General features: G+C 37.9%; 1 protein-coding gene across 1 annotated transcript; it reads left to right on the top strand.

Annotated features, from left to right (window-relative positions):
- Positions 1–9490: 9490 nt before the first annotated feature.
- SEC63 (SEC63 homolog, protein translocation regulator) lies at positions 9491–64587 on the top strand. Its single transcript, XM_079298712.1, has 21 exons — positions 9491–9762; positions 26527–26626; positions 27415–27529; positions 30988–31100; positions 32425–32486; positions 35620–35678; positions 36396–36446; positions 38948–39056; positions 41516–41610; positions 44191–44323; positions 45468–45560; positions 49755–49909; positions 51715–51862; positions 53642–53724; positions 55356–55415; positions 55639–55797; positions 56675–56833; positions 57618–57719; positions 62535–62633; positions 63488–63592; positions 64164–64587. The coding sequence occupies exons 1-21, from the start codon at positions 9639–9641 to the stop codon at positions 64305–64307; spliced, it is 2268 nt and encodes a 755-aa protein (XP_079154838.1). The 5' UTR covers positions 9491–9638; the 3' UTR covers positions 64308–64587.
- Positions 64588–69699: the final 5112 nt, after the last annotated feature.

Genomic DNA, 69699 nt, shown 5'->3' with positions numbered 1-69699 from the left:
ACCACTGTTGGGAAGCAAATTGGACATTTGGGTATGCAAGAATGGGGCAATGCCAAAAGGGAGCTATGCTCCTGTGGGCAGTTCAAGAAGAGGTTAAAACACAGAGCCTTTCTTGTATGGTCATGTTAGAATTCCTCTATGGCCCTGGGCAACATTAGTTTTATTCCCATCCAAAACAACAGGCAAATCTAAAGAAGGCAGGTCCACTCGGGTCCCAAGGTGGATCACTAGGGCATCAGTTTTAATCTGGCTTCTCTGTCAGGAATAAATAAAATAGCAGTAATAAAAAGTGCCAGTGAGAAGGGCAGTGGTGTTTGCAAGGAAGTGGGTGCATGCACTCACCTTCATGGAACTAGCTGAGGGCAGCTTCCCTCCTGTAGTGTGTTTCCCTTAATGAAAATCTATTTTAGGTTCATCACTCTTCAGGGTGGTCACAATAAAGTTTTGACTGGAAGTGATTGGAAGAATGGACCATCCTGTGTCACAGGACAGACACAGAGAAAGAATATTTCTAAAGTAGCTGAGCCAAACACAAAGACTGCTGTGTGACCCTGCTTGCAGTGTGGATCAGGAGCAGAACCAAAACAGGGACTGCAAGTCCACCCAATGTGGCTGGGTGGCCTGAAGTGGATCCCAGCCACACACAGTGCAGATCCTGGTGCCTTTCTGGTGTCTGTAGCTTTTCCATGGTGACAGGTTCTTCTGAAGCCCTCACAAAGAGCTTTTTTGTTAGCAATGACCTTTACAATGAAATATGCCATGTAAACCTGTTATCTTCTCTCTTTCTCATCTAAAAGCCTTCTTCTTTTGTTGCTTTGATAGCCCAGATATGCTAGTCTTATGCAATGTCACATTGCACTTTATTGGGAACTAGTATACCTACAAAACTGGCACATCATTGGAAATTCATCACCTTCTCATCAGACTTGTTTGGCAGCAGCATGAGCTGGATGTGCCAGCATTGTGTTGGATTGCCATTGCTGTAGAAGAAGTTGGTAGAAATTTAGTACTAGCAGCTTAAATATTAACAGCTAGAGTGCACAAAGTCTATAGACTGTGACACATGGATGATAACATGCCAAATAGCTAACTACAGAATTGGCCAAAACTACAGAATTGGCCAAAACATCAATAAGAGGCTGTGAAATAGGATACAGAAACACTGTTTACCAGATAAGATGACCATTTAGTACTGAAACAGTAAGAAAATTAAACCAATGCAAAGCCAGCAGATCCCAGACCCCAATATTAAGGAACTGTTGCACGAGGGGTAGGGAGTTTAGATTGCAAGGAAATAATTGTCCAAGGATGTCTCTGTTTGATGTCCCTCTTTGGAGGCACCCAGCTCAAGTTGTAGTGTTATTAAAAAGGACTGTAGAAAATTCTCTTTTCAGTTTATTGATTTGATGAAAGCCTGGAGTTGAACTCTGCTGTGGTGGCTGCTGTGTGTAACTTCCACAGCAGTTTGGGGACCCAATTGGATTCTAGGCATCCACCACTAGATGTTGGATGCTCTAGTCTCCAAATGTCCAGCTGCTGGCTGGACAAAGTTCTCATCACCTGAGAACTTTGGGGATAGGAGGCACTGACTGATAAATGCTAAAATTCTACCACTAAATGCTGGTTATTCTGTCTTCAAGTGGGTTCAAGTTCCAGCTCAGAAGCACGGTAGAAGAGGTGGTGCATGGCTTGATAAGAGTAAGCCACACAGATTTTGCATACAGGTATGGGGAATGTACCCAGAAGAGCAAAGGGGATTCCCTGAACTGAGGAATAATTTAGTGGAAGCTATTAGACCTTGTGGATAATCTGGAGTGAACTGGACCAAAGTACAGGAATGTAGGCAGAGGCTAGAGGAACACTTTAGTGATACTGATAAAGACAATGCTGGGATTTATGAAAATGTACAGGAATGATCACACAGAGTTTTAACAATGAGCTAGTGGCAAGAGTGATTGTTCCCCAAGTCATCTCAGATACACAGAAATATTTTAAAGAACATAGGTCTGGTTGACAAGGGGAGACATTATAAAAGACCCCAAGTTTTATGGTTATGTTAAGTGTTACCTATTTATGCTTGATGGATGGGGAGAAACATGCCTAGAGCTGAACTTGAAAATGAAAAGAAACAGGAAAAGCAATAAGAGGCTGGTCTTTTAGTGGCAGTACTGGCAGAGTTTACAACTAAGAGGGTGAAAGAAGGAGGAAGGGATTTACCCCTTGAAGAGAGGGTAGAGGTAGATCTGATAGCAGATTTGGAAGGAAAAAAAGAAAAAAAAAAAGAGAAGATTTGCATTTAAATGGGAGGAAAAGTGTCGTTCCTGTGGGGAACTTGGTCACTGGCAACGAAAATGCCCACTGCATACAGGGGGGCATCATGGGGAACTGGTCATGGGAGATGTAAGACAGGAATCATGAAGTAATCTGCAATGACTGAAGGCAAGGACTCAGAATACTGCGGAAATCAGAGTTTATGGGATGTGGAAATTACTGTAAGAAATAGGAAATAGAAGGATGTGGAGAAGATTTGTATTAGCAGAAATGTCCCTGTCTTTTTTATTAGGAAGAGATCTCCAAACCCTGGAGGTACAATTGAATCTATCATTCGGAGTCGTGATTTGACAGTCACGGGGGTATGTATAACTTCTGAAGCTCAGGAGCCCGACCTGGAGATACCTAAACCGATGGAAGCGGTTCCCAGGGAAATGCAGGGTCAGTCGGGAGCTGCTGTGAGACTGCCGAAACACGCCTGAAAAGAAAGGGAGGCGCGCCCTCTGCTGTGAGCAGCATCCCATCCCCGGGAAGCGGGGAAAAATAAACAAAAACAAGTAGATCAGCACTTTGTCCGAGGAATCTTGGAAGTGTCTGAATTCCCATATAAAACCCTAACGTTATCAGCTGGATAAAAACAGATTGGATAAAGATGGGGATCTTGAGTTTCAGTTTATTCCACATTTGAGAGCAACTATCCAGTATGTTTCATACCCCTCAGTGCCAGATTCCTCTCCTGCACCTTGCAAATCATACACTGGGCTAAATTTACTGTGACTGATCTGGCTGCAGTGTTCTTCAGTATTCCTACAGATGAAGAAAGCCATCCCTTGTTTGCATTCACTTGGGAGAGACTTCAGCTGATGTGAGCTTGTCTTTTAGAGGGGTTTAATGGGTCTTTCACTGTATTTTCTCACATATTAAAATAAGATTTAAAAGATGTTGAGTTACCTGGTGGGTCAGTGTTAGTGCAATATGCAGATAATTTATTTATAATAGCTAGTAGAAATTGCAATGATTAAAAGATATTAAACATTTATGTACTGCCTTAGTAACCAAGGGCACATTTACATCCAAGCTCCAGCTGTGTTAAATGGGAGTAAAATATCTGGGATTTGTTTTAAAAGAAGGACAGCAGACAACAGATATAGAAAGAGTAAAGGTTATAATTGAAATTCTTTGGCCAGTTAAAAAATACAAAACACAACCAACTCTGAGGATTCTTAGGTGCAGTCAGATTTTGCCAACTGTGGATACCAGGATTAGGGGAACTAATACAATCTCTGACAGAAACAACAAAAAAGAGGAAGAAATAGAACACATTACGTGGAGACCAGAATAGAAAAAAAACCTTCAGAGCTATAAAAGGGTCCTTGGTTTTGGCTCCAGCTTTTCAGCTTCAAGACTACACAAAGACTTTTGATCTGTTTATACATACAAAAAAGAGAGTGGCCAGTGGAGTATTAATGCAGAAATTAGGGCCTCATCAAAGACCTGTGGCATTTTATTCTGTCCAACTGGATCTGGTGGCATTTGGAGCTCCAACATACATTAGATCATGTTAGTGGTAGCTACAATAGGGAAAAAACCCCTGAATCTTTAGTATTAGAGCACCCAATTACAATCTATGTGCCATATGAAGTTGAATTACTTCACAAGCACGAAAGACACAAGCCGAGTTCTCCCCAGTGTGCACATAAATACAAACTAACTCTTTTAAATGTAGATGTGTGTCTCTAGCTGGCAACACTATTACCGGTACCAGGAGAAGGGGAAGAGCTCCACTTGTGGGACAGGGGACTATTAGTGGGACACCAGCAGATCACAGACAGACAGAGCACCAGTCTTGTTTTATTCACAGGTGGATCATCCTACTGTTCACACAGGCAGCAAAAGCCTGACTACACAATTGTGGAACAGTGGCAGGCTGCAGATGCCAGAGCCCTTCCAGCAACAGTTAAGGGGCAGAGTTGATTGCCTTAGCCTGAGCAGCAATGCCTGGGAAGCAGAAAGTGAGTATTTGTACAGATTCAAAGTGTGCTTTTGGTGTATGCTGCTAGTATATGCCATGCAACAGACATATTGTGGAAAGAATGGGGGTGTCCCACCTCCTCAGGAAAAGGTGTGGCTAGTGGAACAGAAATCTGGGACTCATTGGATGCAATTTGACTTACCAAAGAAATTGCTGTGGTTTGCTGTCCATTCTGTAGAGGGGACACTACTGTAATCAGCCAAGGGAGTTACTTGAGATAAGAGCTCATGGCTTGATCATCCAGAAGGATTATGACCAATCAGGTGTGACAAGTGAAGAAAAGGAACTGTGGAAAAAGTTGGAAGCAGTGCAAGACTGAAGATGGAATATGAACAGTACGGGGAAAACCTGTCTTACTGATGAAATAACTGATAACTGAGTGGTTCCATGATGAAGCTCAGGGAAGAATGGAAGCAGTGGCTAATCAAGTACAGCAAGTGTGGGCAGATCTGGGTGTCTATGCAGCTGCAAGAATTACTAATACCTGTTCTACCTGTCATAAATGATTACATGTAAAATTGATTTGTGAAATTGACCATAAGCATTTTTCCCATTCCAAAGATTGCAAATAGGTTATATGGATATGCCTGCAGCATGTGGATATAAACACTCCCTTGTGATAGCAGCTGAATTTCCTTAGCCTCACGAGGGGAGGCATGCACAATCAGTAATACCAGTGGCTGCATGTACGCTGACCAGAGAGGAAGGACTTCCACCAATGTCCAAAGTTGTGGGAACAAGTAAAATGAATGCATAAAATATAATAGGACAATATTTCAGCAAGATTCCAAGAAGTATGGTCATTTCTTCACCGATAGTTCAGCAAGAAATATTGGCTCACCTCCTGGGTACCAGATTAGGAGCTTGGGCAAAATGTATTCTTTATAGGTTACTCATTTTTATGATCTTTGAAATAATGTTTGTATTAAATGTGATAACGCTGTACTCAATACCTTAGGGTATTCTGCTCCGTATAAGAACAATGTTAATAAAAACAAAGGGAGAACTGTTGTAGTAAATGTTAATCTCAACATAGCACTAGCATCTTAAACATTAATAGCTAGAGTATGCAAAGCCTGTAGATTGTGGTATATGTGCTATGACACCTGTATTACATCATGCTGAGTAGCTAACTACAGAACCAGAGGGAAACAGCCTAAGAGGATGTGAAACAGGATACAGAACCATGTATAATGTCTAAGGAGGTGCCCACTTCGAACTGCCTATTAACAAAACAGCAAGAAAATAATAAAAACTAAGAAGATCCCAGACTCCAACATTACCATTGGCCCTAGCTGTCACATGAGGGGTTAATTTTCATTGTACAGGAATAATTACCAAGGGATTTATTTGTTTGGGTCCATCTTCGGAGGTGCCTAGTTTGGTCTGGAGCACTGTTAATGAAAAGGACTTCATAGAAGAGTCTGCTTTTGACTTACTGCTTCTGCCTAAGCCTGGAGCCGAGCCTGCTAAACATAATTTCCACAGCACCATCTGCCGGCCGGTCATTCCCTCCTGAGATCCCTGCTCTCCAGACTGTCAGCTGAGGGAAGGCAATCCAACACCTCACAGGGGGTTAGGAAGGTCATGACACGTGGGACACAAATTCCCACAGTGTACAGCATATCTGCTAGGTTTTAATTTTAATTTTCCAGTCATAAAATCTTCTGTTCTGTTTGGAAAGTATGTATCTGTTACAGCTGAATTGTTCCAAGTTTCACCATTCCTACTCACTAAGCCAGTCTGATTGTCATCTTTGGCACCATACCAAGTTTGTCACTGCTTTTCTTCCACAGAGATTTTGGGACCTTGTCAAAGTGCACTTTCTTCTGCTAGTAATTTGGATTCCTGGCTTGTGTGATTAGGGATCAAGGTAGGATTGAACTCAGCCAGCTGCACTTTGGTAACTAAGCCTGATAAAAGCCTGAAGGTGGGGTAGAGGCAGTCAGCAGCTGCCAATCTCCCATGAAATCACAAACACCAGTGGATATGCAGGAGAGGTGCTGGTGACTGTGAAACCACTGTTCATATGACCACATGTGTGACACTGAGTAATTTGAACCTAGTGTAGGGTGCTGAAGGAAAGCCAGGTGGATGGCAGAAGTGTGCCAGGAGATGTTGGGGGCAGCCCCCATGGCTGCTGAGTCCACCTGTGCAGACCCTGCTCATGTGGAAGGCTCACAATGACTGCTAGTAGCATGACAGGGCTGTGTTGCAAAAAAATAATGCTTTTGTGACTTGACATAACAGGTCATTAGTGTATTTTGAGAGCATTTTTTGAAGATCAGATTCCTCTAGGTTACAAACAGTTATCTAATCAAGATATTCCATAATGTTATCTTCACCTGCAGTGTACCACATTGCTTTTCAAAGCCAAGGAGCTGGGGTTGTTTTTACCTGGGTGACCTTCCAGACAGGCCATGAGTGGAAAAAGAAATATTGCTTCTTCCTTTTTCCTGGGAAGCAAGGGATCATGCCACTTCTTATAGGGAAATTGAGTATGTAAGGAATGGCACTCAAGTAAACCATAGGGGTTTGGGTTAGAATGGTCTCTGTTCACTACTGTTCAGTTATGGAGCATCCACTCTTCTGGCTGGGGAAACCTGCATACTAGTGCTGAAAGTAGGAATTATTTTTCTCTGGCCCTTTTTTCCATTGGCTCCTGGCTAATAGCTGGAACAGGCTGGCAGGGAGAAAGCAGAGACAGGATAAGGCTGAAAGCAGCCCCATATGATTTTCTCACTAGGTCAGTTAATGCCACAGGCAATCAATTCCCTCACACATCAACAGGGCAAAGGAATGACATTGCCAACAACAGATGGAAAATCTTTAACTGGGTTCTGAAACAATGGCATTAAGAAACTATCTGATGCTCTGCAACCGGAGCTGTGCATGCTTTCCTCCTGATCTGGCTCCTGTGATCTGCTGAATGCATTGACCAGAGATTTTCTGCAGGGCACTCATTCATGCTCTTTCCTGTGTGGATTTTACAGTGCCTTGTAAGATCTTGCCTCACCCACTGCTCATCCTCCAAGCTGGTGCCCTCATAAGCCTTCCTCATCTAACAGGCTCCTTTGACAAAACCTGCAGGAACATAATTGTCTGTGAAAGCTCTGTCCCTTTATCTGCCTGAAGTAGCAAACTCAGCAAATGAACACAGCTGGAGGAACAGCATTTCCTCTGCTTACAAAACTGGTCTGATTACATGTGTGGGTTTTACCTATCATGTTTTCTTTACTGTGCACAGCAGCTTTTCACTTTCTCACTGTAAAACATTAAGGACTAGAAACCTAGAGGGAGATGAGTTTTAATGCATTCAAGGATCTTCCAAAACATCTACAGCAAGAGTTGCCATCGCTGCAGGGAGTGTACAATACTCAGGGTATATAGCAAAAGACATAGAAGGAAATATCTTAAACTTTGCCTATGAACCCTAAAAGGATCTAACCAGAAGCAATTACAGAGCATATCCATGAAAAAATAGAATCTTTTATTAGAACAAATTAATTAACACAAAATATTTTCCAAGAAAAACTAAAGATTTAATCCATTCACAGGTTACCATATCATGGCACCAGGACATTTGGTGCTACTCATTGGTTGTGGCATTGTGTTACCTTTCTCTCCACTTCCCACATCAGTCTTTGCTAATGTTGGGACAGAACTCCTTTCTAAGGTATGCCTAATGCATGGGATGATATCACCATTTCTGTGTCACAGTTTCCCATAGCCTGAACCTATAAGAACTGAAGATGTGAGGTTTTTACAGAATCACAGTTATGAGTGCTGTACACTCATAACTCACTGTGAATCTGTAAAGATGGGCATATTCCCACAAATGGGCATGATCAGCAATCTTTTCTACCTCAAAGAGATAACTTGCCATTTATGGTGTGATCATCACAGTACCCGCCTTTTGATTTCACACCTTTAGGGCCACAAACCCTTTGTAGAACAGGATCACCCATGAAATTAATTCAGAATTAGACACATTTTAAATGCTTACTCTCACATATTTGCTGAGAGTCCACCTTCCAAATTCTGAGAACTCTATTATGTCTGAAATAGTTTCCTGTTCCCAGCTCTTGATGAGAGCAGAACAAGAGGCAACAGGCAGAAATTGATGCACAGGAAGTGCCACACAAACATGAGTCAGAACGTCTTCAGCACAGGTGACTGAGCACTGGATCAGGTTGCCCAGAGAGGTCGTGGTCTACCTCATTGGAGATACTCAGCAACCACATGGATGCAATCCTGTCCTGCTAAATGGATTCAGAAGGACCTTGATAGGTTGGAGATTTAGGTGGAGAGAAACTTAATGAGGTTCAACAAAGTCAAGTGTAGGATACTGCATCTGGGGAGGAATAATCTCAAATGCCAGTACAGGCTGGGACTGATGTGCCAGAGAACAGCTCTGTGGAGAAGGACCTGGGATCCTGGTGGATGACAAGCTGATCATGAGCTGGCAGCAGCCTTGAGGCCAAGAGGGCCAGCGGTACCCTGGTGCATGGGGAAGAGTGGCCAGCAGGCCAGGGGAGGTGACCCTGCCTCTACTCATCCCTCGGGAGGCCACACCTGCACTGCTGTGTCCAGTTTTGGGTTTCTCAGTACCTGAGAGACAAAGAGCTACTGAAGAGGGTCCAGCAGGGATGATAAGGGGTCTATCTCTTTTACGAGGAGAGACTGAAGGAGCTGGGCCTGATTAGTCTGGAGAAGACAGAGTGGATCTTATCCATGCAGACACATTTGCCAAGAGGATGGTGCGAGACTCTTCCGTGGTGCCCTGTGACAGAGTCAGGGCAGCTGCAAACTAAAACACAACGAGTTCCACCTCAACATGAGGAAGAACTTTACGTGAAGCACTGGAACAGGTTCTGGGCGTGGGTTCTCCCTTTCTGGAGACATTCCAAACCCGCTTGGACGGGCTCCTGTGCCACCTGCTCTAGGTGCTGTCACCTGCTCCTTGGCAGGGGCTTTGGACGAGATCCAGAAATCTCCTCCAGCCTTAAGGAACCTGTGATTCTGCTGCTTTAGCGGGGAAATCAGACTGGCAGCCAGAGCGCCCCGCACCAGCCCGGCGCACGGCGCGATCCGGCGGATCCGCGATCCCGGGATTTAGCGATTCCTGAGGGGCGGGGTTTGGGCCGAGCCAATGGGCGGCCGGGCGGGCCCGTGACGCCGCGCGGGCTATGGTGGCTGAGTAGCGACACGTCTCCTTGCGCGGCCTGCGAAGGGGCGGGCGGGCGAGCGAGCCTGCGATCTCGCGGGATCCCGGGCGGCGACACCGGGGGGCCGCCGGCGGCAGCGGCGGCGGGGACGGGCGGCCGGCTCGGCCATGGCGGGGCAGCAGTTCCAGTACGACGACAGCGGCAACACGTTCTTCTACTTCCTCACCAGCTTCGTGGGGCTCATCGTCATCCCCGCCACCTACTACCTGTGGCCGCGGGACCAGCACGCCGGTGAGCGGCCCAGCCCCGGGCACGGCCGGCACAGCGGGGCCGGGCCGGGCCCGCCGCGGAGCCGCCGCGCTCGGGGCGCCCGTCCGGCCCTGCCCGCGCCCCGCGGCGCCCGGAGGGGCGGCGGCCCCGCGCCGCGCTGCGCTGCGCTGCCGGCGGCCATTTAGCGTCCCGGGGCCGGGGGAGGGTCCCGGGGCCGCCGCCCCCCGAGCGCGCCCGGCTCCGCGCCCGGCTCCTGCAGAGTCATCGCCGCGCCCGGCCGCGCCGCTTTGTTTGGGGCTCGGCTTTCCCCTTGTCTTCCCGGAGTGTGTCGGGGTGGATGACCTAAATTTTTATCGTGGGCAAAGAACGAGCTATTGAGTTGGGGGCAAAGAGGAAAAGTTAGCGGGCTCAGCTTTTATGTGCCGTAAGGTCACGGCGAGTGCGAAAATAGGGAATTATTTTTTTTCCCATTGCGAGTCACAGTTAAATGTTCGAAGGGCTACATTTCTGTTTCAGCCTTTCGGGGTGATGCTTAGTATCCCTGAGCAGTGTTATAAAGTTTCTTTGACTAGTTCAGAATCTCATTTCCAAAGTAATTTTCCACTTTGTCTTTCCTGCATCCCTCTATTTTTGGAAGGAGAAGGCGTTTTGGTATACAGGCTGCACAGGAAAACGTTTTTAACAGCAGTTCTGACATTAAAAAGGCTGTAAAACTTGTATTTAATGGCTGGGTGGTAAGAACAGGGATGCTTGATGCTGGTTCCCATTGCAGAAACCTACTGATCTTTTAAGAACGCTTGTGCTTTGCAATCTGAGAAGAATCCCTTTTGTTCCTTGCATCTTTTGACACTCAGTGTCTGGTGGTTACTTTGTGGCTTGTTACTTTGTGGCTTTGATACCATTTTGAAGGCTTTGCCAGGTTCTGCTTAACTTAGTTTTATAAGTAAAAGAAATACCTAGCAATGAAATCTTAATTCTGTACCTTCTAGTAAGGAGTAGGATAGAACAAATGTTGTTTTAGTGCTAAATCGCAGCCGTTCATGGTCTTGGCTGCTGCCAGACGTGCCTGAGGCTCATGGCAGAGCCCTGGCTGGAGAGCCTCTTTGGAGGATTGGTTTCTGCCCTCCAGGTGCTTAGTACCTGTAAGCTGAGGAGTTAGATCTCTCTGCTGAGAGGAAAGGTTTCTCTGCCTCCTCTTTCTGCCTCCTGACTGTTGCAAGAGGGAGGCGTTACTGTTGTTGAAGATGATTTGTAATCTTTGGGTTGTTCTTGAGGAGCGGGGGATCAGAGAGAGAATATTACTTCTGTAACCTTTTTCCAAACCTCAGGATCTTTGTTTTATTTTTGTTCTGGTGAAGGGTGGGAGGCAGTGGGGGAGAAAATCGCTTTTTCTCTTGAATAATGCTTTGCTTCCTTTGTAGTTCTTAGAAGCTGCTTCTTGGGAAAATGATTGTGACTTGCCTGAGATGCTGTGCAGAATGGTATGGCCAGCAGGGACACGCTGTGATGTTAGCACCAGTTTCTGGGGGCTGACAGAAGCAGGAAAAGCAGTAGAAATGCTGTCAAGCTAGAAAGCACTTTACTAGCCTTACATAGTTGATCCTCAGCTATCCTTATGAGTGGCAGAAAATGAAAACCTGACTTTGGAGTATGGCAGTATGGATTTCACTCAGGTTCCAAAGAGGCTTACCATTAAATATATTGCTAATTTCTTTCAGTCTAACCAGTGCTGTCCAGGATATGGAGGGCCTGCTGCATATTATTCTGCATTCAGTGCTAGATTCTTACAAAGCTGTGTCAAACCATACTTTCCAAAGCAAAAGGTAGATTTTGCTATGCTGGTGGTGCAAAGAAATGAGTCAACTAAGTGAAAATCACCAGTGGAAATGAAAGGAGATAGAAGATTGATTTCTGCCTCTGAATTGTCTTAATGGATTTTAAAATGTGAATGTAGTCCAGTTTCTAGCATATACATTAATGGCATGCCTGCAGTCTGTTGATTGAGTTCTGTTCTGCAGGCTCTGTGTAAACAAAGAGTTGAGGTGTCATGCAGATCATCATTTGGGACTAATGTTGATTACTGAGTTCATATATGAAATGAATCTGCTAAGTCGTAGAACACTGTGATGTTCAAGTTGTTTAAGTGTATGGCTCTTAGGCAAGCAATTTCCAGCAAAATCATCTCAGTATTTTTCTCACAGCTTTTTGTATGTATTCAACTCTACCTGTTCCAGCATTTGAACAAGATTTCTGGAATAAACTAAAACCTTGTGATGATGAAAAATGGTAATTGTTTAGCCACCACTTTCTTGTTTTCACTAGTTTAAAAAAACAGCCAAACCACATCTTTCAGAAACTAAGAGAAGGCCTAAATCTCCCAATACTAATAACTCCTGCTTCCTCTGATGAACAGAAATATCTGGATGTTGTTATGAGATGTTGTTTTGATGCTAGTTTAGAGTGGAATTTCCAGTACTGAGGCACAGTAGTGAGCCAAAGAGAATAAGCTCTATCAAGATCTCTGCCCTCTGTGTGTAGGACCAAGTAACATTTTTATTCTGGAATGATGTTTTGCCCTACCTGTGGCTTTGTCACCCATAGTGAACTTGGTGAGGTGAGGTTGTACTGGTGAGTTCTTTCAGCTGCAGGAGTGAAGAAGACAAAATCCAGGGGAGCTTTTGAAGCAAGTCAGACCTTTTCCTTCTCACTTCAAGACCCCTTTGCAATGCAAACCAGAGCATCCAAAAGACACAGAGCAGACTCCTTTTTTGGTAAAAACTGGGTTGGAAGTGAAGCTTCAGCCACATTGTGTTGCAAGAGCAGACTAGAGCTAGTGTGATGCAAGGGTGAAATGCTCATTGCAGGAAGGTCATGCCGTTGGTGCCTGCTGCTTCCATCTACAAATGTGCTGCCATGGATTGCTGAATATGTGATACAGTACAGAGTGCCAGCAGAGGGAGAAGTACAGCAAAAATCTGGGAATTGCTGATGGCCTGTAATATTTTGGGATTTGTTCTGTGCTGTGGTTTTGTATTAAGATAGAATAGAATAAATTAAACTCCCCAAAACTCAGTGTTTGTTTTTGCCATAGTGATGATTGGAAAGTAAGACTGGATCTATATTACTTTACTACTTCGAGGAAACTCAAAATGTGTTACCTAATGTCAGATTTGTAGTAGAATATTTTTTTGGCAAGCCTTTAACATTTTGCTTTTAGTTTTTCTTATAATAGACTTTTGGAAAGCCTTTTCAATACTACTGTCTAGAAGAGCAGCATGATGTAACTTATGTCTCTAAAGTCCTGAGAAAAATTTGAGCTGCTTTTTTTTCCCAGGCATTCTGAAATGTTGCTGCAGCCTGCAGTAGGGGTTGATGCTAATATTTGGGAGGGTTTTGCTGTGATGTGCTGGACACCCTGTGAATGATCCCATAATTTCATTACCTCAGCTTTGATAAACCAAACAAGCAGGTAATTGACTCTGTAAACCGGATTTGTCCAAATGACTTCACCTCCTTGCTGTTCACTCCAGAGCTAATAAGGCTTTTATAAGAGATTAATTGTTCAGCTTTGTGTCTTGGACTGAAGTTTCATAATTGCATCAAGGTAACAGTGCTCTAGCAGAGTTAAGTCTTGTATTTCTCCCCATCCTTTGTGCCAAATAGAGCACCAGTGTATGGGAGTGGAAGAAAGTTATTTTAGCTAAAATTAATTTTTGCCCCCATCCTTTTTTTTTCCTTCTGTCTTACTTATGTGTATTTGTTTCTGTGTAAGACCTTGGGTGCTTGGGGTGGTACACGATGTGACTGATGGAAAGAAGACTGATTCTTTCAGTATTGGTGATGGCTTCAGGTGATGGTAAAGATGGCTTCAGGCTATATTGTTTATCCTTGACTTGTCTCCTTAAAACATATATGTGTGTATATATGTTTTATTACTAAAAAAAAAAGTCATACTTTTTCTGGGTTACCTTTGTTTTGGGAAAATACTGGTATAAATTTAGCCTAATAACTGAGTAAAACCATTGCAAGGACTCCTCTTGGAACAAAAAATGTGGTTGTTGAAAGGTTATTCTGGTGCAAATTCCTTCTTAACTCAAAGGTATTTGCTGCAATGGGAATTTTAAAGTTGTTTTTCAAAAAGTAAGTTGTGAGAGTTGAAGAAAAAGATTTTTTTTTTTTTCCTCAGCAGTTAGGTGTGGAGGAGTGTCCATCAAAGTATCTTCCTGATGTTGGACTTGCTTTGAAGTTTCAGTGTAAGCTTGTGTAGATTAAACATCAGCATCTAGAAAGGGAATAGAGAGCAAGGGGTGAATTAATTTTGTTGGATGATATGGCAGTTGTTGCACAATGCTGGTGTGTTTGCTGAACTTTGTGTACTTTTTGACTTATACCTGTGCTGCTGGATTGAGACACATAATTAAAAAGCTGTGCTGAAACAGGTGGTCATAGATTGTGATGTGCTTTGTAGTTTAGTATGTATCTGGAAGCTTGCTGTTTCATCTTTTTTAGTTTATTTAGGTCTACACTACATAAATTATCCTGTTTTACAGCATTGGGTATTCATAATTTGTTACAAAGCTGACGGAAATAAGTATCTATCCTGTTTTTTACAGTAACTTGAACAAAACAAGATGTTGACAACATCTCAAAACCCCCAAAGAATAACAGCTGTGGATACAAGGATAACGCTAATACAAGTTTGCAGTCTCTTCTTTGAGAGAAAAGAGGCTGTAGGAGCTCTTCTGTTTGGAATATAGATCTTTCTTCTTGAAGTTTAGGAACATAAAAACCTACTGTAGGGAAGAGAGAAAAACAGATGGATGGTTGCATTTTTGTATCTAGAAAAAAATATTGATATGAAATGGATAGAAACTATGCAGTTTACAAAGCTATTTACTTTACTTTGATTGTAATAGAAATCCATACAAAGTCTATGGTGTTTCATTTAAAAAAAATTTGTTTGGCTTTTGTTTGTTTGTGTGTTGTTGTTGTTGCTGCTCCCCAGCCCAGCGGTATGTTGTCCTGTTGCTCACTACTAACACTTTCCCTCTGCACCCTCTCCTCTCAGATGTTTCTGTGTGGGATATAGCTAAAGTTTTCTTGAAGAAACTGGGCTAATACAAAGAAAAATTTCTAAAAATCTGGTTCAAGAAGGCAATTTCCAGCTAATCATTGAAGATACCATGCCTGTAGGAAGTAGCATAGGCAGTTAGAGAACTGTAGTACTATTCAAGCCTTTTTTGTATTGAGGCTGAGCAAAGTACAGAAATACTTAAAAATCACAGCTTAGTTGGTGACTGTTAAAAGGAAGAATATAATACCATGTTGATACCTAATATTATTTTGTTATTTTTTTTCTGTATTGCTATTTTGAAGCAGTAGAGCTTTTTGTGTACTTCTGTAGATAGTAGTTGGCACTCACATTCAAAACCTTGATCAGAAGTCCTGAGAAAGTTGTTCTGTAAGTGTTTACTGTCTTAGGAACCATACTTCTCAGTATATCTGCCCATAGTACTGGATATCTCTGTGTAGTAGTGTCATTATTTGAAGGTTTCCCTGTAATTTTTTTGTGTACTTTTCATCTGTGTGTTGAGACTGACCTCAGAGATGCTCATATTAATCCCCTGCTTTAAGATGCAGGTAGGGGAACTGAGGCTATGAAGTTTATTTGGCTGAGGACAAACAGTGAGTATGCAACTTGTATGTGACTCAAGCCAGCACAGAGAATGCAGGCAGCACTTCTTCAGTTTTATCTGTAATGGAATAATGAGCACTTGTACCTCACAGCAACTGGGGGAGAGGAAGCAGCATTGCAGCTGCTCCCACTTTGGGTAAAATCCTTCTGTGATGCTTCTAATCCTCTGGTGTGAGATAAGATTGGTTGGAGTGGGTTAACTTGACGTCTGTCCTTGGCCACAGCTCACTGAAATCTTGTTAACTGTACTCCAAAGTATTTCACAGCATTTTGGTATTTGGTAATGCAGGATAAAGTACAGGATGCTGGTAAAGGACAGGATAAAAGGACAGGATAAAACCGCAGGATACCATGCTCATTGCTAATGTGGTGGATAAGCATGGGTGTGAAAACTTGATATCTGTGAATATAAGCATTTTGTGCTCATATGTTTGTGCTTATCCTTTCCTGTTAATATAACCTTTCATCACTGTGTCAGGAAGTGGGAGGAGAGTCAGTGAAACTCAGTTATGCGTTTAAGGACTGTTATTCCATACAAATTGAGGTTTTTGATAGATTGAGTGTATCATGGTTGACTTAACCATTTCAAGTTCAGAAAAACACAGTTTATTAGGTGACTGATTAAAGGCAGACTATAATGTAATGGTGATACTTTGTTTTGTTAATATTTTTCATTATATTGCTGTTTTGAAGCAATAGGGTTTTTTTCAGAAACATTTGAGGAAGGGGCAAACATCATGAGATGCCACTGGCAATGCCTTTTAAGGGAATTAAAAAAGTATTATAATCTTACTATAACCACTATAGCTTCCTAGCAGTAAAATAAAATTAATAGCCCTCTATTAGAGATTAGTTGAGTAGCTTCAAGGCTGTCCAGAATACAGAATGCTGAAAAGCTTTTTTTGTGGCAAGTTAAAGATCAAGCCATTTCAAGAAATTTATCTTTAATTGTGTGTACATAAAAATGAAATAATTTCTATTTTTAAAAAATTCATCCTATATGATGAAAACTTACGAAAACAGTGTCCTGATGACTTTATTACACAAAGAATAGTTGTTCATTTAGTAGTTACTGCAAAGTTATTTTGACTACTCACAGAGATGACACTGAAATATCAGGAGATACAGGCTGTGTATTAGAGAATTAGATTCAGTTATGGTTTAATGGGCAGCTAAACTGTTCCTGGAGAAGGAGCCGAAATTTTGAGAGAGAAGCAAGGTAAATGATAAGGAATGGAATCAACAGTGATACCATAGTTTGGGATTTTTTTGGTTTGTTGGTTATGATTTTTATTTTTTTTTTGTTAATTTGTATTACAAATTCATGCCTGTGAAGAGGGTTCAGATCTGCAGCAATTTGAACAAGTTTTGACTGGGGCTGATGCTCTATCCTTGCCTCCTGTGGTGCTGCTTTCTCCCTTTGTGGGGTTTATGGGTCTTTCCCTACTTACTACCCAGGACCTGCCTGACACATATCTCCATTTCATGGTGGGAAGGGTTGTGCTGGCTAGAAATATCGAGAGCAGGGTACAGGTACAAGAGCACAAAACAGTTACCTAATTTCTTTCCTGAGCAAAAAGATTAGAGTCTGTACCAGTTTTTAAATAAGTATACAATTAAGAAGATTTCAGAGGTGTTTTCACATTTTCACCTAGTATTTCTCTTTTACAGGGAATTGCTTACAGGCATTTTGAATTCAGAAGATTCCTTTATTGTGGTTGGCTGGATGAGCTGTTTGAAACTAGGATATTTGTAGGCATTGTGGTGCCTACAAAGGCTTTTCTTACCATTAAAGTTTCAAATCCTTTTTTCTTTAGAAACAAAAGAACGGACATACTGGGTCAGATCAGGTGGGGAGTTTTATGTAGTATAGAAGTGAATGCCTTAAGGAAGGAGGAACAGGACAAGCATGAATGGTGCTTCCTTTGCATATTCTCTGTTTTTCTAGTGGTTTTGAGTTCAGTAACTTTTGGTATAGCATCTATACCATTCTATGTGAGGGAGGTTACCATATCTACTGCCCACACCACAAGTAATCACCTTTGTTTTGCAGCTACTTCTGATGTTGCTTAACAATCCTTATTTGCTCTCCTGGCAGAGGCAGTAAACATTCAGTCCTGGCTGTCACTTAGTGTTTTTACAGTCTTCCATTATCTATCCTTGCACTTTCTCAGCTGGAAGATTTGCAGCTTATATTCTAGACATAAATCTCCTTATATGTTTGATCGCCCTTGTTCATCTTGAGTGTTTTCTGGTTGCTCTTCTGTAAGAGGTGGGGACTAGGATTGTGCATAATACGTAAGGTATGTAGAATCTCGAGGTTAGACACACCTCCAGTTTATGTGATAGAGTAATAATTCCCTTCCTTTTCTCATAGGAATGCTCTAAACACATGCTCTGATTTTTATTAGTAATAAACATTCAGCTGAGGTTTATATAGAAAAGTTTCTCACAACACCAAGACTGTGTTTCTGAGAAGCAATGGTCAGCTCAGGTTGAGCTTATCCTTGTTTACATAGAATTAGGACAACCCCCACTGCACTTTACATTTTCATACTCTCAATTTCATGTGCCATTCAGAAGTGCACTTGCTTGATCTTTACAATTCTTCATGATGCCCTTGTCCTTGTTACCCAGAATAAGTTAATATCATCCAGAAGCTTTATTTTACTGCTCACCCTTTTAGTCAGGTTACTTATTAATGAAATGTGTTGTAGTTCCAACACAGATTCCTGCAGAGCTCCTGGCGATTTCCTTCTGCTGGGAGAATTGGCAATTCACTCTCTTCTAGTCACATATTTATTTTTGCAGTAGTTAGATGGTTGTCCTGAAAGACTTGTGAGAAGAATGTTTCAGAAATCTTTTGGAAGCCACAGACTGTATCTGCAGGATCTGTTCCATATTTTTGCTTCCTTGAGAGGACTTTACTAAACACTCTACTGATGATAGATGGATATATGGTATTTATCCTTGTGTCCAGTAATTCTATCCTTTATGAGAGTTTCTTCAGGGAGTGCATGAGAACAATACTTACTACAAGCATTTTTAATGATTGGTGATATGCTAAGTGACTTGTTTGCATTTATTTTGGATTGAATGTGTTCTGGTTTCCTCCCCACACCAAACTGATAAAGTTAAGCTAATAGTTAAGAGTGTGTAATCTTGAAGCCCAGCATTGTTGTTGGCTTCATCTGAAATTGTTGACCTTGACTTGTGTGGGTGTTGTTCCATAGTAAAATGTCCAGGTTTCTGATTCCTCTCAGATTCTAGGAAGGTTTTTCAATGCATCTATAGATCCAGCCCTACAATAAATTTGATAATTTAGATGATAGAGCTTAAAGGTTATTATAGTTAGCTCCACTGACAGTTTTGTCAGTGCAAATGAGACAGTACACTAATAGAAAGTACAAGGTTTGGAAATGGCTTGATTAGCAGTAGTGAAATGTGGGACTGTGCCCAGCTGACTGTAAACAGAAAGCTTGAGTAAGTGAACTCTGGAAAGAAGTTAACTTTCAAGATACCAAATCATCTTACATTGCTGTTTTTTGAAGCTGTTAGTAACAAATGCTATCTTTTGGTCAGCAAATATGTGTGGAATTGTGGGAATGGAAAGTTATGTTACTTTTTGTTCCTTTTGAGCTTTATCTAGTTGCTGCAAAACATGCTCTGGAAAAAAATAGGCTTGCTGTTAAATCTTTCACAGGTCTCTTTGTAGTTAATGAACTGCTTGGGGTTTTAATACTTAACATGTTACCCAAAACACATGATTTTTTGGGCATATTTCTATGAATATTTACTAGAGAGAAAAATTTATTTGGAAGCACTTAGGGGGAGATAATTCAGCTATAAATATTTTAGTTAGGAGACATCCCTGGACATGACCTCTTTATAGATAAATAATGAGAGTAATGAGGACAATTCTTAAAATGATAGGCATTAAAGTTAGAAAGCATCTATCAGATTGTTTAATTCTTTGCTGCCATGGTCCATTCAAAGTCCTGAAACATGCTTTAAATTTAAAATTTTTTTTTCTTAAAGTAATCCTATTGGGAACACTAGTGCTTCTTTGAAGGCTTTTGCATTTAAGCAACAGTGTTTTAGAACACTTTAAAATAAATTTAATTTGCTTCATGCCTCTTAATTTAGGGTCTTACAGTAGAAGTCAATCCTGTTATGATAAAGTAGAAATTGCTCAGTACTTCAGAAGAGTTACTGACTTTTACTTTGCTGTGAGTTTCAATCCTGCCTCTTAGTTGGTGGCAAAGATGGGTTACTGCTTTTTCAACATAGTTATATGTGTTTTGTCTTTTTTGAAAGTAAGTGTGTGGGGTTTTTTCCTAATCCTGTGACTTTTTAAATTATTCTCAGATAACATACTCTAGCCATGTGGAGCCTTATTCAGTAATAATTATCAAGGAAAATGTCAATAGTTAAGCATAGATGACCTAGTGAAACAGTAGGGTAGCCTTTTCCTATTTCATCTGTTATTAGAGAAATAGCTAGGTGCTTAAGGAAGTCAATTTGTTCAGAGAGCCTCGGTTCAAGACCTCAGTAAACAAGTTATTCATACAATTATTTAATTTCTGTTACTGTTGAGTAGAAAAAATTAATTCAGATTTTGCATATGTGTATATATATACACACACACACATACAACTGGTGAAAGTAAATAGGAGCCTACTTAAGTGTACAGTTAGAGAATTAAAACTGTAGAATCCTGAATAAAATCCAGGAAACCTGGAAAATCTCAGGAGTGTTTTGACTGAACCTGTTGTGCTCAGTTTTAAGAGAACAGATGTAATGCTTAGAGCCATGTTATCCTTAGGCTGTAATCTTTACTTGAGACTTGCATGCTGTGTCTATTACTTCCACCTCTTGATCCTTTCCAGGGGTACAAATTTTTCATTCAAGTTTGGAGAGAGGATGACACACTATAAATGAGTTTTGTGAAAGTCTGGTTTTAAAGTGATCTTTCCTAGGGCTGCAGAATTGTGTTGCTCTGTGCTCCTTGCTGAAAGAAGTGATTTTGTTTCAAAACTGTTCTCCTTTGTCTGCAACTGGTGGGCAGAATATTTCATGTGCACCTCCTATTTCTTTTTCTGACAGAGTCCACTGGAGCTGTATTTTGTGACTTTGCTTTTCATAGAAACCTGAAGGTGGAAAGAACACAGGAGGCTAGGACGTATTCCTGTTCTTTCCTGCAGTTTGAGGTAGAATAATGGAAAACTGGTGGCTTCCATGTATTCTGGATATTAGCTTTTTGCCTGCTTTTGGCTGTCATAAAAATTGACTGATACTTTAAAACTTTTATGTGCTTTATATATAAGTACTGATGCCAATATTCTTATTTGTGGTATTTTTTTTTCCTAAAACTGACCTTTGTTTGTTGCAGCTGAAACAAGATTTTGGAGATTAAAACTTCTCATTATAATTGCAGCCGTACCTCTTTCCATTCTCTTTCTTCTAGAATTGCCTCTCTCCAATAACAATAAATGTGTAATCTTCTCTTTTTTTCTCAGAAGGATGAAAAAGAATCTCCTCTTAGGGTTTGTTTTTTTTTTTTGTTTTGTTTTTTCAAAGCACTTTTTGGAACCTCCAGACCCAAAACAAAAAGATTAGGTCTAGGTAGAGATCATTTGTCAAACATTCCTGAGGATTGGGTGTATCCTCCTATTTCTTTGGAAATGAGTATGTAATATGGATGAACCTCAAAACCAAACTTCAGCCAGCCATGGCTGAGTTGTAAACACAGGTTGAATGTAATCTCTGGAAATGGGAAATCCAGCCAGTAATTAGCTTCTTTCTGTGTGTGTATATCCTGTGTCCTCACCCTTTGTGTGATTGGTAAATCAGAACAGAGGTTGAGACAGATGTGAGTAATTTTTGCCCCGTGAGGATGGTTGAACTGTGGAATAGATGTTCAGAGGCACAGTGAGCTCTGTCTTTGAAACTACTCCAAAGGCCCATGGCCAGACCTAGAGCAGCTGCTGTTTTGACTCTCCTCTTAGCAGCAGGGTTGGATTAGGTGATCTCCTGGGGTCTTTTCCATCCTTTCCAACCTGTTAGGTTGTTCTGTTTTACCCAAGAACTGTGTGGTCTGCATTACCCATGCAGAAAAGACCAATGCCTCTGTCTTAAAGAACTGGATATTCAAGAGGTTTGCATAAGTTCTGATCAAGAGAAGTTGAGTCTTTGCTTTATTTAAACATTCTCTACTCATACCTGTTTTGATGCCTGGAATACAAAGAAGTGACTGCAACAGTCAGCAAGGGAAGATCAACCTATGTCATCTACCTAAACTGCTATGAAGCCTCTGACAAAGTCGTGAAAGAGACAGCACTTAGATTTTCTTCTGTCAGTACTAGTTACATTTCTTGAACTTGAAAAGTATATTAAGATGTAGTTTTGGCTGGATATTCACATACATTGTTCAAGTTACTGCAGTATGCATTTGTGAGAATCCTTAGGAGTAATAATTATATTGGGAAAAATCTGCTTGTGAATCTCAGGAACTTTGGATGCATCAAGAACAATGTGGAGAGAAATAAAGCAAGCATGGGATGCTTCCCCAGATTATTTACTGGGATGAAGTGGCAGTCTACATCCTCATGTGAGAGGGGTGCTTTAATAGTACCTTGATGCATGGTTTAGTGTTAGTGAGATTAACTCAAAGCCCATGGGTGCATTATGCCTTTGCTCTCTGAGGCTCTTTAATACTTATTCCTAAAACCACAGGAGAGATTCACTATTGTGAAGGATTTTGTCCATTGAACAAAAAGTGGTGTTGATTGGAGGAAAAGCATTTCCTCCCACCCCACACACACTTGTCTCCCTGTAATCCCATATCAAAGGATGTTGTCTGAAGTGCTCTTACACTGTAATGGGAAGCCATGATCTGGACTGAGAAGAAACAAGAGAACTGTACTTGTCTGCTTTTGAAACTCTGAACCTCTTTCACTGACAGAATATGGATTCCAGAGCTAAGATCCAGAGAAAGTACAATTCGTATTTCAGTGCAAAGCTTTACCTTGAGGGAGATGTAAGGTATTCAGTCCAGTGAGATCAGGGTCTGCAGGATATTGCAGGGCAGTGTGCCAGTTCTATGGCTTGGTAAATTCACTTGTTTAAAAAGGAAGCTCCTTTTGTCAGACAAAGGCAAAGAAAAAAATATCTGATTTATCCACAACTTGCTCATTAGTAATAAGTTGCTGCTTTTGTTAAGCACAGGAATTATCTGGTATTCTGACCATTGGAAGCTTTTTTATTTTTGTGTTTGTATTTTATTTTTTTTATTTTTCTTATTTTTATAATTTTCTTTAATTTTTTTTTTCTTTCTCCTTTTTTCCCTTATTTTTTTATTTTTTCTTTTTCCTGCAACTGTTGTCTTCCTAATACAATAAATATTTTCTCTGGTGCAATACAGGCTTTGTCTGTAAATAAACAGGAAGCCTGTTTTTCCTGGATACAGTAGGAATGTACTTTCTTAGTATGGTATTTTGCCAGTGGCTTTCTGCTTAAACTGGGAGTTATGCTGTCTGTATTACTCCTTCTTTTTCCCAAGTAGGTGCCTGTTTTTGAATTCCACAAATTAACATGTGTTATTGATGACATATGACAGAGGAAGTGCCTCAGGATAGCTTCAAGTAATTTGAGTAGTCTGGACTTCAGCCTTAGTTTGGGTAGAATTTGATTCTTTCTTTATGTTCTGAACAGATAACTGTAAGCAATCATTCATCTTTTTAGTGCTCTGTTTCCTTTTGGGGTTGTTAGTCAAATGAGACCATTGCCACCCCAAGATCAGAAAGAGATTAATAAGATGTTTTTGCTTTGATATTGTTTGATCAACTGTAGTTTAATTTGATCCAGGGTTGTTCAGATGCATGTGTAAAAAATGTGATGGCTAATTACATCGTGCCTTACTTTGGTGCTTGGCTGAAGAGGTCCCCTTGTGCAGCATAGCACTTTCAGGAATCCATTTGCCAAGTATTCAAAGGGCTTAATTTTTGCTCATACTGCATGGCACAGGTTGCTTTTTTTTCTTTTGATACCATTGTCAGACTGGTCACAAAATGTGTCTTCTGCAGCTGTTACTGGAAAGCTGTTCCAAACCCTCAAGTCAGTGATTATTGTAAACCACATTTAGTGGTCAATTTTTATTTGACTTTCTGCCAGCTCTTCAGTTTATCTTGCTCAACTGTATTTCATTTCTCCAAGGCAGATGCTCCTCTAAAGCATTTTTGAAGGTTTTTGGCATGGTAAGGTAGAAGGTGCTGGCAATTCTTGCAGGGAGGATGCAGAGTGGGGAAAAGAGTGTCATCTGGTCCTTGGAAGGCTGGACAGTTGCAGGTTTGAGAAGTGGGGCATTGTGGATAGGTCTTTGAAGTCAAGGCACAGCAGTTTGCTAAAACATCAAAATCCTAGCAAAAGCACCTAAGTGGCTCAGGTGCTGGTCTGGGTCCGTGTTGTTGAATTGATGGACAGTTGGTTTCATCTTGCTTCAGCACAAAACAACGGAATTGATTAACAGTATTTGAAATAAATGATTTAGGCTTACGCACATATGTCTTCTGTGAGTCTTCTGATGCCTGATTTATTCAAGTGTAATCAGTAACTTTTTCATAAAAGCATCACAGTGTGGCTCATAGCTGTCCAGTGACCATTAAAAACCTTCAGAGCACTTTGTTCTCTGTTTCTGTTGCAAAGTTTTTTTGTCCTCATGATTTTGTAGTCGGTGTAGTCTTTAATGGCATCAAGTTTGGTTGGCTTTTTTTTTTTAATGCCAATTTTTTGTTTAGTTCTGTCTCTTTAGTTTTTCTTTAAGCTTGTAATTTAATTTTAAGTAACAATTAGCTTCTGGTTGCAGTGAATCCAGTTTTGAACCAAGAGACATCTCCTACAATTGTGTTAAAATAAAAAAACAAAGACAAAATGTCAAATTAATTTACATTCTCTACTGGTAGGGAGTGAGTGTTACATTTTCAATGTTTTCATTGTCTGCTGAATTTTTTCCTTCCCAGTGCTTTCTAAAGCCTTACATAAGTAAAACTAAGTGGGGGATTGGTTAACCAAATTTTAGTCATGTTCTTTTTTGTTTAGAAAGCTTTTTGTTTTACGTATGGGGACAATCTTTGCAGGTCAGGATAGCTGCAAAATACTTGTGTGTTTTATCTCTTGCACAAAGCAGAAGTTTAGAAGCTTATTTTGAAGCATGGCAAGAGTTAGATGCAGGTTATTGAATTGATTATCTCTTTCTTTGGGGGTGATGGGACTGCTAATATAATCTTCACAGGAATTGCATCAAACTGTTTAATGTCATATCCAGTTTTGGTGAAGCTGTACTCTATAGGTAGTTCAGAACAAACTGATACACTTTTTTTTCTGGTTCTGGTACTTTGTCTGTACAAGCTTTCATAAGTTGTCTGCTTTACTAGTTTGTGGGTGGCCACATGTCATCTGTGCTCCCATTTCATCTCCGCCAAATCCGTCAGAGTTTGAGATCCAGTGCTCACATCTAATCTGCCCTAAATCTGAACTCATGTTTGATGTGGAGCACAATGGTCATGTTTCTCCAGCCTCAAAGAGTTTAGTGAATGCTATTTGAATTCTGTGTGTTTCATCTGAAATGTGTGCTTGCTTAGAAATTTGAGTAGATTGACACCATATCCCACCTTCAGAATAACTGAACAGAGGTTGACACTGTCTGCCACTATTACTTTTTAGAAATCAGACTGATAAAAATGCCTTCATGTATCATAACTGCTATTTTAATTAAGATGAGTTCAACTCCTGGCTGGATGGGTCTCTGAGCAACCTGGTCAAGTGGGTGGCATCCCTAGTCAGGTGATTGGAACTAGATTATATTTGAGGTCCCTTCCAACCCAAACCACACTGTGATTCCACGAGGGCATCACCTGGTCAGAAGTGCTAAGTTGAGATTTAAGACTTAGTGGGAAGTGACTGACATGTGCTTTGGATCAAAGTTGTTAATATAATTCCTGTATTTATATAATTTATGATTGGCTTTTAAATTTTGTTCACCAGCAATGTCTAAGTATATTGACACAGCATGAATTTTCTTTTGTCTTGATTCTTTTTTCTTTAGTCTGAAAAGGACCAAGTGATCTTATTCTTTTGCAAGTAAGGTAATCACAGTGACATCGTAACTTCAGAAGTGTTACAGGTCAGACTGCATAGTTTATGGATAGACAAGTTACTTAAACAGGAGTTTAATTATAACACACAATTTCTGTATATGGAGTTATTTGCTTTCCACTGTACTTTTTGTAGTATAAAAGAATTTCTTGACCAAGGCTAAGTTAGTCCTGATTAGCTCGGCAATAAAATTAAAACTCTTAGTTGTGCAATACAATTAAAACTGTCTTAACAGAGCTTCCATTTCTCATCATGGTGAGTTTGACAGTGCAATTTCCTTCCAGCCCCATCCTGTCCTAAGAGGACCATGGGAAGAATTTTTGTTGGCTGTTGTTAATGTGGAAGCTCCCTTGCTGAAGGCATCTGTTACTGAGCTGCATGGCTTGCAAGTCACTGTTATCTTATCTTCCTTCCTTTTTCCCTTCAGCAGAAAAACCTAAATGAAGGCAACTTAAAAAAGCAAATGTCACAAAGAGGAGGAAAATGCATCATGTTTTGCATTGAGGGAGGAGCTGTTGCTCCTGCTGTACTCTTTATTTGTATACAAACACCATTTTGCCTGTAGGTTGCATTCTGTTTGTTTGTTTTTCCTGCATGTGGTAGCTGAGACACTGAAATGGGAAACTTTTGGAGCTGAGTGGCAGAAGAAAAGTTTACAGGTGCATGTTAGGCAAAGGCTGGGGTCATGTGTGATGGTTACAAGGTGGCATATAGAAAATATAATGGATTCCTTTTAGGTAGAGAGAATAATCTGACCAATTTCTTGTGTTTATGCATGTACAGTGTCACTTAAATGGATAAAAAACATTCCTCTGGTAATGCTGGACCTTATGTTAGTTTTCCAACTGATTTTGCACTGCCTGCTTGGGGTGAGGTGAGCATGTTTGTTGTCGTGTGTTTTGTCAACTTAGTTAATCACAATCTCTCTATTTTTATAGAACAAATTCGACTAAAGAATATAAGGAACGTATATGGAAGGTGTTTGTGGTACCGCTTGCGACTCCTAAAACCACAGCAGAACATAATTCCTACAGTGAAGTACGTATGTTTCATTTGCATGACTTTCCATTGAAGCAATTCTTACTTTTTTTTAAAATAGGAATACATTGGTTTATAATCAAAGCAGGATTTAGTTACTTTTGCATCACTAGAGACATTTGCAATCTGCTATATTTGGATAATTAATAGGTAATCATTGTTTTCTGGTAGGGCTTTAAATCAAGATGCATGCTGTTTGTCCTGTATAAAATATCTGAAAAATATGAGCCTCAGCTGTAAAAAAAGTAAACAATGCATTTAATTGTTAAAAAATGAAATAATTCTCCCTCACTGAAATTAGTAGTGCTAGTGCAATCTTTTAATTTAAGTATTTAGTATGTGAATATATATACTCAAATATAAAAGAATAACAACTTTTTATGTTGGAAGGTAGAAGCTTTATATCCATAATTTCCTTTTCGCTCCCACCCTTAAAATATTTTGCTGTCTGTTACGTACCTGTGTCAACTTTCTGTGTTTTGTTTTTTTTTTCTTTTTAACACATTGTCTAGGATCTAGTTAAAATCATCCTTTAAAAATAGGAAATAATAATGTGTACCTGCTGAGGACAGATAAAGAATGGAAAGAGACTTTATGATAGTGGATTGTCCTTGTTAAAAACTAGGGGGAAAAGTGGTATTAAATTGAAGTACTAATATGTGCTTTAGTGTTTCTTGCTGTTTTAATACCATTTCTTGAAGAGTGATACAAGATGGTTTCTAATGTTATTAGAATAGTGCTAGAGCTAGTAGATTTGTGTATTTAAACAATTATTTTCTTCCAAACAGGAAAATAGTCCTCCTTGCTGGCTGGGCATTATTTTTATTCCTTGCATACAAAGTTTCCAAAACAGACAGAGAGTATCAAGAATACAACCCTTATGAAGTGTTACATTTGGATCCTGTAAGTAATAACATCTTTCACTAGTCTATACTACTGTGTGTATTTTGTGTGTAGATGTGTAATCTTAGACTTGCTTTTTCAAACAAAGTAAGTTTAGTGAATCTCTCTAGTGTTTTTTTTCTTTCTTGGCATGTGAAAGTTGCTGCTGTGTGTTATGAAGTCAGTTATGTGTTTTTTTTGCCTATATCTGTACCAATTTATAACTTTTCTATCTAGCTCCTTCAAAATTCTAGTAATGTAGTGAGGTGGGTTTTTAAAAATCCTATTCTGATGTTTTCCTCTCTGTATACAGGAATACAAAAAAAAATTTGCTTTTTATGCCCTGTGTAAATCTTCTCAGTAGGTCCTTTTAGGGATGCTGAAGAAACTGTATAAACAATAATGTGAATTTACTTGATTTGCAGTTTCTGTGCAGAGCAATATTTGTAAATGAAGGGTTTCACTGAAGGGTGATGTACATTTTGACATGGGCTAGCTTGAATCTTAATTGTATCTGTAAATGCAAACTACAGATTCTAAACAATGATCCCAGCCAATAGGTTTATTAAACTGGGATAAAAAATTATATAGTGCTTATCTAGAAAATGCTTTGTTTGTACTGAAGGACTGATACAAAATGGATGCAAAAAATTACATATCCCAAGGATAGACTTTCTGGACTTCTTTTAAACTCTTCATCTTAACCACAATACCTCAAGCAGATTTCCTGCTTAAGTTAATTATTTCCTGATCCAAGAATCTTCTTTTGAATAACAGTAGAGTCATCTTTCCAGTTTTGGAGGTATGATTCACTCTGAAGTCTAAAGTATGCTGTGGATCCAGCTCAGCACAAGAACATGAATGAACTTTCAATGTACCTGTTTTGATTAAATGTGATGTGTTTTGTTAGCGTGAGAGAGCTGAATATTTATGTGAACATTAGCAAATATATCTCGTGCCTTTAAATGATGTTGACTTGTCAGCAGAGAAAAGCAGCACCTTGTGCTAAGAAAGCCATTTATAGCAGGTGAGAAGTCTGTAACCTATTTCTAGCTAGACAGGTAGAACACCTGCCTGTCATGTCTAGAGCCAAGTTACTGCAATCCCTACTCAGCTTCTCCATGACTCACTGATTGCTGACTTGAGTTCTCTCATTGATGCACAGGAAGGAGCAATACAAGTTTTTACTGTTGAGCAGTATCAGTTGGACCCATGCAGTTTAAATATTCATGTAACTGGCTTAACTTTGATTAAACAAATCAGGCTAGAGATTAGGTCATCAGAGTGTTTTCCTTTGTTATCTTTGGGAAAATTTCTACAAGTAAAAACCATGAGGGGAAAGAAAGTGCGTGTAGTGAATTATAGCTTTGTGTTTGTTGATGAAAACTTGTACACATGCTTAAGATGTGCAACTTACCCAGGCAAAGAAACCGATTCTGGTCTGCCTCAAGAACTGAGGAATGGAGCATGTTGTCAACAGGACTAGCTGAATGAAAGCCAGAGGTTTTAAAAAGGGGATGAAAAGATGGTTGTGAAGACAGATAGCTGAAGTAGGGCTCAAGATAAGAGTTCAAAATCTCAGTGTGTTTCTTGCTATCAGGCAATTTCTGTTAAATCTTTAGAAAGTTTGAACTATGTGAAAAATTAACAGATTTCTTCTGTTACCTTGAGAGTTGTAGCCAGTCTTGCTGATGAAGTGATACAGATGCTGGAGTGTAGCTAGATAATGAAACAGTTATTGTTGTTTAAAAAAACCCTGAAACACCAGCAACTCCCCACACTCCCCAAACTTCAAAAAATTAAAATGGTTGCAGATGTAAGCACTTTAAAGTTATGATACACAGTAATTCACTTTGCATTCACACTCTAGTCAAGATTATATTTTTATTTTATGTTAGCATATATGTTTATATCAAGAGGCTTTTTTTCTCCAGAGAAGAGCCACAGCAACAAAAAGTCCAGATAATATAGTTACACCAGATTTTATATGTAATATCAGCACTGTATTTTGAACATAGAATAGTTTTTTGAAGCACACCACTTGAATTCACTAACACATAAGGTGCTCAAATATTAATGATTTATTTAATAAATATCTGTACTGCATCTGTATGTAAGTATCTGTGTTTTAGAGATGGGATCCAAGGCATAAAGATGAATCTCAAAAGTGATTATATACAGGCACACTCTGTGTTCCAAGCAGACTGACACTAACTGTCCAAGGGTACTAAGCACTTCTGTAAGTCAGGCCTGGCCTCTGTAGTCTAACTTTGGAAAATGAAGAGTAAGCAATTTATGTAGATGGAAAACTTGTCAAGTTGTCAGGAATTTTGTGCATCTCTGAGTCAGAGAGAAAAAAATTAGCTTTGTTTTTTACAGGCAGCATTCATGTGAGCCATGAAAACACATCTCTACTCAAACATTTTGTGTTTTTTTTCCTTCCCTTTATTAATTTTCTTTAGCTTCTCCTCCCTATCTGGCATTCTTCATCTAGTCTTGAAACATCTGCTTTTAGTTGAAATCTCATTTATAATGGAATAAATTCATCCTGTGCATTAAATGAGGCAGGCATGATGTTGAAAATGTTGGGATATGGCAGAGTGTATAAAGTGAGATAAAGTAACAGCAAGTGAAGCCTCAGGGTAGTTTAATTTCTAGTTTAAATTTATTGAAACACTACCACAATCTGTAAATAAATTCTTGTTGTTTATTAAGGTCAGCATGCTAGGCTTCTCTGGCACAAAATATTGAAAAGTCTTGTGGTAATTGTTGTGTGAAACTTAGCAGATAACATACAGAACAATCTTTAGCTGAACTTACTATAAAATTGTGTTGGTTTTCTTGAGTCTGAAGTTCACAGCTGGAAATTAATGCACTGGCTATTTTATTGGTGGCATTTAACAACATGCTGGAGTAGAATAAAAATTAATCTTTCCCAGGTATAGGTAATGTATTTCCTTTGTTCAAGAAGTTTGAAATAATTTATGGGTAGGATAATTCTAGTCAGAGGCATTTTTAAATGGCAGGGAAATCTGCTGTTCCTGGTGACTGACATTTATTTCTGCATACAAACTGCAAGTGGATCATCATACTTGATTTATGAACTATGCTTAAATCAAAGAATATTGCAAGTGAGAATTCCTTGTATTCATGAATGTGTTTAAGGTTTGCCAAACAGATAAGAAATCCTCTTTTTTTGTTCCTATGGGTAAATAATCCAGAAAAAAAGCCAGTATTCAGTCATCTGAGTGTCTTTTAGTTAGATTATGACTTCTGTCTTAATTTAAAAACATAATGGTTGTAAGAATGTTGTCAGAAAAATAATAATGTTTTCATGAAATACATATGTATTTTCATCATCCTGTGTTAGAATATAATTCTTCAGTGAATGATTCAGAAAAATACTACACAATGTATATTAAGATTATGTGTAAGAATGAATTTCATTTATCAATAAATGCAACCCTTTCCTTTTGAAGGGAGCAAGTATATCTGAAATAAAGAAGCAGTACCGTGCACTGTCCCTAAAATACCATCCAGATAAAGGAGGAGATGAAGTTATGTTCATGAGGATTGCTAAGGCCTATGCAGCGTAAGTTTTGTTTTTGGCCTATGAAAAAAGGGAATCATCATCTTATGGGGAGGGCAGCCTTTACAGTAAGAATAAGGATGGCATATCTGTGTTCAGATATGTAGTAAAAGTCAAGACGTGTCTTCCTGCAGTGTGTATTTGCTTTGGACAAGTTAGGAAGGATAATTTGCTTTGTACCTGTCAGAATACTGTAAGGTGTTAGTTCTTTGTGTTAACTTTCATGTCACTTAGGAAAAATGTAATGTGTATTAAATCTCAAGTCCAGTATAACATGTATTAAATCTTCAAGATGACAAAGAACAAAATGAGTGTTGTGGTTTTTAACCAACCAACTCTGTTACAGCAATTTTGAAGTGATGCTTAGAAAATATATATACTGTTCATTTCACCTCGTGGTAGAGCCAAAGAGTAAAGTCAGTACTTCAGCTGTTCTGTCTGGTGAAGAGGATGTTTCATTCTGAATCTGACTGTTTTCTCTCAGCTTGCCCCTATCCCTTTCCAGTTATGCTTGCCATTCAGTTCTGATTTTTTATTTGGTGACTGTTTCATAGTACCTGTGTAGTTCTTAAAGGATGAGTCCTTGAATCTGCTTTTCCTCTAGAGTATTTTTTGGTCTTATCTCTTACAGCATTTTTATTTTTTTAGTATCTGAGTGATGTCTAATATGAGAATTTGGTATAAAGGAAATCAAAATACAGGAATTTCAATACAGAGTTCAATCATAGTACCAGTGGGATTCCTGCTGTTACTGGTGTCTCTAATGCACTCGCTGTCATAATGTCATGATGGGAAGGCATGTGTGGCTTGAAACTTGGGCATTACATGGAGAAAACCCAAGAACAACCCAACACTGGCCATCAAAGGCTAAAGGTCTAGAATAATGTAAATGCCCATATGGGACCTCTTCTGATCAATCAACTCATCTTCCATATTTACCTTACTTAAAAAAAAAAAAAAAAAAAAAAAGATACATTTCAACCTCTGTCTTTCAAAATTTACTGTGCTGTAACCTGGCATCAAAAAATACTGTGTGCTGGTGGGTATGTATGTAGTCACTGTCATGAAAGGGAGATGTGATTGTACCATCTCCTGTATGTGCATCCTCTGTGGTTGATTTCCTGTCAGTTCTTAAAGAATTTGCTTGTATATCAAGGAATACATCAGTATTGTTTCCTGTTAGATTTCGTACAAAAAAATTCCAGCAGCTGTTTAGATTTCCAAACCATCTCTAAAGGATAGTGTGGCTGACACATTTTAAAGTTTATTTGTTAATGATTTAGAGAAATGTCTTCTGTATTAACTTAATATCTCTTCTTGTAACTAGCTTAACTGATGAAGAGTCACGAAAAAACTGGGAAGAATTTGGTAATCCAGATGGACCACAAGGTAAGAGTTATATGTGGCAGAGGTCTTGTAATCACTGTGCAGTGAGATGTGCAATATCTGATCAGCCAAGAAGCACTTAGAGTTTTATATAAGAACCTTCTCCTGTGATTAAAGCAACATGTCTGACCAATTCTCTGCTTGTAAAACTGACTCTGTGGGTGGTGGCAGGGAAAGGCAAGAAAGAGTTTGCTTTACACTTCTCAAACTTTTTAGTATGGTGAAAAGAGAAGAATTTTTTAAATTAGTCAGCTTCAGTAAGTTTCCAGGGAGACTTGCCAATATTGATGGAGGTACAAGCTAAAAATAGAATACTGCTTATCAGAAACTGTTGATTTTAAACATTTATTGGTATTTATGATCAAATACTAGATATGTATATTGAAAAATTAACAACTACTCATAGTGCAATAAACACACTTCGAAAGGACATGGGGATATTGGGGCAGGTTGCTACATGAAAATAATCCTGGTGATGGTGTGTCAAAGTTTTACAGTAGGTGATCCAAACTAAATGAATTTAAGACTGCAAGTTAATGGGAAAGTTTTTTCCCCTATTTGCAGTTGTGTGAATTGCTTGTAAAACACCTTTGTGATTGTTTAAGTGGCCTACTAAGGAAAAATGTTGCATGTTTCTAGCTGATACTCATTACAGGCAAAATGGAGACCTGCCATTTGTTAAGATAAGTTATGCAACATATCTGTCTGGAATGAATTACAGGCAGCTTGGAAATAATAAATGGAATTTGCAATTTAATTCTGAAGTTACAGGATGACATAAGGCTACTCTGTCATCTGTGCTATAAATTCTTCTTCTGAATTATATCCACCCAACATAGGACATTAATTTTTAAAGGTAAAAAACCAACCCCAGCCCTGGAACTGATGTTTCAAAGAAATAACAAATCTTCCCTCTTCCTTCAAAACCAGCTTTGCCAGCTACATCACAGTCTGACAGAGGCATTTCTGATGAACTAAGGAGGTGGATCAGCTTCTTTAATCGCTGTATTTTATAGCATAACAGATTTCTATCAGCTCCTAGCTTTTAGTGCTTCCTTTGCTTGGCAAATAAGAGGTCTCTGTCCGTCTCACTACAAAATACAGATAAAATCTTTCTTCAGAAATGCTGTCACAATATCAGCAAAATGGTACTGTAAATTTTAATAGCTTTCCTAGGACCTTTCTGGATGCTAAATTGTTCTTTATATCCATATGCTACTCACTTGGTGTTGACAAAGCATAATATTTGAAGGTAGGCAATTGTGTCAGTGTCCTTGAATGGACCTGAAGCTGTGACTTCAAAAGAAAACTCAGCCAGAACTTGAGAGGACACAAAGATCCTTGTTTGGCTTAGTGATTGTATTCACAAATCTAAGAGACTTTGGATTCCCAGAGGGAAAAATGAAATGATTTTTTGGCAGGCTAGCAGTTCGTACTTTGAGCGTTAAGCCTCCTGCTCTTCTGAAAACTCTACCTCAGTCTCCAGAGGAATTATAATTCTCTGGTTTATTTCTAGACCTGTCATTATTGTTTGAGATATCTGAAGGGTGGGAGAAATCCCTGAAATTTTCTCTCCCTCTCCTTTATTCTCTAACCTTGTTCCACATTAAAATGTGAGGGGCTTTCTAATTTAGTGAAATTCATCTTCTCTTTATTTATACATCTGTGGTGTAAAAACATGTACCCAAACTATGTACTCTTGTCTTCTACTTCTGTATAGACTAAGGATGGATACAGTCTCTCAGAGAGGTGTTTTCTGGGCTGCAGTGAAGCACATCTGGGGTTAGACATGCCCATCCAAGCTCTATGGGGTACATCCCACCCCCTGTGCCCAGCACAGAGGAGCAGGGAGCAGCGTTCCTCTCTATCCAGCTGAGGCAGTGTGAGGCCAGAGGCAGGCAAAAAAGGGCTTTTTGCATTTGCATGACTTGCTCCTTTACTAAAAGCAAATGCAAAATCATTCAAAGACTGTTCATAGGCAGGTGAGGGCTATACTTTTATACTGATGAGTATAAAGGTAGTCTACTAAAGTGCCTTATGATTAAAGCCTATTTCCCCTTGGTATTTGCTGATGTTTCAGCTCAGTGAGCATGAGTGGAGGAAAGGAGACTCTCAGACCAGAAGAGAAAGAGCTTTTTACTGAACTACTTCTGTTCCTGAAACAATTTGAGACTACAGTCCTAAAGGTCAAAAACATTGTAGTAAACTGAAATTTATTCCATCAGTAAAAGATTCTTCTAAAAATCTGTCATATTTAACAGATTGAAGTCTGGAGATCTTCCTTCTCCAGAGCAAGGCATTTCCTGTAGTTTAATGTGGTAAATTACTAAGGAAAACATGTTGTTTTTCTTTTAAGCAGGTCCTAGAAATCCATAAAGTCTTACTTTCTTTTCTTTCCCATGTTGGTTTCATAGGACTCTTAGTATTCAGATAAATAGTGTTTACAAAATGTAACATATTGCCACTTGTGTCTGAAAAGCTATTTTATGCTACTCCCTATTCAGATCTGTATGCTGGAGATGTTAGAGAATCATGTCTTTTATTTTCTGTAGTCTAACTTCTTTTGAATTTCTTTATTTCTTATGAATCACACAGGAATTTGAACTGACAGAGGGTTTTGTGTTTACAGTTTACAGTTTAGAACATTTTCTTAGAGGGACAAACCAATAGAATTTGCCATAGGAGTAATTTGCTCAGACCATTTTCTTGCAGCTCATTTGCTTACTTAACTATATGGATTTAAACTGCTGAAAACTCTGTAATGCAAAACTCATAAATCTTTCAAACTGTGATATTTTTTGTATTTTATATATTATATATATATTTTATGTGTTATATAATATTATATATATATAATATTATATATATATAATATAAATTTTGCATATCTATTTCACTGCAATGTGTTAAGCTAAAATATTTGTTATTTCAGGTAAGTCCTGTTATTGCTACTTTGCATATTTCTAATCTGTTGCTTGATTTTGCTGTATGTGTTAATTTTGCTTATTGAAGCTTAATTTGCTTATTTTTTGTGGGTTGGTGGTTTTTGGTGGATAAGTTTATTTGTTAGACATAATGTGACTTTAAAAACGTTTCTCAATGTTTTATAGTGAATTTCTTTTCTTTCATCCTACAGCTACAAGTTTTGGTATAGCTTTGCCAGCTTGGATTGTGGATCAGAAAAATTCAATTTTGGTGAGTCAGCTTACTTAGCTCAAGATTTTTAAGGTGAAATTTCAAGTGTTTTTGAAAAAAAGATTTCTTAATAGTGCACATTTTTAGTCAAAACACATGAATACTTTGGTCCATATGCACATCTTTGAAGCAGATTTCAGGGATTTTAAGTGTTGGAGTAGCTTAAATTTAACCTTGAAGAGTAAAGCTGTGTTGGGATGGATCTCATTCCAATGACAATGAGATTCCCTGCTACAAAGTGTGTGTTTGCTCTTACAAGGAAACACATTTAGAGCTTCTTACTGGGATTCTCTATTTCCATTTGGTTTGCTAGTGATGCTCTAATCATACAGGATCTAAGTGTTCTTGCAGTTGTATTTGTTGCTGCAAGGTATTTTTCTTTATCACTAGATTTCTTTTGATCATCTGTTCACTGCATCACAGTTTAGTTGCCAACCTTTAATTATTAAATAAACTGACCTGTGACAGTGTGTGAATCATTTAAATTGATTCATATGTGAATCACACTAAACTGACACTCCTTATTTAAGCCATACCTAGTTGTTTTACTTGTAAGTTGCTCTTCAGAAATAATGACAGATATTATGCTATAAGCTTGATAATTTTTAGTAAGCTTGTGGTAGTACTACTTGACTGTATTTTAGCATAAAGATTAAACAAGAGTGATATTAACTATCCACAGTGTCTAATACAGTATGTTTTGTATTTTTTCTGTAGGTGTTGTTTGTATATGGATTAGCATTTATGGTTATTCTTCCAGTTGTTGTGGTAAGTAGTATCTGATATTCTCTTTGTAACTGACTTATAAACAAAGCTGTCTTACACAGAGTTCTCATTCTTGACTTTCATAGAGAGCACAAATGAGCTGTGTTTTTAAAAGATGGTGTTTTCTTTTATTGTGAAAAAAGTGTAGCTGCTGTAGAGTTTCCAGAAAAATGCAGTGCCACGGTAGAGAGGGGACTCCAGAGAAAATACTGAATATCACAATAATTATTAAGTTATGTAATTAATTTATGTAATTAAGTTATGTCTCCTAGCTTCTTTCTCAAAAAAATTAATGGGGTGATGAGCTCAAGAGGATATTCAGTGGTGTTAAAGACTGAGTCTGACTGTCTCTAGCTGGTGGTGCTAGAATTAGTGTAGGTGGAGCAGGTGTGGATTTGTTTTTTCCTGGCTGCCTTTTTTTTTGTAACTTCAGTTTTTATTGATCTTCTGTACACCATGAGATGTCTGCCCTTGACATTGCTTTGTGTCAGGAACCAATTGGTAGGTGAGTGTTATTTCAGGACTTGGGCTTACCCTACAGTATTGCTTTTGAGCAATGTCCCTTACCCAGTGATTGTGCATTTGGGATGTGGTATGAAGCAAGACTCAGAAAACTGACACCAAAAACCCCTCATGTTCTTGAGAAGATTTTCATTTGAAAAAGTGTCCTGAGGTCTTGGCAGCTGCTTGCATCTGTGTGTGCAAAGACTCAGAGAGACATTATCCCTTCTCTTTGAGTCTTTCTGTGTAATTGAAAATGTATTTTGGAAGATTAAATGTGCTGACTTCAACAAAGAGATGAATAAAAAGTCTAAAATCCAGGACGCAAAAATTTTTCATGTCTTTCCTTTTAGGATTCAGTTGATGCCTTTTTGTATGCACATACTTTTAGTGATTTACACCAGGTTTATCATAGCTCAAGTGAAAGGAAAACAACCTTGCTGTTGGTACAAAGAAATGTTCTGAGCACAGCAAAAATATTCTGCCTCTTCTTGCCCTATACCAGATTGTAGACTTGTATGTTCAGGCTTGTCACTGTAAATTTCTTTTATAAGTCAGTGAAAAGGAATAGTCATTTTTATGGAGCAAGTTATTTTATCATTTCATTTTAAAGTAGATATACAAGGTAATTCATGCCTCTAATGGATCTGTTTCTCTTTCACGAATCAATAAAGAAGGTGAACTTAACTACAGTGTAGTCATCCTGTGTTTGATGGGCATCTAGAATAAAGTAAAGCTACTTCTACCCTTGGAATCCAGATTAATGAAAAAGGACATGCTAATAAGTAGTTCTTTCCAGACTTACACTGACCTAAATAATGTTCTGTACATGAGGCAAGAGACAGGAGCTGTGTCTGCAGAAGCAGTTAGGGCAGCCTTATTCATGTAGATTTGGACTGGCTAGTTATATTTTTCTTCCAATACCTGTACTCATACAAATATTTGATAACTGTGGGATTATAATTAACTTTTTATGCAGAAAAACATTGTAGAAAGTTGTGTACTATTTTGTGTCAGCATTCATCTATTCATGGAGGAATCAAACCTATTTTTTAAAAATATTTGTTGGAGCTAGTCCTTGAGTATTTCCTAAATAATTAAGTAGATTGCAGATTTATTTCAATAGTGGGGAAATTCACTATTATTGAACTAATAGTAGTAAGCATCACTTACTACTTTAGTGTTTGTTGCTGTTCACTGACAGTAAATTTCACAGTAGATTGAGGAGTATCTTTGATGTGTTTTCTTATGTTAAATGAGCTTTGTTTACAGGGAGGAGTTTAATGAACAGATCACAGTTTATAACCCAATACACCATTTTGCTGAAAATATATTAGAGAGTACAAACACTAGAGTGAGTTATGTCATCTGAGTCATTGGTGTAATGCTAGTTAGGCAATTATCAGAGTGTTGGCTCTTCTGTCAACCTGAAGGTACATGGCTTAATTCCAAAAATTTGCAGTAAGGACCCCATTCCACCTCCAGTTTCCCCTTCTGAAAAGCACTTTGTGATCAGGTGACTTAAATCACAGTTTTTAAGATTTTCTTATAGTGAAAGAAATCTCTTTGTTCTTAGGTCTTGGCCTGCCTAAACTAAATTTGAATGCTGAGTTGCACTGCAAGGAGTTACCATATCACATATAGAAAGTGGCAAATTTGGTGAATTTACTGTTTAGTGGATTCATTAGAACAACTCCAGAAATAAACCAAGCAGTGTATACGTGTAGAGGTGTATGTGCTGGGGAAAATTTCTCTAAGCTAGAGGTCATTTAAAAATGTTTAACATTAGATTCTTTCAGATGAAATTATCAGTGTGCTTTTAAAGTTTGTGTCAGCAAATATATTTTTTCCCTTTTCCTTTCTGAAATTCAGTTCACCTCAACATAGATAATATCAGTTGGGCTGAGTTATCTGGTTATTGACAGACACGAGGTCATGCATTATGACTGTTTTGATGCTTGCTGTTGTGGCTGACATCAGTCAGTTCTTGTTGAATGTTTCAGGGTTCCTGGTGGTACCGATCAATACGATACAGTGGGGATCAGATTCTCATCCGAACAACTCAAATATACACATATTTTGTCTATAAAACCCGGAACATGGACATGAAACGTAAGTAAAAGGCATCTTGAACTGTAGATGTGTTCATTTGGAAGTGTCAGCCTGCTGACATTAAAATACTTCTATTTTATAGGCCTTAAATAGGTTAAAGTAATGCTTCTGGTTCCTTTAGAGTGTTTCTAAAACTTAATCCTCTTGCAGGTGAAGAATACTCTGTAAGAAGACTTAAATGTTTGGGAGAGGGAATTGTATAGATCTATATTTATGTCTATGTATATGTGGAAAAAAAAAAGGAAGAAAAAGGGGTGTATTGTATATTGGGAAAAATATGCTGACCTGCCTGTAGTCCTCACTTGCCAGTAGGAGCCAACCTCTACCTGTGTGTTTTCTTCTGTTAGTGTAAAAAAAAAAACAGGCTTTGGAATTTTTTTGGAGGCTTTATAAAAAATTTATATGCATAAGGAATGAAATAGCATTTCTTGTTTTTAGATGTTAGAATAGACAGCTAAGTTTCTGTTAAAATTTGCTATCAATTTTATGTTATTTTGTTACTTGTTTGTAGCTTTCAATATACTAACCTTATGTGTCTACTCCCTGATTTTAAAGGAATAAACCCCCCATTTTTCTGGGGAGTACTGTAGATGTATTTAATTGGTGCAAAATCGTGTCTTTCAGTTTAGGGGCAGGAGTAAGCCTTAAGAATTGGCAGACTACTACTTAGTTCTAGATTGGATTTAACTGCTTAGTTCTAGATTGCTCAGAGCAACTGAAAAGCAGAATAGAAGAACCCTCTAAACCTTCTAAAAAGGGTTCATAAATATATTTTCTTACTCCTCTGAATTGCACTGTTTTTCAGCTTTAAATTTGCTGGAAGATTGCTGAGATCTGCTCTTGATCCATCATTTTCCTACAAAGTAGAAATGCTTCATAGATGATCCAAATGGAGTAGGGAATAGTAGTGTGGAAAGATGTCACTCTTCTATTCACAGGACACATGGATTTGTGTGTGGGATAGTTCAGACTGGTTTATACTCTCTTTTGTTATATTCTTATGCTTTTTCCTATCTCCAGCTAGGTGAGAAGAGAGTAGGTGAGAAGTTTAGGGAAGTCGCTTCCTTTTTCAAACTTATTCTTTATAGCAGATTGTTTTACATTGAACCTTGCTCATAACCTGGCTTTGGGATTTGCCTTGTGCCTCCTAAAGATTGGTTTAAAAGTTAACTCTAGGTTTAAGTGGCCTTATTTAAGGGTTTAGCATATTTAAGTAGTTCCAGGATCAGAGGCTGGTCAGTTTTTTCTGCTGAGGTCTGTCCTGCAGTCTGAATGAAAACAGAGGTGCAACTGAGGTGGCTTAGATAAACCACACAGTGATCAGGCAAGGCTTTTGCTTCATTGTGGAATTCCACTGTAATGTGGTATATCAGTGTGAGCAAATGTAATCAAACCAGGCTAGGGAAATGATGAGAAAATCTGCATAACTTCCCTTGTTTTAAGGTATTTTTTCAAGCTTCAGGATAAACAAACTTTGAGAAACTCCTTTCCTGGATATTCACAGTTGTTGATCTTAGATAATGGGAAGATATTTATAGTTGTCTGAAAGTCTTCAATATTCTGTACTGAGAAAGTGAATAGATAATTGAGCATGGAAATGAAAATTGATGCTCAGGGAGCTTGATTCATTGTTAGTGAATTCACTGGGCACTGCAGGTAGGCAAAAATAACTTTGACTTGCTCGTGAGAGCTCTTGCTTAAAATACAAGAGTGAAGCATGAGTAACTGCTGCTGGATAAGTTATTTTAACTGGAGCAAATGATTCTATGAGCTCTCTCTGATTGGCTATGGCTGAGGGGTCTGGCATGTTCATGAGCAGAAAGCTCACAATGGGACTAAAACATCCAGTTGTCTAGGGCTTTCATTTCAATTATACTCACTACAGAATGTTTTGTATGGATTTTCCTAATCACATTCTGAAAAGAGCAATCCATCATCTCTGCACAATTTATTTGTGGGGTTATTTATTGAACTGCTTTTCTAATAATTACAAGAATTTTCTTTGTGAATTTTCAATGCTGATTGAGCAGAAGATGGAACTGAAATTTTATCCTTCCTGCCTTCCTCTTCCATAGACATTGTGGTGCTGCTGCAGGCACATGGGTTGCTGAGAGGAATGGGTCTGTGAGCATGCAGAAGTAGCCAAACTGCTATGCAGTGATGTCTGCTAGTCCTAATGAAGTCTAATTGTGTTTTTTCCAAGACATTAAGTGTCAAATCTGGACTTGATACCATGGAAAATTGAGCCTTGAATCATCTCTTTTGTCTTGTGCCAGACATTGATTCCTGCCTCTTTTGCCCTGTGGCAGTAGTAACTGATCCATTAAGCAGAGAACATGGATATTCATGGTTGTTGGGAGGGGAATGGGAGTAAGCTTTATGGCTGAAGGTTCTGAAGAAATCAGTTGGTGGCTTAGGATGTTGACATTTTCTTTGTCTGACTCTAATTATCTTTGCAGGGCTTATCATGGTTTTAGCAGGAGCATCTGAATTTGATCCTCAGTACAACAAAGATGCAACGAGCAGACCAGCAGACAACATCCAGATACCTCAGGTCAGTTGTGTCAAGAGGTGCCCCTTCAAGAGAAGAGGGAGGTGATGCTTCTGGGTGACCAGCTGACAGAATTCAAATTCTTCAGGCATTAACTTTGTAGAGAGGCAACTGTATCCCTTCAGAAATAGGAATTAGAAGCTCGACTTGATTTGAAGTTTTTTAAAAAGAAAATATAGCATTAATGGTGCTCATTTTAAATTGAATTGGTTTAGTATATAAGCTGCATTGGGCTTTTGGGGAGGCACAAAGCAAATAGGAAATTAGACTGTTAATCCTTAAAAATTTTGATTATTGACGTAAGGAGGTGATCACCATTTCATTTTCTTTTAAATCATTAACACAAATCTGGTTGAGTGCATTAACAGTAAAATAGAATTATTATCTGATGTCTGAATTAGTAATATCTTTAAATATGGTGAAGATTCCTCCATGAATATCTGTTCCCCTCTGCTTCCCTTTTATATTTGTTTTCATTCAGTGTTTCCAATGGCATCAGAGATGCCATAAATACATACTATGGCAAATTAGACTTTCTAAGAGTTTTATAAATTCTTATTTATCAGAAACTAACACTTGGATTTAAGAAGTTTAAAGCACAGTCTGCAAAATGCTCCAATGAAAATGAATGGCAAAAAGAGGGATAAATAATATCACAGATTTAACCTTTGCATGCCCACAATTTAATTTTCATGTTTTAAATGTGACCTAGATAGAAGAGGTATCCCAGTATTATTTTCTTTTACTTAATTGTCTCTTTTACAAATTCTTTATCATGTTGTGTACTTTGAGTAGAAGAAGGAATTCCAGTAAAGTCGGGTTTTTCAGCAATGGGAGCAAAAGGTTGGGAAAGATCACCCTGATCAATAGTTCTTTGCCCGTGCTGTTGCCAGCCCTGGCATTCTGCAAGGCCTTTTACATTTCATCATTCATTATTTAAAAGGCAGTCAAGCCTTCTCTAACCATATCCTGCTGAGAAGCTATTCCAGAATGTGCTGTTCTAGTGATTAGGAATCTTGTTTGTGACCAATTTATGTCCTTGGTTTTTATCATCACTATTCTGGAGTCCTAACAATTCTTGCTGTATATATCCTTATGCATCTGTAGACAGAAGCAATAGCCCACTAATTATCTTTTTGTCTTTATTTTGCTAAACTAGAAAAGCTGCTGTCTTTCATTCCTCTTTTTGTTCCTCCTGCTATGTGCTGAACAGGGTACTGTTCTCAGTAGATAGATTTCTAAATTTTACAATTTTTAAAATAATTTTAGAATTGTTAACTATTGTCAAATATTCTGTGTTAAGTCTTAACAGTGCCTTAGTTGGTGTGTTAGTTGGTATATTTCTGCATGGAATAACTTAGAGCATACTCTTTTCCATGGCTGTTTTATATGTTTAGTACAACTAGAGTGGGATCAGTAAGCTTTCAGAATTTTCCCATCTTAGGTATTTCTGTTTTCCAGCTAACAGGTTTCCATCTTTGACCTGCAGTTCTTGTTAGTATGCAAGTGCATGGCTGCATTTTATGACAGATTTTGTTCCCTTTCTAAAGGTCCAGTACCAGTGTCATTTGTGGGTTTTTTTCTGACTATATGGCAGAACAGTTCACTGAAGCATCAGTGCAAAAGGATATTGCTTATAAGTTCTGCTAGTGTATTGTGCTTTTGGGGCCATGATCCATGTTCCCATTTTTCACAAAATTCTCTTTTCCAAGTTTTACTGCTCTTGATATGGGGTTACACCAGGATGTGCTTGTAAGAAACTTCTTGTCAGAAGATCTTTTTTCGAGTATGGGGAGAGACTGGTCAAAGGTTGGTGTAGCTTAGCTGTTGATATCCAAAGTTCTCTTTTTGTCTTGAGATTTTGGAATTTTTATCTCTTCAGGTAACTTTTTGAGCTAAAAAGTGAAGCTGCTGGGCCATGTACTAATGCTACTTTATCTGAGCTATTGTTACTTAGACCTGTTTGAACTGTGGGTCTTGGTCCTGTGGGGATCAGGAAAGGTTATCCTGAGTAAAGAACACAGTGCTTTTTTCAAGCTGGTGTGGTGTATAAAGAAGTTAGAATACTTGATCTTCAGCCTACCAGGGATTTCAGGCTTGTAAACCTTCTTCCTGTTTTACCTGAAATTATTCCTAGGGAAGTTTTCTATATCTTAGATGGGTGAAAGGTCTTGAGGTGCTGCTGTTGCTTGTGCATATTAAGTTCAATGTAAATGCCTTAAAAATATGGTTGAATCTAGTAAACCTTGCCAATAAAATCAGATATTAAAAATATTTATCTGTCAATACAAATTTACTTAACGAATTTACTTGACTTGTCTTTACATCAGACAAGTTTCTTGCATGCAAATCTTTATGACCCTCCTTGTTTGCACATTGAAAGAAGGCATATAAAGACACTTTTTGGAGCTGGGTTGTGTTGACTAATGTTCATCCCTACAGAAATTTCCAAGGAAAAGTTACTTAAACTCTTGCTTTTGTAAGCATACTTTTTTTTCCCTTCTGAAGTGTTCTCCTGTGTTTGCTTGTCTTTAGCAATAAAATAGCTAATTTAGCTGTTTGTGTTTAACTATTTTATTTTAGCTAATCAGAGAAATTGGTGGCATAAATTTAAAGAAGAATGAGCCTCCTCTCACCTACCCTTACAGTCTGAAAGCCAGAGTTCTGCTGTTGACTCATCTTGCCCGGATGCAAGTTCCTGAGGTTCTTGAAGAAGGTAATGGCTTCTCCCCTAATCAGATATTACTGGAAACAGAGCAAGATGCTGCATGGTAGAGTCTTTTTTATTCTTGTGCTATAAAGAGTTGAATGGATCTCTTCACAATAGTCTCTATGGAGGCTGCTTAGTTTTTCAATTTTAATGATATTTTAGAGCATTTAGTCACTCTCCTGACAACCCTGCTATACTGACTGATGTTTTACTTTAATGCCTTTGGCTGTAACTATGGCTTAGATAAATTGTTTTTGATTTTTGTAATAGAATAAAAAGTTAAACGTGAAGTAAATTTGCTTTTCAGAGCAAAGAAATCCCAGATCAGCATAATGTTGCTCTCTATAGCATTTCCCTGTATATTTCTTTTTGGAGGTTTTTAGTCTGCTATGTGAAACAAAGATGACAGGATTAGAACTTTTGAATATCAGTTACCTGTGAGCTTGGGTTTGTGTTTTGGAATTTTTAATACTTGTAAATATTCAAACTGAAATGTTTCTAAATGCATTTCTTTAGTTTCAGCCATGAAAGTCATAGTTTCATGCTGACTGGCAAAGTTGAGATGTTCTACATTTTAATGGAAATAAAAAAATAACCAAATCCAAATCAACAAACCAGAGAAAATGCTTTGCTTAAAATTTTTCAGTTCCTTTAAAAAAAAAAATCAGTTTTAAAAAGTAATGAAAAATATCTCACCTTTACTTAGTTACTGTTTGTACTTAGAACATCACAGAACTGCATTCAAAATAATTTGGTATCTTGCAAATAATGTTTTTTTGCTCAACTGGTGTTTGACTCAAAATTTAAATCCTGTTTTTAACCTGTGATTACCTAAAGAATTCATGTGATTTTAATATGACTGGTAAATTTTCTATGCCATCATGTTGCTTCTTGTTAGATGGATCTAATAAGTATTGTTTTGTTTGGTGTGAAAGCTCATAGACAAAATTTGTTTCCTCTTAGCACTTTCATTTTCTTGGCTTTTTAAAGGAATGTTACAGATGGATGTGTCAGTGAGAATAAGTGGCAGTTTTGGTAATACAAGAATGAATAGAAGTGAAGACCATGCCATTAAATGGTCCAGTTCATGTGAACTGATTGTTTTTCCTAAAAGTAGTACAGCATAATTGCAGCCAGTTGTATCTTACAGATCAGCAGTTTATCCTTAAGAAGAGTCCTGCACTACTTCAAGAAATGATTAATGTGATCTGCCAACTAATAATAATGGCTCGAAGCAGGGAAGGTAAGAAAAGAAACTGTATAATTAAACTCAGTAAATACATTTCTTCATTGTGATACTTCATGAAGTCTTTGGTTCTTGTGGGAAACTTAACCTGAGATATTTAGAAATGCCTAAATGTGCTTTTGCTCTTTTTATTGTAATAAGAGAGTTCTCTATTTTGAGGATTGAAATGCTACTGCTGCTGCCAAGCTCTGCTCTGAAATCCTGAATATGTCCCCTGCTTGTAATTTTTGTAATTAAAGTTTCTCCTTAACTGCAATTGAAAACCTTTTCTTGAAGATGTGGTTCATTTTTAGTAGAAAAGCATTTAGTATAAGACTTGTGTTCTTTCCATTTACATTTCTACAGTGTTTTCTCTCATCTTGTGTGCCTTTTGTTTTTTAGATAATTTCTTTGCCATTATTTCTTTGTATATTACTCATATTTCTTATATTTCTCCATATCAGAATTCTATGCTTTTTAGCCTGCTATGTAGTTTTATTCTGAATTAGTAGGGGCAGGTTCTTAGCTGTAATTTCCATAGAAATTATAATTTAATTGAAATAGAATATTTAGGCATTTTTCTTTCCAAAAGAAAACTGTAAAAAGGCAGTTACTCAGAAGATGGTTCCTGGCAGTGTAAGGGAGCAAAGACTTGGATATCATTCCTTTATTGCACCAAACATAGTCAAGGCATATTTTTATGTCAAACTGGTGACCATTTCTTTTGCTAGCAAACAATACTTACTGGTTGATCTGTTTCAGTCAGATCTGATCAGTACTTACTGCTTTTAGTAGACCAAAGCTCCTTTAATGAGCATTGATAGCCTTTTAGTAAGAATGGTTTTGGGAAAGATCTTTCTAGAACTATTGCAAGTGGTGCTGGAAATTGTGCTACATAACAAAATAAAGTGTGAGAGGGGATGTGAGCAGATGAGGATGTTGTGTGCTTAGATTATTTTTTTTTTTAATTTGGGTAGTATTTTATAAAAAATACTGAACATCCAGGGTACTGTAAAGTACTTCAAGGCATCTTTTAAGATGGCCTAGATGGCCTATGTATATTTTAGTCAATTAGCAAATAGTTGTTTTCTCTTGTGCAAAATAAAACGAAAATAACATAGGCAGAAGCTTTTTTTTTTATGCAACAGAACTAGAAATCTTTGAAAAATGAGAAGCTCTTCTAGTTCTTGTAAAAGCTGAAATAAGATACTGAACAGAGTGCCTGATATACTTTGCAACTGAAATGACCTTCAGGTATCTGTATTTTTTTCCTCTAGTTCTGATTATATGCAGATATACTTTCTTAATTTGATGGTAAAATAAATATTTATTGATGCTTTGTTCTTCATAAATTACTTTGAAGTTCCCAGAACTTAAGATTTTAACTTTGTAATGCATTGACCCTGTCTTTGATGACTGCAAGTAGGGAGAACTGTATCACCCTGGGAAACAGCTGGAAATTGTAATGGTGGCATTGGTTTGGTTTTGTGTGGTTTGTGTTTTTTTAAGATTAATAAAATTGAAGTTAGGTATTGAAATTTTTAAGAGACTGCTTTAAGTGGCTTAAAACAACTGCAGTTGGTTTTGGGGTTAGTTCTAATTTTCACCTGAATCAACCTTGACACAGTACATAAAAGGATCACATGCTACAGTTAGTCATAGATTTTTTAGCAATTCTGACTCTCTGAAAGTACAAAGGTAGTGGCATGTGTTAATACTATCTAAAGAAATATTTTGGGTACAAATCATCCTTTGTGAAACCTAAATTGATAGTGGGATGAGAAGTGTGATTTTGTGCTGCTTTGCTGTCTTTCAAATATTCTGAAATGTTTTTGTTACTATTAGAAGCTTAAAAATGTCTGTAACAATTTATGCTTACCTTGTAATCAGGTGTTTTGAAGAAAGACACTTGATATGAATTTTAGTTTTGCTTTGTGTCATCTCTTGCTTACTTCCTTTGTTCTGTGACAATTTAACTGATACCTGAGAACCAGCAGCTGTAAATTATTTTCATGGCTTCCTTGAGATGATCCTTAAGTATGATAAGTAGACAGGTGCCTTGCCAAGTGAGGTGTTTGCTGCCAAAAACATGGAATGTGCTCCACTAAGTACCTGCAGAAGTTAGGCATCTGTTCAGCTGTCCAGTCAATGCACATTCCTTAATTCCTTGGAAGCTACAGAGTAGTGAAGAGGTTGTGGCTTAACCCAGGTATAAGCCAGCCCTTCATAAGCAACTAAAGTTTGCTTTTAAATTTGGGATTGACTACTTTAATGTCATATATTGGGTTTAAACTGAAAGAGGGTGGTTTTAGATAAGAAATTCTTTGCTGGTGAGGGTGGGGAGGCACTGGCACAGGTTGCCAGAGAAGCTGTGGGTGCCCCATCCTTGGAAGTGTTCAGGCTAGGTTAGATGATGAGCCTGATCTAGTGGAAGGTGTCCCTCTACCCAAGGCAGGGGGTTGGAACTAGATGATATTTGAGGTCAATGCAAACTATTTTATGATTTTATATTTTGAGTCAATTTAATAACCTTACATTAGAGGTCATCTTGTATTGTGCAATTTGACAATCAGAAGCTGTCAAAGTAGGTACAGCAATGACATTAATTCTATGGTAGGGGCATTTGGGGGATGTTAAAAGCTATGCTGTCCTCAGGTCCACTTAGGGAACATAAAGACCTGTGTTCTTTTCGGGGAAGCAAGATGATATTTTCCAACTTTAAAATACTTTTCTACTGTTATATGGATGATGAGTCAATCCTTTAAGAAAGAGAATATTTTTGACTCTGACTAGTACTCTGTGGTCTCAAAGCTCTAGGTGAATTTCCTGCAAAAGACAGTTTGTCAGAAATTATTTAGGATTCTTTTATTGACTTGGTTTGCAGTGTGTTTTTTTAACTTAAAAAAAAATCCTGTGACTTTCCTTAGCAGCAGCAGCCAAAAAAAATTACAGGGGAGGTGGAAGCTGAGTAAGATGGAAAGTAAATGTAGTGTTACTTGGTTGGGACATTAATCTTTCCATTACTACTTTTTTTTTAAGTCGAAATGACATTTTTCTTAGTTACCTGTGTGTCTAGCCAGGTAGTTCCATTTGTGTGTTATATTTCTCTTTGCATTGCATATAATTGTCCCATGTCTTTCCATGTAATTTGGTTTGATAGCTGATGGTATTTATAGCTTGGTGTGATTAGTGAAGAAACAGACAATTTGAAGAGGAGAGGGGCAGCTGAAGCAGAGGGAGCAGTGATCTTTCATGTGCATACCCTCATACCTGCTTAGAAATATGCAGCAAGATAGTAAGTGCTCTGAAATGAGTTCTCTAAACAGGGATTATGAGAAGTTTTATTTATGCATGAATGGTTGTCATAGTTATGTTGAAATTTGTGTCTGCCTTGCTTTTTCATTTCTTTGCAGATGTGATGAGATTAATAATTGCTAAGTGGGTTTTTTTTGGTTTTTTTTTTTTTGTTGTTGTTCTGTTCTGGCTAGGACTTTTTCTCCTTGTTTACTTCATAATCATTTTAATTATGAATGTAGGCCTTTTTGTACAGTAAAATATGAAAAGAATTATAGGTAGTTTCTAAAAGAAAAGTCAGATGTTTGTTCAGATGCACCTTTTAATCAATAAGTTTATAAATAAAGTCATAAATTTGATATTTTTGCAGCTCTTCTTACTGCCTTCTAACATAATATTCTCTGCTTAGCTTCAATTATAAATATAGTTTTCTTCTTGCATATGTTAGGCTGCTACCTATATGTTCATTCTTCAAGATGAAAATACTATGAATAATGTATTATATTGCAAAAGATTAATGTTTAATGATAAATACTAAACATGTTATGCACACACATACATAAAACATACAAATATAAAATAAGTTTGTTTTGAGGCTGCTTTCAGTTTTTTTTAACTAAATTTATGAATTTTTTGTCTGTAGTAATTACATAGATACATTGTGCAGTTGTTCCCTTAGACAGTGTTAGATTAAGTCTTTCCCTTCCTTAGTGTTCAGCCATGACACCCTAAACAGGGAAGAAAATGTCTGCTGGTCTGTGTGGCTGAGTGAGAGTAAAAACACTGCCTAGTTAATTATACTGAACATTTAAAAATATCTCTTGCTTGGAAATAAGGTTTTCTGTAATGCAGGTATGCATTGGAAAAAAGTATAAAAAAAAAAATAAAAATTTTGTTGTTTGTTTCATTCTCCCCAAGAAAGGGAGTTCCGTGCTCCATCTTTGGGATCTTTGGAAAATTGCATGAAGCTTTCCCAGATGACAGTCCAGGGACTTCAGCAGTTCAAGTCTCCTCTTTTACAGCTGCCTCACATTGAAGAGGACAATCTGAGGAGAGTTTCCAATCATAAAAAGGTATAAAAATACAAATGATACTTGGCAACCTCTTAAAATGCTGTCTTCTTTTACCTATTTGTGGCTAAGGAAGTAAAGTCATGAATTAACTAAGAGAAGAAAAATAGATTTATTTTTAGGGAACTCAATACAATACTTCCTAGATGTTCTGTCTGCTTTTGGTTTCTTTAAAGTCCATCTCAGTTAAGAGGTGGGAATTAGGATCAGAGATCTGTTAAGTGTAAATAAGTGTAAAATCACTCTGTTGACCTAACAAACAATAGAAACAATTTCTTTCTTATTAAAATGTACTGTCTCCTATTTAATATTATTCCAGAATGTGTCTGGAATATCCTACTGGGATTGTTTTTTTTCTGGAGATGGGGTGGAGGTGGTGGGGGGCTTGTTTGGCTTTACGTTTTGTTCTTAATGTACTTTGATTGAAAATATATATGGAAACTTACACAGAAGGGTTAATAAAAGAAAAAAAAAATGTTACTGTGGGAAGCATTTCAGGTTCTGTGATCCTTTGTGTGAAGGTGTCTTATAAAGTTTTGCTATGTAACTGTAGTTGAAAAAGTGTTGGTATTTGTAGAATTTAAGGACAAAAAAGAATAGCCTTGTCTGAATACCTGCATGTGTTTCTTCACTGTTTCACCAACTGTCTCTGCATTTAAACCTGCTTGCTTGTTTGAGTCTAGTGTATCTTCTGGGAATGCCTGGTTAAAAACAGCACTTTGCTTCTACTGGAAGCTGTTGACTTTACTGATCGTTTTATTGCTGTGGTTAATTTGGGTGAATCTTGAAAATATTCTTTTTTATCTGATGGAAATTTTATTTAGCTTTACCTACAGCCTTAAGGGGTGTTTAAATGCTTCAGTGTCAGTGTGAAGACTAAGACTTCTTAGGTACTGCATTTTTTTAATCCTCTCTGAAGATGCTTGTTCATGAAATATGCAAGTAGTCATATCCTTTGGATAAAGTAAAAGATTCTCCTACAGGTATCATTGAAGACTTTAAATCCAGCCCTAAAGTACAGGGAACATAGGAGAAAATAAGCAATTTTAGATGTATTTTTTAACATATGCATTGTAACTAAGTAAAAAACCAAGTAATTTGGCTATATTATAATCCCACCTCTGTTTGCCATGAAGGAGAGGAAAACCACCGATTTTTTAGGCTAATTTGTACAGGATGACATGCACTGAGTTCTTAAAAAATACAGTGCCCTAGATTGGCAGCATGATCAGTCTACCTGGATGAATGAAATTATTTTTAATAAAGCACATGCATTTATAGTGGTGAGGTGATCAAGTATTCAAATCTATGTTTGTTTTCTCATTTTAGCTCTGCTCTGCAAATCTTAGAAGGAGTGGATTTAGGTTTGTTTACAGTTCAGTACAAAAAAACCCCTAAACTTGCATTTGTTTGTTTCTGCTAATGTAAATATGAAAGCACTGAACTATTGTATCTAAATAAAAAGCCCTATTAGTAGGATTTCTTAGCTCAACTTTCTGAAAAACCTGTCTGAAATAACAATTTTATAAGAAACTACAAAAAGACATTTCTAGGGCGTGACATACTAAGGAACACACCAATGTTCAAAGCAGTTCTGTTTAGTAGGTTTGAGTGCAAACTCTTTGGTTTATTGTTTCTTGAAGCATATGCTTTCCAGTTTCCTACATTGTGGGTTTTTTTATAAGAGCAAATGTAATGGTCTGTATGTATTAGTAATGTGGGGACACCAGTGATGTGTTTTCAAGAGTTTATTTGTGGACTGTGTTCTGTGGTACCACAGGATTTCCTTTCTTCTTTTTCTATTTCAGTATAAAATCAAAAGTATTCAGGATTTGGTGAGTTTGAAAGGCTCAGATCGTCGCAATTTACTGCACTTCCTTGAAGATAAGAAATATGAAGAAGTTATGGCTGTCCTTGGCAGCTTTCCATATGTCACTATGGATATAAAACCACAGGGTGAGTGGGAGGTCCTTTTGTTCTGAGTATGTCACTCTTCTGACATTTTGATAGTTTGCTGGCAGTAAGCTTTTGGAGGATGCTGAAACACAACTCGCTGCTATTTACATGACCTGGAAATTTCATACTTGTTTGGAGTGGTGGGTTCTCCTGCATGAGAGTTACAGTCTGAGCAGATGAAGTACATTGAAACATTCCATGTATTCCCAAGCCAGCAGTATTTTCTCATACAGGAGCTTATCTGAAATTTTGTATTTTGATTTTAATATTTCAAGAGCAATGTGGAATTCTGGTTGAAATACCACTTTTATTAACTATCTTAAACACTTACGCTTATTCCAGAATTTATGCTCAGCTTTTGTCAGCATGCAGTCATTTGTGAGGGTTTTGAGTTGGAGACTCTGATGGCTAAATATTCATGGGTTCCTTTGTGATAATTCTGGTATAGTTTTTGTATCTGGCAGAATTTGTCCAAGCTATGCTTAGCTATGTTTTGTGTGCACTTTTTCAGTGAATATATAATTCTCACCCTCTCTGAAGATTAGGTATATTGTAAGCAGTTCCTGTTAGACAGCTTTGTAGTGGGAAGTGAATTGGTTCTGTGGTCTCTCTCCTTTTCTTTGTACAAGATCAGTGCTAGTAAATGAGTGATATTTGAAAGGTTGTTCTAATTCTTGTTTCTAGTTTATATTTTCATTGTGATAGCAGTAATCACATTGAAAATGTGATATGCTTTATTTAGGGAGCCTGACTATAATTTGGCTTATGTGTAGTCCCCTGTGAGAAGCAAATGTTTGTAGAAGTATCTGTTAAGGAAGCAGATGTCTGCTAATTTTGGTGTTTCTGAATGTTGTGTTGTTTTGTTGGGATTTTTAAACAAGTAAACAGAAAACTTTGTTACTGTAGCGTAGGATTGTATACAGTTTTGTTAATCTGCTTAAAATTCAATCTTGAGGTACCCCCCCATATTTTGACAAACAACATTTTCCTGCCTGGAGTCTTCATTTGTCACACAGCTGCACTCAAATGTGGTGTGAAGGATTAAACATGCAGATGCTTTTCTGTTTAGCTGAGTATTGCCATTATATAAAATATATATAAGAGTAGTGAATAGTAAAACTGCTTTCTCAGGGAGGGACTGGAAGGGAATAAATAAAATGTCTACACTGGAATATAACTCTTCCTCTCCTACCTGAGACATTCTCCAGTTTATAGGCTGGAGGTATAAACTCCTCAGTGGCTCCCCTGTGGGGTATGTTTGATGTTTTAGTTAAACTAATCATTGCTGTTCTTTTATTTTCCTTTGCCTTCTCCTTAAAAAATAATTAAATGCATGATTGTTAATGTGGCATTGAAATTGAGTTGTTAATCATATGAAAGTCAGGAAAATGAAAATTATGATTCCCAGAACAAATATAATGGGGTCCCTCTGGTCATGTGTGATATTTCATGTTTCTGAAGTTTTATGCTTTAATATATAATGCACAGTATTGCAGGGTTATGGTTCCCACAGCAGCTATAACTTTGAATTTTCTAACTTTCATGCAATCAAAATTTCAAACTCATTATTGCAGTTTTATAGGTAGCTGAATTACCAGCTCTCATTCTGATAGTATATTTGAAGTTGTAAGAGACTTATTAAATAATACTTTGAAATTATTTTTTGTTGAAAATTCTGGAATTTGAATGCTTACGTTTAGAAGTAGCAGATGCAATGTTTAATGGAGAAAAAGGCTTTAAAGAAGTCTAATAGATGTGTTGCTTTTCTTTTTGCTCTAGTTTTGGATGATGAAGACAGCAATAACATCACAGTAGGTTCTCTTGTCACTGTTTTGGTCACATTAACAAGACAGACTATGGCAGTAAGTATTAAGAATACTTGTTCTTTCGTGGTAACTGCAGGTGTACACTAGTAAAAAGGCATTTCTGGTTGTTTTGTAAACATAACTGTGAGGTTAACATCTGAAATTGATAACTTGTGCTCTTAACCCGTCCTTATGGTTTTGTTTCTGAATGAGAAAGTTTTCCTGGAATAAAATCAAAGTTCAGTCTGACCCATTGCAGTTGTCTTGGGAACGGTAAAAGAATATGGCAAGTGATACTGCTCTGAGGTTTGTAGACAACAGGAAAAGAGACATTCAGAAACTTGGTTCTTGAACTAAAATAAAATATTCTCTCAAGTCCTCAGGACAGTGTTTGATTTTGCTTTATGTGGGCTCATAATGTTACAAATCTCTTGGGTGTTCTAGACACTTAGGAGAGAAACATAGTCCAGCAGAATGCTGAATATGCATTACTTAATATAAAGGGTATACCAGTGTCACATGAAAAAAGTGGACTGCTGTGTAGGAAACGGTGAGGCATAACCAAAACAATACTATACCCTAGTAGTTAAACTTCTGACTTCTGCTTATTTTCTAGCTTAAAATGCAGTAATGGCTTTCTTTGAGCAAAAACTTTCACACATGCAGAACCTAAACAAACTTTGACCTGACAAGGACTGCAATGTCAATTTTTGCATCTGTACTAATGACATAATTGTCTAAGTAAAAAGGAGGTATGAGTTAGACCTCGAAGGTAAGGCACACAGCCTGAGTATTACAGTTGAGATCAGACTATTGAAGCCAGTTCAGCAGAAAGTCTGTGTATATAAGCTCATATGCTCATGCTGTGGTAGCTGAGGGTGCAGTAGATAGTAAAAGCACTGTATCACTATGTTGGAATTGCAAAATGAAGGAAACTGAAAATTATGAGGATACTGAACTGTATTTAGAAACTAAAATGTCTAACAACATAGTGAAAATTCATTTAAGATGTTTCCTATGTGACCTCCACTAGGCAGTCTGGCATAGAAACACATATATGGCTGTAAAAGGAGAGACAGCCTTTTGTATGATGCATGTTTTTTGTGGTGGTATATCCTGTCTTTATATACGACACCTCCCTGTCACTATTTTGTTTGGGTGGGGGTTTTTTTTCATGGCATATAGTATATTTTGAAGAAAGAAATGCATTAAAAAAATCCATTTACATAGAGGTGTCCCAGTCTACAGAATACTAACATTGTGTTGTGTCTTAACGTTTCATGTTTCTGGTTTGATTTGTTGTTCTGTGTCCCTAAGTAGCAGAGCAGCTGTTGAAGTTTTTAATGCTCTGACAACTGGAGCAGAATTAGCATTTTACTACTGCTTGCTTTTGTGATATAGGATTTCTGTGCTTTATGAAACCAAGTAGATTCTTTGGAACAAGATGGCATGTTGCTACTAAATTTTTTTGTAATACTAGTGATGGAAAAATCTGAGACCAAATGTTTGAAATAGTGTTTAATTTTGATCTGTTAGTTCCCTGTTGTGTCTGTCACTGATAAATGAATTTGCCATGAGTAAAATATTCAGACCTGATTAAGGTGATTTAGTTTAAGTTCAAATATGAAATAATAATTTGCTCTTGGTACAGAGAAGCATTATTAATTTTCACATCTTTCTCTAACCAGGAAGTGTTTGAAAAGGAGCAGTCTATATGTGCAGCAGAAGAGCAACCAACAGAAGATGGGGTAAGTGAAGAGTGAATGTTCCCCTTCTAATTAAAGAGAACTTTCTTTCAGATCTTGAATTGCTAATTGTGCACTTCTCAAGCATTTTTTTCAGAAATGCCTACTGAAGTGTCCTTTGAGCTGTGCTTTCTAATTTTGGTTATCAGCTTAAAATGCTTAAAGTACAGTTGAATGACTGAAATTTTATGAACAGAATAAATATTTTAATACTGCTTTCCTGCAGCAAGGAGATGCCAGCAAAGTTAAGAGCAAAGGATGGCAACAAAAGAATAAAGGAACCAAGAAAGCTTCAAAATCAAAGAAAAAGAAGCCATTGAAAAAGAAACCTGTGCCACCTTCATTGCAACCACAGAAACAGCAGAAGCAAAAACAAGCTAATGGGGTAGCTCATGGATTCAATGATATTTATACTTTCATTCAGTTTATCATGTATAATCTGATGGGGGGTTTTGTATTCGACTCTTAAGTTTCAGTTTATGCTTTTGTGAAGTGTATTTTCTAAAATAGTGTTTGCTTTCTCTACATTTAACAATTACTAGTGAAGTAATCAGGGAGCCACCATGGTAATGTTTACAATGGCCTGCTGAAAATTCTGCTCAACTATTTTAAAAATTTGGCTTCACAGTGTCTTCTTACTATTAGTTCTTCTTATGCTGCCTTCTTGGAGGTGAATTATTCTGTAACTTCTACTTTTTCTTTAAAGATAAAAACCAAAATGAGACTTTTTTCTGATAATTTAAGTATCTTGAGTAACTTTATGCTCCCACTGCATGGTGTTTTCTCTGCCTCATGGGCTATGTTGTAGGTACTTTAAGTTCTCTGCAATTTTCTTAAGACTTTATGAAATGCAGTCCTGGAGTCATAGAATGATTTGGGTTGAAAGGTCATTTGGCTTAAAAAAGCATTTAGTTCCAACCCCTCTGCCATAGGCAGGGGTGCCACTCACCAGGTTAGTTTGCCCAGGGCCCCATCCAGTCTGGCCTTGAACACTTGCACGGATGAAACATCCAATCTGGGAATCAAATACTGTTTTTCCTATTCCTGTTGCGAGTGCAATATGGAGAAGGAAAATGCCTTCCATCCTCCTGTTAGCAAATGAGGTGAAAAGGATTAATCTACACTGTAGATATAACTCTGACACAAAAAGAGTTGTAGATCATGTGACTCAAGCTTAGGGCAGGTGCTGTGAATTCTGTGGACTACAGTAATGCAGACAAGCTAAGTTAGAGGTGTTGGGTTTTTGTTTTCTTTCCCATTAGGAAGTTGTTGTGAAGGAAGAGGAGGAGGAGGTCTCTGATAAAGGAAGTGAATCTGAAGAAGAAGAAACAAACAGGGACTCTCAAAGTGAAAAAGATGATGGAAGTGACAGAGACTCTGACAGAGAACAAGATGAGAAGCAAAACAAAGACGATGAAGCTGTAAGCCTTACTTTTTTTCTTGAAGGGTAATGTTGCCTCTGGGGTTGAGAGAAAATGCATTTTAATCCTCTGGCATCCCCTCAGGCTAGGCAACACTAGGATGAAGGAGTAATACTGGTTCTGCAGAGGTTTTCAGACCTCATTGTGGTATAAGGGTTTTGTCATTGCAAGTTTGTTTCAGAGTAATTAGTGAAGAGTCTTTTCAGCATGGTCAGAAAACTTAGAAGTGACATGAGAAAAAAATTTCTTACAGCTTAATGTGATTGTTATCCACTGCAGATTTGTAACTTTTTAAGTTTCTCCTTTGAAATGTGTTCTTTACAGTGGCTGTTTTATGCTACAAAGTGCATAGTAAGCATGCAATAGTTGAACAAACTTGTATAGATGCTTGCTAAACTCCAGTAAAGTCAGGTTATTTGTTTGAAACTGTAATAGTGTAAAAGAGAGTGAAATGTTGTGGTGGTAGATGTTTTCTGCACCACAAGATTTACAGTAAAAGACTTGACAGTAAAAGTTACAGCTGAATGGCCCAGACAGGGTGAGATTAAGCTGCTGATGGAAAAGGAATCATCAGACTTGTAATCAGAACTCTTATGGCTGAGGTAGAGAGTGTTTATAGGTAGAGTTGTAGATTTGAGTTTTGAAGAATGTGTGCAAACCCTGCAGATCTGCTTTTTCCCTTTATGTTAGTATTGCACGAGAACCAGTCATGTGGACCGTTTTCTGTCTTTTTAATGCTAAAGATGGTTAGTGCACAGTAATTCTTTAACCTTATCTCTGACAGGAATGGCAAGAATTACAGCAAAGTATACAGAGAAAGGAGCGAGCCCTTCTTGAAACGAAGTCAAAGATAACACATCCTGTTTACAGTCTTTTTTTTCCTGAGGTCAGTAATAGAAAAATTACAGTTCTGAAACATGAAAATTAATAGTAATATAAATTAATTGATGCTTTTTTCTTTTTACTGTGAATATTGGGCTTTTTAAAAAAAATAATGCCTGAGAAAAAAATTAGTATTATTTTTATAAAGTCTTAAGTTATAAAATTAAATACTTTCAGATACTTCTCTAAAACCTTTTTCTTCATTATTCTTTCTATCCAGTTCTCAGAGACTTGCAAACCTGTATAAAACCTAAAACTATAAAACTTAAGGTGAAATATTGGGGTGTTTTTAACTCTACATATAACTGCAAGTGCCTATGACTGGGAGGTAGTTCTGACCCCCCTCCTATATTATGAGGATTCACAGGAGAATTTGGGAGTTGTTTGGATCAGCAGATAGTTTGGCTTACTGGTTGACTTGAAGTCTCAATGCAGCAATGTGGTGGCAGCAGATTGTGCAGCTATGGAAGATGGGGCTGGTTGGCAAAGCTCTTTCCACCACAGCGTAGTCTGGAAGTGGCAGAAGTCAACTGTGGGACAGTCTTTCCTATAGAGCTCAAAAATACACGTCCAAGTGTGGATGAGTGTCAGAGGAAATTACATATTTCAGAGTGGCGACTCAGTATAGGCTGAGGTGTGTTTGCAGAAGCCTTTGGTCTTGAAAGTATATCTGATGTATCAGTTGCTTGCACTAACAGCTAGTCACTCAGTAGTTGTCTGAGAAGCCCTTAGCAGCAGTGGAACCTTGAAAAGGGGATTTTTCCAAGTGGGGGGTTTGTGTTCTGGGAAGATAAGTTAGGTTCTTGAGGTGACCTGTTTGAAGCAAGGAGGAAGGAGTGTTTGGCCACATTTTCTTTCCTGGCCAGTGGTTTAGAGGTTTTCTTTGCTTCCTTGCAGTCTGACTAAGGAACTAATGTAGGATCTCTTCACTTTCACTGTGTGATCTCCAATAACAGGGGTGAGATGCAAGGCTTATGTTTTCTCTTGTGGTTTAAAGGAGACAACTGAGATGGAAAAAAAGAGTAAAACATGAATTGAAAAGGAAAACACTGTGCATGTTTGCTCCCTCTCCTCAGTCCCCAGGGCTCTTCATGTCTATATCCTGTACAGCTTGTTGCATGTGCAAACATATGCCATTGTCCACATGATTATGATCACATTGTTCCTACTGGTTTTACCTGCTAGCAACATTAAAAATCAAACTGTGGGAAGCAAGACTTGTTGTTAAAGACCCAGAGAGGACATGAGGTGAATAAATTGTCTTCCTGAAGGCCTTAGCTGACATCTAGTTTTGTCATGGCTGAACTTGAAGCTGTATTTTCCTCGCAGTTGGGTGTACTCCCATCTCTCAATACAGCTTTCACCAGTACACCAGCATAATGTAAAAAGGTGTACTGGCATTCTGCTCTTTTGGCTGCCTTATATCATGTCAAATGTGCTGCAGAGTCTCAATACCTCCTTGCTGCCTTTGGTCATCAGTTGAAGCTCACAGACAGTAAATGCCATGCCCATTGCCTCAGGGGGGCTGAAAATTTGTATTTCTCTTTTACTGAAGTGAGGGTCCTTTCAGAGACTTTTCTTATACTGTGTATAAAGCTGCATAAGCTTCATCTGTGTGTAGCCAAGTTACATATGGGTTTTGTGATAAAAAAACTAAATACAGCTTGCTGCTAAAATGAAATCTAGGGCTGATCTGAATGCTTGAACTTGAAAGATACACACATATCCCCTCATGGTACTGCAGTTGTAAATTTTCCAACTTCTCTTCATTGATTTCATGGAAGTTGAATGCAGCTGTACTTGGTGCTGTAGCTGCAGTTGGAGCATGTTCAGATAGAGTTGATCTGCAACATCTGAAGAGCAAAACCCATCATACTCTGTTTTTTTTGTCTGTTATTCAGAGTATTATTTGTACTGTGGTCATGGCCAGTTCAGAGATACAAAATTAAAGATAAAATGCTGTGTTCCAGAATTTAAAGGTGTTTGAGTAGTAGCTGGGCATAATAATACTTGTTCTCAGGAGGCAGCCTTAATGCTGTTTCATCCAAGTTTTGGGGCAGTTGATTACTCTGCCAGAGATGTCTTTAATCTATGCAGGTTCCTAAATAATGATCTCCTGCATCCATGGGTCCAGAAACCGCACAGATTGTAGTTTTGACATTTTGTAGGTAGGAACTGGCCTTGGTGTTCCAATTTCATGAACATACTGGTTCCCTGGCATGCCAAACCTTGCACCCATCTGTTAAAGGGCTTTTTGCCCACTTGCCTGTTAGTTTGCCAAATTCTCACTGGCATAAGCTTTAAATTCCACCCAATAAGCAAGAGGAAAATCAGAGTCCTGCACAGTTGTCCTTTCAGTAAAAGAGTGATGGCACTTTGGGGTCAGGAGCTTTACTTCCAAAAAGTTTACTCTGTGGAGTCCTTTGAGCTTTAGATCAGTGATTGTCATTTGTGCTGGTATTTTTTCCTCACTTGGCTCTTATTTTTTTCTAGTTTTTTTTTTTTGTGAAAAGCTATTTGATTATTTTGATCTTTCTTTTCACTCTCAAAGGCAAGGAATTTTTTCTTTTTGGAAAAACAATATATACTAAATCAGCACACAGTGTTTTGGTAAAATCAAAAATAGCATATTGATTCAACTGCAGGTCTTTTTTATTATGGTCACAGTCCTCATAGGCCCAAAATGGTGATTATCCATTTCTGTAATGGATCTTGCTTTTGTAGTTCTTGTTCATCTGTACTATTTATACTGTTCATCTTTCTATTCCTAGAGGCCTCTTGGCTAAGAAATAAACACTCCGACTGCCTAAGAGTCTTCTTTGCTACAGCTGTCAAGAAGATTGACAATATATTTACTGTTAAAACTTACAGATAAAATAACTTATGCCTTGTAATCACATGGGATGGTTTTTCTTAAAGAAAATCACTTGGAATAGCTGTAAGAAGGATTTAGAATTCTACACATTCTGTCTTAAATAGCATATGAATAGGTTTTTGTCATGTTCTCTGTCCCCATTCCAAAAGCACAAGGGAATGCTGATGCTTCACTGTGATGCTTTTGCTTTTATATACTTCAAAATGGGCATTTAACATGTTGATTTAATTTTACATTTCTCTGTTCTGGGACTGGAGTGCAAATCAATGTGTTTAGTTGGTGTGAGTGTCTTGCTGTTGTAAATTGTTGAATATTTCAGTGAGATTGTGGTGGTTAGTATAACAATTAGGCACTTCAAAAGAAAAAAGGAGTTAATTTGGCTTTTGTAATTTTTCAACATGCATGATTTAAATCTCAGATCCCCAAACACTGGCTTCTAAAGTGTAAAAAAAATCTATAGCTACTGAACTTTTAAGTCTTCCAGTAGAGACAAAAATTCTTCAAATTCTACATACTAGCAGCATTTGCTTCCCAAGTGTGGAATTCAGAAGTTGCTCACTGGTGATGTTGAAAGTCCACTGCATCCTTTCATTCAGTCCTTCTAATGCTGTTAGATTAAAAATGAAACTAAACCACCACTTTTTATGGGACACTGAAGCAACTGCCTGATTGTTCTTGGTGTAAATGTATGAAAATTGGCTCCCTGGTTTGGAGCTTTGGCTTGTGACTGTCAGAAGATGCACTTTTTAGGGCTCCAGTCTGTTATAAACATGATGAGTTACCAAACCATCAGGGGTGGGTAAAAGTTAGTTTGAAAGACAGTTCAACATTTGGGTTGTCCAGAAAGAATGTGTGTATTCCCTTTTTTTCCCTGAAGGGTAAGATTATGGTGTTGTGACTATTACCTGTCTACTAAAATACTTGTTCATATCCAGGTAGAAGTCTTCCCTCTTGTCCCTCACTATTCTCACTTGTTTTAAACAAAGGCTTAAGGATGTGCAGAGAACTTGCTTTGCAGTACTAAACTATTTTTTTTCACAATAAAATGTTTCAGCTTCTGTTAAAACAAAGTGGATTTTGCCTAAAATGAGTGCCAGAAGATTAACCTAAAAGGTGTAGCATTTAAATGAAGAACAGATGATGTTAAATAATTATGTTTACCATTTGAGAATGGTTGTGTCTGTGCTGCTGAACCACAGTCTTAAAATTCAGATTTCAGCTGAAGTCAGAACATTGTTTTTGTATAGTGTTGCTGTCTTGTATGAAGGACCACTAATTTAATTTAGGAACTCTGCTTTAGCATCTGCAATGGCAAAACTTTGAGAGCTGCAGCTATTTGGAAATCTGTGTGTGATAGAGAGCAGTTGTTGGGCATCCTTTACAAATATACATCAATATTGACTGATACTGAGTCATTTCCTTCAAGTGAAATCTCAGTGTATTCAAATGTCATTTCATTTTTGGAGGGGGAAACACTGGGACAGAGCACACTTGCCTGAAAAAGAGTTTTCTGTGAAGAGTTCTTTATCTGTCTTTACACTTTCCTTGCTTTATATGCTCAGCATTTTATTCACATTGGATTTCTGTTGAAGAACCTGCAGTTGTTTTATATTGTGTGAAGTTGTTTGTTAATCCTCAGTGGTCACAATTCTTCAGAGTGGTTCCATGTCCCACATGGTGGCTGAAGTTGAATACATGGAATGAAGCCTTTGGAGACCAGCAGTTTCTTGTGATGACCTGTTTGCTTTCAGTGTACAATGTACACCATGTATTTTATTCCTGTACATCCAAGAGTCTAAAAAAGCCACCCGACACAAACCTTTCCTTTCTCTCTGTATTACAAAGACCAGTGAATCCTAATTGCCTGTTAAAAAGTGTGGGGGCATCGTGTTCAATAATCCTGGTAGTTTTTGACTTTTGTTTTCTTTTTCCTCTTTCTGAAAGGAAAAACAAGAATGGTGGTGGCTGTATATTGCAGATCGGAAGGAGCAGATGTTAATATGTATGCCATATCACGTTTGTACACTAAAAGATAAAGAAGAGGTAAAGTACTTGGAGAGTTTCCTTTCTGGGCTATTACAAAACTGTTGAAGTCTTTGGCATGTAAATACATGTAGATTTTAATTTTTTTATACTTATGTCTTAAGATGGAAAACAAATTTTGTGCCCTTGATAAAAGGAGAGAAGTGCCTTTTAACTATGAAAATTGATAGTGGAGAAAGAAACTTCAAAGTCATCTTAAATTACTTTTTCTTTGTGGAGTATGTTGTTGGTTTTTTTTTTTTCCCTGATATCAAAAGATTATGAAAAGCAGTATTCATACACAGTGAAATTCCTAAATTTATTCAAATTGTTAGAAATATTTAGTGTTTTCTTTCTGTATAGCAGAAACTGTGACAAATTAATTAGCTTTGGCTCATATGAACTTTACTGAACCTGTAACCTTTGGCAGTGTTCTTGCCACTTTTCTGAAAAATGAAAACACTAATGTATTTGTTCGTCCAAATTAGATGTTACATTCAATTTCAAATAACATCAGAGTTAAGATAAAACTTTCAGCAGACTAAGTGTTTTAACCTGTTTAGGTTTTTGAGGTTTACCATACAGCAGGGTGAAATGATGTACTTAGTGTAGTTATTTAGCCTGATTCAGAAAAAAATCAATGGTTGGGTGACTCAGTGATTGTTCAGCTTTCATGGCAGGTGTTGTGTTTGGGTATGTTTTGGGACTGCAGGTATTTTATTAGATAGAGATATACAAAGAAATGTCCCTAGTAAGAAACTAGAACTTTCTATTGTTCTGTAGTAGTGCTCACTGTTCGTTGGAGGACTCATGTACTTGTTTCAATGTGTCATTTGACAGCAGTAAGAATTAATGGTATGAAATCTCTTTTGTAGGTAGAGCTGAAGTTCCCAGCACCAGGCAAGCCTGGAAACTATCAGTACACAGTTTATTTAAGATCAGACTCATATATGGGATTGGACCAGATTAAACCATTGAAGGTGATGCTTGACTGTGTTATATACTTGTGTTATATTGTATTATTGAAAACTACTTCATGTAGTCATTAAAACACCAGAAGAACACCTGTTTATAAGAATTCAACCTATCCTAATTTTAAAACAAGTGGGAAGGATCAATTTACAAATGGTTTCTGCCTAATGTACAGTGGTAGTTTTATGATGGATTAAACAGGACTAAGATTCAAGATGCTTTCCATACATGTGTATTTTAATTTGTGTTTTTCTAATGTTTATTTTGTTTCTGCAGTATGGATTGGCTGTGGCTTTTTATACCTTGAGATTTGCCATGCTGCTGCCCTGCCCTTCCTTAGTCCTAGATTCCTCCAGTTAATGGGAAAAATCTGGCATGCCTTGTTTCTATAAGCAGTTTTTGATTTTGTTTTTGATTTGGGTAGTTGGATAGGATTTGTTTTATTATTTTGTTGGTTTTTTAAATTGTTCTTTTGTGGGTTGCTTGTTTGTTTTGTGTGTGTGGATTTGTTTGTTTTTCCAACTTGCTGTTTATTGTCTATAACCTTTTTTTCCCCTCTCTTTCCTTATCCTATTACAGCTGGAAGTTCATGAAGCAAAACCAGTGCCAGAAAATCACCCACAATGGGATACAGCAATAGAGGGTGATGAGGACCAGGAAGACAGTGAGGGCTTTGAAGACAGTTTTGAGGAGGAAGAGGAAGAGGAGGAAGATGATGATTAAACAAACTATTGATTCACTACAATATCTGCACACAGTGCAAACTCTTGGTCTGACTGTGGAACTTGTACAATTAACCAAGAAACACAGTACAGAAGCTTTGAGAAGGCTGAGTTTAAATCTTCTTTACCAATTAAGAGTGCATTATGTAACTTCTCAGTGGAGGTGAAACAAATCTGTTGCCATTGATACACCTTGGAATATGCTTATGGCTCATTATAGCCTTCAAAGTGCAGGATGGTGCATTTGTTTCAATTGAAAATAAAAGCTTTTTTATTATAAATGTCCGAAAGTGTGGGCTATGTATTGTCTGATCAGTTTAGGGTCCAATTTAAATAAAAGGTACTATTAGCTAGGAGCAAACTTTCAATCAATTTTTCTGCATTAGGAATTTATTTTAGAAAATGTTTTGGTATATTTGACATTACAAATCTCTGTTGATTGAAGCAACATTGGCTCAACTTTCAAACTTGATTGGTTCTGTGGTATTCATTAACTATTTTGCTGTGATACTGCTCACATCATTCATAGCTTTAAGAATCTGTTTTACTTAACTTGATCATTACAAATTGGCATCATATCCATGCCACATTCCATATATTCCAGAGGGCTGCTTTTTTAGGACTGTTGCCTTTTTATGCCCGAGATTATAATGGAAATCCTAAACTTTCTTGACTCTGCCATAGGATACTTACTAATGGCTTAAAACATTTTTAAGCCTTTATTTTGTCAGATCAGCAGGAGATCTGAGTCTTTTGATAAACAGAATGTCTGTAAGTAATTTTGGGACCACGTGTTATGTAAGTCAGTGGCTTTTGTGTAATACCTTTATAAAAGGTACATGCTGAAAGCCGAAGTATCTTCTTAATTCTGAATCTACCTGACACCGTCAGAAACGTTTTAAGGGTAAAATACAACATGCAGAGAAGGCATGTTTTGTATCAGTTTTGAATTCCCATCAATAAACTGGACAATTTGATGGCTGTTTGCATTTGTAATAGTGTGCATCTTTGTCTGAGATTTGTTGGTTTGTTGTTTTGGTTTATTGTTTGGGGGTTTTTTTCTGCCCTAGTCTTCTGAAGGTTGTAAACAGGATGGTGCTTCTGTTCCTACCCCTTTTAAAGAAAATAAAATCAAGTTTAATTAGAGAATAAATTCAGGGAGGAGAGCATCAGGGCTATTAGTGTATTCTATGAGACTTGACAAAAGCTGTGGATGGACTCTACCTTTTCTTTCAATCAATAAAACAAATGAAATGTTGCATTTCTGTAATTCAGAAATATTTATGAGTGTTCTGCAAGTAGGAATAGATGTATTTCTGTTCCTGTATATTGAACTATGAAAATACAATGCTGTAAAATGTGACAAATTCACATGCAGGAAAATTTCCATCCTATAAAAATTACCCAAAGCCAGAATAGGTGCACACTAATTTTTGACCTTGTTTGTTAGAAAGGGTTGTCACTTTAAATGAAAATTTATATTGTTATAGTCTTTGTAATTACAATAGATGCAAATAAAATTTGTAGGTGTTCTAATGAGATAATGGTATTTTTCAAAGTACTTCCAAAGTGCATATTGTGCAGAAAAAACGTGTAAACCGTAAGCAGAGTCAGGTGTTCAAACTCAAGAATGAAGGCTAAGTTTAAATTAGAAGGCTTGTACACTTGGTGCCTTTTAACTCCACTTCTAACTTGCAAAACACAGCAGAGAAATAGCAACACAAAAGCTCTAGCTGTATTCCATAAGCTTCTGAACCAAATACTGCAGTGGTGAGAGTTGATAACAAAGAGTCTGATGATTCTTCCTCAGCAAGTAGGTAAAGTGAGTGCTAAGAAGACTGAACACTCATTCTGAAGGTCTGCAGTTGTTAAAAGTAGGAGGGTGGCGAGTCAGAAGGTAGAGGTGGTAATAAGAGCATTCTGGATGGGTTGGGCACTGACCACTAATCCCTAAATTTTACTGTTAGCAGTCAAGGTATATAGTGGCAAGATGTGAATGCATTGAAATGATTTTAATACGGGAAAAAAAAAAAAAGGGATCATATCCCTGGTCTGAATATTGAACTGGTTTCCTCTTGAAGATTGAAGGTTACAGCTGGGATAACACTTTATGTCTGCAAACTGGGGATAATTCTGTTGAGCCAACAAAAACTAAATCTAGAACTTCGAAGGTGTGTCTCTTGTATGGTCAAGGTAACTTAGTAAAAAACATGAGGAGCAAAACTGTGGTGGCATTGGAAATCTCACATTACCATGTGAGAAAGGCATGCTGATACCTTTTCTCACAGAAATACCAGCTACGTGGTTGTGCATTGTTCTACAACTCCACCCAAGAGAGAGGCAGAAGGGGGCCAAGGAGGTGTTAAAGAGTTTCACACAATTAAACCCACCGAGTTGCAGCTGCAGTTACTGAGTTATTGATCTTCTGTTGCATGGTGTGCCCATTAATTGCTATTTTTTATTAGCAATATGAATTGTCATTCAAACATTGAACAACTCCCTCCTGAATAACAGTTACCAGGATGGGTAAAACTTTACAGGAAGAAGCAGCATCTTGCATTCACTGTTGTGTAAGCCTCACTTTTTGATAGGGTTTAGGAATCAATCTGTCCAATTTTCTACCTAAGTGTTCTGAAACTCTGGGCTGGTAACTGAAGAACAAAAAAAATTCTGGAAATAAAATCTGCTTTACTCCTGCACTCCCTGGGCTATAGTGACTCAGGCATAACTGGGAAGCAGCTACTGTTCTTTCAGCCTGAGCAGATTTGTTTCTGTCCTTTTTGTAGCCCCTTGTTCTAGGTCAGAGGAGGCAACTGCAGAGCCTGACTGTCCTCCCAACCAGAGATCTGCAAATACCTTCAGGGCTTGTGGCACTTCCAAGGGGTAAAACCAGGACTTGGCTGGGGCAGCAGGAGGGTGATGCAGTGTGACTGGCCCTGCTCCTCTGGTCCAGCTCCAGGAGGGGTGCAGGGTGCTGTGACTGCAGTTACAGAGGGAGGCACCGTGGGTTGAACTTAGGCTGCTAAATGCTGCCTGTTGAAGTAGGTAAGTGTAGCTAAAAGGAAGAAGTTATAAAAATGACGTTTTTCTCTCGGGTCTTTACTGTAATATGATTTAAACTTCTTCCTCCCCCTTCCACCAAGCGTTGACAATGGTTGATTAATATTAAATGAAGTAGTTTAATAACTGGCAAATGTCTGTGAGTGGGAAAACCCATGAGCTGTAGTGGAAGAGAAGGTGCTTTTCTCAAGGAGCAGGCGCAGTTCCCAGCCGCGCTCAGCAGGGGGAGGCAGGGGCATGGATTTCTTCAGGAAACCCTGGGATTTTTCCAGGGGATACCTATCGTATTTGAGCTGTTGGTTTAGTTTTGTGCTCCCCCTTTCTGGAGGGGAAGAGGGCTTCTATGGAAGTTTCTTTGATTTTTTTTTTTTCTTTTCAAGAAACGACTGATTTCTATATGTTTTTCTGTGATTTGTTTCCCCCCAACTCCTTTGCTGACCATTTAAAACCTGCTGAATGTGATACATTTTAATATTGGGATTAATGTACTATTGTTATTGAATTTATTTTTAAATAAAAACCCGAGGAAGGCAGAGCTTTCTTTCTTAGCAGTAATCGGGATGTTAATGGTCCCATTTTGAGCTTTACATATTGCTTTGCAGTAGTTTTTGGGGAAGTGTGTGCAGAAGATGATCGTTGTGAAGGTATCTGCACTTCAGCTGTGTTTTAAGCTCTGCAAAGGGAGGTACATCAGGTGGTGCCAGCATGGGGATGCCCCTCCCTTGAAGAGCTGATTTATGGGGTACACAGCACACCCTGATCGCTCGAGTTTTGAATGATGTGCAGAGAAACACGTAAAAATGCCCCTGGCAGCAGCATCTTTAAAATCTCTTTTCTTTGTGTATGTTGAGGGCTTGGCAGAGCACCCAAGTGCTGGATAAAAGCAGGTGCTTGTTTGGAACACAGGGAAGAGGGAACTGGCTGGCTCGTGTTCAGTATTGAACTCTAGCTGAGATATCAAATTTGTTCACACTACATCTATTGATATTCCTGGTTGCACCGAATTTCTTTTATGTTATGATATTTTGTTTTAAGATGCAGTTTGAGCCATCAGACACTATTGAGTTAGTAGAAATAATTTTGGGCCAAAATTGTTTAAGTTTTTCATTCAGTTCAATAATAGAACTATCATTGACAATGAAACTTATTAATAAATCTAATTAGCACGATGGATTGTAAAGCTAATGATAATATTTTAAAGCCAAATTGCACACACTCTACCTAGAATTTGATTTTTAATATTTGCTGAATCAGGAAGCACTGAATAATTTTCAACCTTTCACTGTGTGTAAATCTTCCACAAACATGCTCTAATCATTAAACAAGGAAGATATTACATTTACATTTCATGTGTGGAATTCAACAGCACAAAGGAAGCTGCATGGACCACATTGAACAACTGTTTTTAGTTCATCCACCTTAATTTTAAAATAAGGTGTGAGTGCTTTTCTTTTTATGCAAGCAACATAGCTAGATGCTTCAAGTCATGGAGGCATTCAGGGGACAGCACCTGGACATTTTGTAGGTAACTCCTGCAGGGTAGTCCCTGAGCTGGAAGAGCCCAAATCCCTCTGGGGCATCCTGGTCCCTCATGGGCCAGTGAGGATCATCTAGGCATTGTTTTTGGCTTTGCTGGTGTGTGGTTACCGTTGCTGAAAATGCCAATGATGTCCTTGTCTTGGTTTTTGGGCATGGTTTCCTTCACTGGAGTTGTTCACGTGTATGCCACAGACAGGGCATCTTTTTGTAGCCTTTATACCCTGCACCACTGAACTCAATCAACCCACTCTGCCCTCTCTGATGGAAACACACCCAAACGTGAGCAGGGATCAGGAATGGAATGAGGCCATACTCACCAATATGCCAGGGTGATGCTTCCTGCAGCTGGGAAATGCGATAGCAGCGAGTGAGACTTTGTCTTCCACCTCCAAGCATCCAAACTGGGATGCCCAGGTTTATTTGTGTGCCATGCTCCCATCAAGGGGAGACTTGCAGAGTGGGAGGTGTAAAAGGCCAGTGGTGAAATGTTTACTGGGTATTTTATTTTTTACTTCCCAGCACACAATCCTTTCTCTGTGCCCAGATCACAGCTATGGAATTTGTGCTTCCTAATGTATGCACATGCAGTAAATTAAACTCAAATTGAATGACCAATTTCCTCACCACTGAAGCTCCATTAATTACTCTGTGTAAATCACACTGGCTGAGATTAGGTTATAATGGCTGTAAAATAGACACAGACCGTGACAGGGTGGTGAGGTTTGGAGGCCCAGATGACAATCAGTTTGGTCCCTTGAAATGAGAGAGCTCTTGCTTCATTTTGCAGCCAGCTG

Source organism: Erithacus rubecula, assembly GCF_903797595.1.
Source record: "Erithacus rubecula genome assembly, chromosome: 2".
NCBI classification, from domain to species: domain Eukaryota; kingdom Metazoa; phylum Chordata; class Aves; order Passeriformes; family Muscicapidae; genus Erithacus; species Erithacus rubecula.
The sequence above is the reverse complement of the archived record's forward strand: the minus strand, read 5'-3'. Positions and strand labels throughout refer to the sequence as shown.

Coding starts and splice junctions, on each gene's coding strand:
- SEC63 (XM_079298712.1), top strand. CDS start 9,639: ATGGCGGGGCAGCAGTTCCAGTACGACGACAGCGGCAACACGTTCTTC. Junction 35,679..36,395: donor ATCAGAAAAATTCAATTTTG/GTGAGTCAGCTT, acceptor TTTTTTCTGTAG/GTGTTGTTTGTATATGGATT. Junction 55,416..55,638: donor AGCAACCAACAGAAGATGGG/GTAAGTGAAGAG, acceptor GCTTTCCTGCAG/CAAGGAGATGCCAGCAAAGT.